General features: G+C 33.6%; 2 protein-coding genes across 2 annotated transcripts; one reads left to right on the plus strand and one right to left on the minus strand.

Annotated features, from left to right (window-relative positions):
- Nucleotides 1-12,748: 12,748 nt before the first annotated feature.
- On the plus strand, nucleotides 12,749-13,483 carry LOC131650451 (uncharacterized). The gene is made up of 2 exons (XM_058920163.1): nucleotides 12,749-13,103; nucleotides 13,152-13,483. Exons 1-2 carry the CDS (start codon nucleotides 12,749-12,751, stop codon nucleotides 13,481-13,483), a joined length of 687 nt encoding a protein of 228 aa, XP_058776146.1.
- A 52,390-nt stretch (nucleotides 13,484-65,873) lies between these two features.
- Nucleotides 65,874-66,347, minus strand: LOC131650474 (uncharacterized). Its single transcript, XM_058920182.1, has one exon. It carries the CDS (start codon nucleotides 66,345-66,347, stop codon nucleotides 65,874-65,876), a length of 474 nt encoding a protein of 157 aa, XP_058776165.1.
- Between the last annotated feature and the right edge of the window lie 5,742 nt (nucleotides 66,348-72,089).

The raw sequence follows: 72,089 nt of genomic DNA on the forward strand, positions 1-72,089 counted from the left end.
CATAGCTATAAAGAATAAAGGTAAATAATAATAATAATAATAATAATAATAATAATAATAATAATAATAATAATAATGTTATGTATGACTAATTAATTTATATTTATTTATTTTTATAAAAATAATAATTTCATTTTTTTTATATTTTGTGTCTTTTAATGTAAACTATTCAATCATTTTTTAATTTTCCATAATAAAAATTGGAAAATTAAGATTAAAAATAATTATATCAAAGACACTTATAAATTCATTTTTTATATATAATTTTCATAATTAAATTTTGAAATTTTTATGTATATCATGTCACAAAAATATTATGTGTAAGTATAATATCTCTTCCATTTTTAAAATAACTATCTCTTTTTAATGTTTTTCCTTAACTATCTATTAAATGGTCCCTTATATAAAACTACTCATTGTATAACGGTGAACTCAATCATATCTAAAAAGATCATCCCAAGGAGCAAAAGATATGAATATTAAATATCATACTTAATATATATTTTTTGCCAGATAACATTATTCATCCAACAAAGTTATATTGGAGACTTAAACATGGTTAAAGGAGCTTTAGATGACATTAGATAAGAAAAACTATTATAATTTTATTAATTTTTAATGTTTCCGGTGTTTCTACTCATTGTGAGTTTAGATATGCGAGTTTATTTTTAGATTTTCATTTTTTTAGTACACTTCAAAATTGTATGATAGTTTTTCTTCTATTTCATACTTTGACTCTGTTTGGTAAGACATGTTTTCGAGCTTATAGCTTATGTCTTATGTCTTATAAGCTCATATGATAATTTAAATCCGTTTGGTAACAATCTTTTTATCACGAGCTTATAGCTTATTTTATTAACTTATAGTTTATTTTTCAGACGTTATTTTAAATAGCGTTTTACCTTATGTCTTATAACTTATTGTTTTTCTTCCTTTTTTATCCTTATTATTTTAATTAATATCCATTTTTAATCCTTATAATTTATTTTAATTTAAATAAAATAATTATACATTAAATATCTTTTATGTCATTTTACATTTATAAGTTAATTGAACCGCTAATTTTACCAAACATTTCAATTAGCTTATAAGCTATCAGTCTCAACCATCCGCTATAAGCTATAAGCCATCAGTCATAAGCTATAAGCTATCAACTAGCTTATCAGTCAACCGCTATTTTTACCAAACAGACCCTTTATACATGTGGCTTGATTTTTTTTAGTAGCAAGGTAGAAGACTATTAATTTGTTATCTATGTCAATATAGAAAGATCAAGTCACTATTACATCAATGAATCAAATATTTAACCTCTATTTTTTTAATGATATTAATATGTATATTACAATTTTTATATTGAGAAATAAGACAGACTATTTTTATTTTATTTGGATTATTTTAATAGAAGAATTTTAAAGGGACAAATATTATGGTGTAAAAAGTGAATATTTTAATTAAAAAAGCAAAAAATATATGTTTTTATACGCAAGTATATTAAAGATACATATAATATTCTTTAGAGTTAAATGGCTTTCACCCCTACAATAGTAGCAAGATTTGATTTATCCCATTTTAAAAAAAAAATTGGATTACCCCCTATAATATTAAAATTGTAAGTCTTTTGCCCCCTAAGAGGGAAAATTACCCCTGTAAAATATATATTTTTTGATTTACCCCCTAGTTTTTACACGCTTAGGGGTGCCCAAATATTACAGGGGTAATCCAATTTTTTTTTAAAAGAGGGTAAATCAAATCTCGCTGCTATTGCAGGGGGTGAACGTCATTTACCCTATTCTTTATGAAATATTTTATAGGTAAAAGGAATTACTGATAAATGTTTTAAAATATGTTTATGGTATCTTTATCTTATTTTATTTTAATTTTATTTTTTCTTAATTTATTTTTGGTATGGTAGGTTTTTGGTAATTAAAAAAACTTAATTTTAAAAATATTAAATTCCAAAATTTTACACAAAAGAGGATAATTTTAATATAAAAGGTAAAATATTATTTTAAAAATTAGAAGATTTAAATGTTTAAGAAATGAGATATTTAATTGACAGAATAATGAAAAATTTCTTTTAAAGTTTTTTTATCTATAATTATATTGTTGGTTTATAATTTTATATGGTTATCATGTTTTGAAGATTCTTATTTTTTATTTGTGTCATTCATTTTATTTAAACTTCTCTAATACAAATTAGCAGATGAACAAAACTCTTGCAATACATGAGTTTTATATGATTTCTAAATATATAAAAAATAAAATAACTTATACATAACTTCTAAAAATTATTAAGAATCATCAATGCCTATGAAATTGAAGAAAAAAACTATTTTAAGTTTTATATTTATTTTAAAATTTATTTTTTTGTTAATTTAATTATTGATGTGAAAATAATTAATTTATTGAGATGATTAACCCATAATAAATAATAATTTTCTATATCCCATAAAATAAACAATCCATTTACTAGGTCATATCATATATCTTCCACTACAATAAACAAACAAAAAAAATCATACAAACGGAATTACTTGATTAACATAGAAACATTAGAAAAAAAATCAATATGAGTAAGATATAATATGATTTAAAAAAATAGAGAATATATGATTTAAACTTTTTTTAGACTTGACATTGAATACAAAAATTCTTAAAATTTGTAAATTATAGACTAAACAAATAATTAAAATTTAGATTGATCTACTCTTATATATATTATAAATTAAATTTAATAATTAATCACAAATAATCTATACAAATAATTTAATATAACATTTTTAATAATATTGTATTATTCACGTAAATATGACATATCTTTCAGATTTAAAAGATATAATTGAAATTTTTTATACATAAATTTTTAAAGATTCTCAAACTATTAAATAATTCTTTTAATATTTAATATAATGTTAAAGCACGTTTAATCATATGATTATAATTTTTATATGTAAATTATTAAATTAAAAATCATAATCAAACCCGTGCAACGCACGGACCATATATCTAGTCGATATAAAATATGGACTAAATATTTAATAGTCCAGCCAACGTACAAAGTGAAACCTAATTATAGAAGCACATAGCTTATATATAAAATTAAGTTTCTCATCATGTTAAAAGTCATTTAACATATATCAATTTATTAGGATTATTGTACTTAAATAAAGACCCTTTTTATTATTGTTCTTAAAAATAGAACAATTATTTATAATTGTGATTAGAAGGTATATTATAAAAATAATTTTTTTAAAAATATGATATATTTTGAAGAGTAATATTTAAAAAGTTGACTAATGAAATAAAAGAATAATATTCTAACTTCTATTAAAATTATCGTCAATCACCATTCATTACTTTTGATCATTACTTAAACCATTATTCTATTCACCACTAAAACCATCGTCACCATTATCTTCGATCATCACTTTATTTATTTATAATCTCGAATTTGACCACCACTTTAACCGTAATCAACTATCGCTTTGATTACTATCCACCACTATAATGACTACTATCAACCATCATATTGATCACCATCTACCAACTTTTGACCATCACTTATCACCATTTCATCCACCTTTAGTCACCAATTTGACCACTAGTTACCATCATTAACCACCACTCCAACCACCATAAATCATCACCGATAACTATCACCAACTACTACTCAGACGTTATCGACTACCACCACTATAAAAATAAGCAATCACCACTCCACTGCGACATAAAATTATCTACAACCATTACTTTTAATGGTTATTATTAAAATTATTACTAAACAAATATATTATATATTTGTAATATTTTAATTATATTACAAATTTAATAATATGAATTGTTTGAATTAAAGTATATTTATCATGATTATATATTTTTTATTTTTATGTTTAATTTGAACTAGATTTTAAAATAGAAAATCATCTTGAACGAAGATTTAATTTTTAAAATAAATTTTTTATTTAAAAGAAATATATATTTTTTATGTTTGACGAATGAGTATGTTTGTTTCGTTTAAGTCAGCCTCCTCAATGATAAATTAAACTGCTTATTTGATTTATATGATCCGTTTTGTCACTTCTAACTATGTTTATGTACAAACTATTTCCAAAATTTATTTTCTTAAAAAATTATTATAAAAAATGTAATAGTCATTTTGATTGTCTTAGGACATATCATTTTTAATAGAAGAGAGATAAAAATATAATTTATTATGTTTACGTTTTTCAACCATATTATTATATAATTATTTTAAATACACAATTTTCAACAAGAATGCTTTATCAAACATGATTTATACGTCAATTTAAATATTTCTTTTGAGTTTTATACAACAGCAACACTAAATTACATCGTGGGTTTTACTTTAGAAAGAAATTCAAAACCAAGATACAGTATAATTTAGTGTTGCTGTACTATGATGGATCCGAGGAAAATAAACAAAAGAAGCGACCATAAGAAAGAACAATAGCCATGTGGTTTTCATGTGAACAGCGTTTCCAACATTAAATAGGCCATAGGCGTATCCTCATCGTTGTTGACAAAATCAACGCTAAAATCATTAGACTATTGAAATATCATATTATTGCAAGTAGCGGTGCACTAATTTGAACCGCTCGATTAAAACCGATTGATATATTGTCTTTTTTGTACAAACAGATCGGGTTGGATTGAATGTCGAGTTGATTCGGTCGTTTAATTCAAGTTGTATAGAGTTGTTTCGGTTGGACACATATGATTATTTTAGACCTGTAAAAAACCGACCGAACCTAATTAATATTTATTTTATTACTATACGACAGATTCATCATTGTGACATTGTGTATTCACAAGAATAGATATGCAATATGAAATTTTGAGTACTATTTAGTTTCTGCTTTAAAGTATGATAATGGTCAAATTTATGCCTTATTTCTTTTGTCCTTTGGTCTTTTGTTTTTTTTTTCCTTCAAAAAACATTAATAAAGGCAAAACCCTAAAGAACTTTAAGGTGCTCTTGAGGACTATTGATTACTATCTCATGCTTATGGAGTTTGAACTTTGAACTTAGACTTAAGATGCTTTCCCTTTTGCTTGGAGAATCATCTGAGACTTTGGTTCATCTGAGATCCTAAGATTCATTTGAGACTTTGATTCATCTGATGGTTGGTTCATGTGATGCTTTAACTTTTATCTGACACTTGAGACTTCATCTGTGAACTTTGGATTCATCTGATACACTTGTGACCTTGGAACTTCATGTGATGCTTAGCTTTCATCTGATTGCTTAATGATTCATCTGATTATATGCTTTGCTTGCTTGATTCCTTATCACGTGGCTTAATCTATAGGTAAATGAATGCTTATTTTGACCAATGTCAAATGCTTGCTCCATCTTGTGGTTAGTTCACTTGCACACACAAAGGCTTTCTCTTGAGCTACCTTACAATGAGACCTTTTATTTCATGCTTTAGGATAGTCTCTTCATCCCCTACCCCATTCTTCAATTTTCAAAACTTCTCCCTTTTTCAAAACCTTCTTGTTTTCAAACTTACAACCTTTCTTAATAAACATTGACTTTGATAAGTGACGTCAAATATTTTCTTAATAAATGTTAAAACACTTAAGTATATTTAAACCCTTTTCCAAAATACCTAAAAAGAATAAAACTCACCAAACTTTCTTTTTGAGCCTTTGTACAGTACCTTTTCAGAAAGGAAAAACATTAGTCCAATTTTTGTAGTGATGCAAACTCTAAGCCCCTTAGAGTTGAGGTTGAAGTTGTTGATATTTTCCACTTGAATGTGAGACATGCTTGTTGATTAAATCAAAGTAAAGTTCTCCATATCAATATGATGCAAGGAAGGAATTTATATGATATGGACACAAATTTTGGAAATTGACGAGGGTTTTATTTAGATAAGAAAATATGATGATGCATATGATTTTGCATTATATTGTTGTACAATCGTTACTGATGGAGATATCTTTGTGGAACATGATGTTGAAAACATTGAGCTTAGAGTAAGGAAACCTAAGTGTGTTAATGGGGTGACTGATATTGAAGGGTTAGAAGATGAGGTGGCTGAAGGGTTAGATGATAGTGAAGATGATAGAGCTAATGCTCTTATAAATGGATTTGAAGGAATTGATGTAACATTACCTATAAATGAAGAGGGCAGAGTTATTGGACTTTTGTGTAGGCCTAGTAAGAAAATGGAACAAGATGATTATTATAGTGATGAATTGGACAACTCATATCCAGATGACTCTTGTGATGATGAAAGTCCCAAGTATGAGATATTTAGGAAAGAACGTCTCAATAAGGACTATAAATTTAAGTGGAGTATGAAATTTAATTCTCTTGTTGACTTTAGGGAGACAATTTGTGAGTGGTCAGTGCTAAATGGTAGGGAAATTAGATTTGTGAAAAATGATAGTTATAGGGTAAGGGTATAGTGCAAGGCTAAATATGGTCATTGCATCATATATATATATATATATATATATATATATATATATATATATATATATATATATATATATATATATATAGGTTCTATGATTATTGATGCACTTTGTACATTTTTATTTCAGGGATTAGTGGTTGTGTTTGAGGAAATGATTTATAGGATTGAGCATATGTTGTATGAGTATCTTAAACACTTGTGTGCTAATTTCAAGAAAAGGTTTGGTGGTGGAACCCTTATAAGGGATATAATGATGGGAGCTGCTAAGGCCACATACTATCAAGGATGGGTCCAAAAGATGAATGAATTGAAGAAGGTAGATATGAATGCTTGGACTTGGTTGATGGAAGTTTTTACCAAATGTTGGTGTAATCATGCCTTTAGTTTTTACCCTAAATGAGGTGTTTTGATGAATAATATTTTCAAGTCTCTTAATGCTACAATTCTAGTTGGTAGGGATAAACATATTCTTGCTATGTGCGAGTGGATTAGAAAATATATTATGAATAGGTTAACAACATCTTATGAATAGGTAATATGTTTTTATTTATTGTTATGCATTTTATGTGAATTTGTGGGAAGTTTTTATTGCCAAATGTGTGAATATGTTTTTGTATGTTGATTGTGTAGGGAAAATCTAAAGCTGAAAAAAAATTAACTGATGTATAGTCAATTACAAAGCCAACTGCTGTAGAGACCACTACTATGCAGACTGATGTAAAGGCCATTGACATGCAGACTCATGTATAGGTTACTGGCATGAACCAATAACAAGTACCGTCAACAATTACCATGCAGCCACCACAAGTGCTAACTAAGCAAAGTTAAATTGGATTTTGTGTTGCAGACACAAATCAACCAAAATAAAAAAAGGGAAGGAAAGAAACCAATCATTAGAAGGAGGCGGAGTGAAGGGATAAAATTGAGTTGGTTTAAAAAGCCAATTACAGGCCAATGATCATCTAGTGACTAGCCAATTACAATTGCAGAAACTAAAGAAAAATCAAATATGCACAAGATTCAAAACTTGGAGTGTAAACTAGGTCTTTGAAGTCTTGGATGAAGAAGAAAAGAAGAGATTAAGTAGTTGTTATTTAGTTATGTTTTATTTTTGTGCTAGTAAGTAGTCCTTGTAACAGACTTATGCATTATATGTGCCTATTGTGTCATTTTGTGTTTGTATCAAAGTTATGTTTCAGACCTATGTAATGATGTAACGATGTAACGATGTATCAGACCTACGCACTAAATGTTCTTCTTGTAATTGAATGAATGATGTTTCCTGTCAATGAAATATATTAGTCACACATTATCATTCAAACCTGTGCATTATGTATTAGTCCAATATGTATCAGTCACACATTTTGGTACCAAACATGTTCATTATGTATCAGTCCAACATGTATCAGTCACACATTTGATACCAAACATATTTGTAGGTCATTGTGTATCATTCCATCATAAAGTAACAACATTTATATAGAACATGTTTATACCACTACAACAACAATATTTTTATTCAAACTTAAAAACTTTTCCATTAATAAATATTTGATACAAAATGATGATACATCAACTGTTATAACAAACTATCATTACATTAACTTAAACACTATTAAAAATAACTATTGAAAACTTAACAACAACTTGATTACAACTTAAAAACATTTACATTACATTAACTTAAATCTTATTGAAAACAACAACCATGACAAAGCAAGTGCAAACATCACCCAATAGTTTATTCTCTTCTCCATTACAAGTCTCTTCTTCAATTTTTCAATCTTCTTTGGACTAACATCTACACCCAAATTCTTGGCAACTTCACATTCAATCTCCTTAACAATGTCCTTCGCAAATTCTCTCCAATAAACCTTTATCATTTTACATTCACAACATTTTGAGGGAATCATTTCATTCCTTTGAACCCCTCAAACATCATTGTCCCATATGAACAATCCATATCCATTCTGCAAATAGAAATGCGATTAGCACATATATATGAGTTACTGAAAATTAAAATTAAAATTACAAACTTGAACAAACACTTACCAATGAACTTCTACATTTCCATAATTTTTGATTTGGGTTGTCAATGATGTTGGATATCCACATCTTCATTGTTTCATTACAGCCACATATTGGCAAGCCCCGTCCAAAAGAATTACCAACAGATGATATTTTGCTTCCACCCATGATTGGGACGATGAATGCGGAAGAGAAGATGAACAATTACTTCGTTGGTATGATAAAGAGAGAAAGTTGGTCTACTGAAGAGAAAAAGGGGGAAGAGAGAAACCCTAGACTCACCAAACAAGAAGAAATGAATTTATGTCACGCTATGCGAAAAAATTAAAAACAAAAGCCACGTTGGAAAACATAGGTGAAATTTTGAAGACTTGTGGCATTTGGGGGGTTAATGACAAAATCTAGATAAGATATGGGGAAATTAGAAAAAACTTTTACAAAGGCTAAAAACAAAACTCGCTAATATTACAAGAGAGTTGTATATTTAACCATAATAATAATAATAATAATAATAATAATAATAATAATAATAATAATAATAATAATAATAATAATAATAATAATAATAATAATAATAAGATTAAAGTGATAAATATAGAAGATGTATCTAGTGTAGTAATAACTTCCGATAGAAACGATCGTGTTGATAATGTGTTGAGAAAAATCAGATATTTGAATCAAATAAAATCTGTTAATATGTTGATATAAGTTACTAATCTAGTTATATTATACTACAAAATGTATGTATGATTATATGATATATCAAACTAAGAGAAAAGAAAGAAGAAGTATAATGATATTACTTGTATCTTTTTAAAAGAAAATCGGTGTATTTTTACATGAATCAAAGGGAGCTATTTATACTACTAAAAATACAACTATTGCACTAATGTAATAATTAACATTATTATTATTATATTTAATAGACAATTTAGACGTAGCAGAATTTGAACATGAGACATTGAGAAGTTAACATTACTATTTTAACTTTGACATATTACAAATTTAGAGTAATTAACATTACTATTTTAAGTGACACTAAAATATATATGCTTTTGAATAATAATAAATAATTTTTTATTTATTGTAACACTAATAATTTTTTTTATAAGAAAAATGACATTAATAAGAATACCTGAGTGCTTCGAACTCGTTACAATAAAAAGAATTTGATTTTTTTAATAGACAATTTATGCCTAATCGAATTTGAATTTGAGACTTTGAGAGAAACACACCCTCAAAATACAAGCTTTTATCACTGGGCCACACATAGGAGTGTTCGCGGTGCGGTTTGGGCGGTTTTGACGAAAAAAATCATCCGAACCACAAGAAAAAATCGTGCGGTTTGGTTTGGTTCGGTTGACTTTTAGAAAAAAACCGAACCAAACTAAACCAAACCAATGCAGTTTGGTTCAGTTCAATTGGTTCGGTTTTTTACAAATATTTTATTGAACCATACATACACATATAGATGACAACATAACTTTGTATTTAGACATTCATACACTATCAAATAACAACAAAACTCGTCATATTTTGATAACAACTTTCCATTTAATATGTAAAAATTAAATTAGACAAAAGTGGAATAATAAACATAAAATAATAGCATAAAACAATATAAAATTATTATAATGAAACACAAAAATAGAAGAAACGAGAGATTAGTGAAGATGAAAAAGAAAGAATAAAAGAGTTGAGAGATTAAAGAAGAAGATGTGCCATAAAAACGAAACTGAAATATGGAACATTTGCATAAAAATGAGAAGGTGAAAAAGAAAGAATATAAGAGAGTAGAGATTAGAGAAGAAGATGGAAGATGTATGTGGAAAAAAAGGCGCAATAATGCTATTAGAGATTTGAGAAGATCGGGACTGAAATCATATGTGTAAGGATGAGAAAATTGTTCGTAATCATAAGGCTAAGATATAGTAATAGGTTTAAGTTTGGGTTGGATGTGAGTTAAGTAAAAGTTAGGTTGTAACATAATGCGGTTTGATTCGGTTTACAAAATACAAACCGCAAACCGAACCGAACCGTACAATTTTGTTAAAAGATGACCCAAACAAATTCTAACCAAATACAGTTTTTTGCGATTTCAGTTTGAGTTGGTTTGATTTACGATTTTCTATTGGGTTGGTTTGATTTTGAACACCCTTAACCACACACACGTTCACACAATTTTCATTCTTTTAATCATATCTATTACCTTATGAGTGTCTCCATTACACCCTTCATTTCAAAATTATTCTCTTTTAAGTTTTTGTACACATATTAAAATTTGTATTCTAAAATATTATATTTTATTAAATTAATCTTATTATTATAGTATTAAGGTAATAATCAAATAACATAATTAAAAATAATAATTATTTATACATTGAAAAGTGACAACAAAATTTATTTTAAAATAATTTTATCTGTTAAATCGGCCATTGTTTTAAAATTGAGAAAATACCTTATAAAAGTATTTATATATCAATTACTCTCTTTATTTTAAAATATATTATATTTTAACTATTTCACACTATTTAGTTAGTATAATTAATTATATGAGTAATGTTATTCTTACACCCATATTATACAGCAATACTTACACCAAACACTTACATTAAATACTGTTCACCGTATTTATACGGTGAACAGTATTTTTAAAAATAAAATAATAATATTTTTAAAAAATATTTTTTATTTTTAAAAATACGGACCACACTGTTCATGCACGGACGTGCATTAAGCAACTTCATTACTGCATTAATCAAGTTTTTACACTGCATTAACCAAGTTTGATGACTGTTAAAAATTATTTTTAATACTTGGATGTTGTATTAACCACATTCATTACTGCATTAACCAAGTTTTTACACTGCATTAATCAAGTGTAGTGACTGCTAAAAATTATTTTTAATACCCGGATGTTGCATTAACCAACTTCATTACTGCATTAACCAAGTTTTTACACTGTATTAACCAAGTTTGGTGACTGTTAAAAATTATTTTTAGTACCTGAATGTTGCATTAACCAACTTCATTACTGCATTAACCAAGTTTTTACACTGTATTAACCAAATTTGGTGACTACCATAAAATAATGTTCATGAATAATAATGTGAACAGTTTCGTCCGTACATGAATAGTAGTCATCCGTATATACGATAATTTTTAAAATAAAAAATATTCTTTATAAATATTATTATTTTATTTTAAAAAACACTATTCATCGTATAAATACAGTGAACAGTGTTTAGTGTAAGTATTGGTGTAAGGATAGCATTATTCTAATTATACTCTAATTATATATATGAAAAGTTTTATGACTATATCTTTTATTAAATATTTTTTTAAAATATCAAAATTAACATAAAAGAAAATAATAAACAATGAAAAGTATGATAAAATAAATAAAATATTAAATATATAGTTTTTTTTACGCAAAAACTAGATCGTACAGTATAGTTAACTTCCAAACTACTAACACAAAATTTTACCTCAACACTTTTATATGCTTTGCAATAATGTACATTTTTTAATTGGTTGAATAATGAAGTTAGAAATTTGAAAACACGCATTGAATGGTTTGAGATAACATTGATTATACAGACAGCATATCTGTCAGATAATCTCATTAATCATTTTGAAATACGTTATCGATTCTCCACTTCCTCTGAAACACGTGTATTCCTGGTGCTGCATCTGTATGCATGCATAATATACGTGCCATTATTGCATATATCTAGGTGATTGTCACATGCCATTGTCAAATGTGGATCCCATAACTTCATCTTTTGTTTTGCTGCAATCCCATACTTTTATTTTTCTTGGCAGTACTATTATCATCCCATCCATCCCTACTGTTTGAGAATATTAGAAAAGATTACTTGTTTGTCCTACAATGTTGGAGTAACTTTTAAATGCTTGTGTTTATGATTTTTGTGTAGTCTCAAATTCGTGTAGTATTGCCTTATTTTCAATAATATGTGTAAACTATAAAGTCCTATATTTTAAAATTGATTAAACGAGCAAATGCTAACGATAGTCTTTTTTTCAACACTCTTTTTAACTATCACTTATGTTGGAAATTATGAGCTTTAATTTCATCAAGTTGTGTTCCAAAATGACAAAAGTGAAATAGAGTTAATTGGCAATAAATGTTTCATAAATAGTCCCACATAGAAAGTGGAGTAAACTTTAAAAGCATTTATAAATGTTGGAGATAAGTGGATCCATTCGATTTTACCGAAATATCTAACAATCTTAAAAGTATTTGTACAATGGCTTCCGACGCTACAGTTTCAAGCATCAAAGTTATGAACCAGGATCTTGTCAAATTGGATCGCTTCGATGGAACCAACTATACCAGATGGCAAGACAAGATGACATTCCTTCTGACTTCCCTGAAGGTTCACTATGTCTTAGATCCTGACTTGACGCCAATTCCAGAACCAACAGATGATGATTCTGAAGAAGTCAAAAAGGAACACAAGAAACGTAAGGAGGACGAACTATTGTGTCGTGGACATATTCTAAATACACTATCTGATCGTCTCTACGACCTCTATACGGATAATCCCTCCACAGTTGAGATATGGAAAGCCCTCGAGTTTAAGTTCAAGGCCGAAGAAGAAGGTACGAAAAAGTTTTTAATTTCTAAATACTTTTATTTTAAATTTATAGACTCCAAACTCATTCTTCCCCAAGTGCACGAATTGCAAGTCCTAGTGAACAAAATCAAAGCGGTGAAAATAGACATCCTTGAGACTTTTCAAGTTGGTGCAATCATTGCAAAGTTGCCACTTTCGTGGAAAGGCTATAGAAAGAAATTGTTGCACAGTTCTGAGGACTTTTCCTTGGAGAAAATCCAGAAACATCTTCGAATTGAGGAGGAATCGAAGGCAAGGGAAAAATCAGAATATGCGGGTCTTTCCAAAGTCAATGCTGTGACCAACAAGGAAAGAAAGAAGCATGATGGCAACAAACGTCATCTAGGACCTGTAACACCCTTCTAAACCCCCTCGGAATTATAATATAATCAGAGTAATTAAACAGCAAGGATGCTACAATTATTAAATAAATAAAACATCATTGTCGATTGTCATGCTTTTATTAAAAGTTAACCAATAACAAACAGGTGTTTAGCACAGCGGAACTTAAAACCAACAGTATTAGGAACATCTCCACATAAATACTCCATACATAAATCCACAGCCAAAAGGCAACAAAGTATAACAAGTAACGCTAAGACTAGTCGATCCCAGTGTTACAATCAGAGCATGACTCGACACGAACTACGGGCTAGCCTATAAGCTATCTTCACCCAATCAAAACGCCGCTACATCCTTAATCTGAAATCATCAAAGTAAGGGTGAGTTTCATTCGAATTAACAACCATTATACAATCATAAGCAATAAAATCTCATAGCAACTATCATCCATTCAACATACATATAATTGGGATTATTATAACAAGCAAGCATCAGTGTATAAACATCATCTATCACACCACACAATCAACCAATTATATCATGTTATAATGCAATGTATGGACTGACACTCATGCATGTGGTACCAAAATTCGTGAATCATATCACAGGACTTCTCTCTTTGATACTGCCCTCTAGTCGCTCACACCCCACATGGGCACACGACTACTGCCTCATCGCTCACACCCCACATGGGCACACGATGACTTCCCGCTAATCTCCGCACAATGGGAATTAGCCTTCCAATGCAAATGATTTATGAATAATGCACACATGACACATACTTACATCATCATACATCGTCATCATTCCGATGCTTAACATCGCTTATTACCTCTTTCCAATAACATCACAACAAGTATGGACATGTATAAGCATCATTCAATCATTCACATACATACACCACATCATCACAATAACATACACATCACGTTAATGTTAATTGCCATCATAAACCAATTCAACAATAATTCAATTGAATAAATAAATAAGTCGGCTACTGCCCGTATTATTACTTCATCAGATAAAGCATCTCATTAGCTTCGCAACGCCCAAAACGGCACATAAATCGGATACTCGGATCAAAAGTTATGAGTTTTCAAAGATAAAACATTTTTAGAAAAATGCTGCAGGAACCGGGTTGTCCCTACATGGGAACCGGTTCCTGGCAGTCTCCAGAATCACGCCTCGGATTTTTACTATGGGGAACCGGGTTGCCCCTACATGGGAACCGGTTCCCAGCTGCCCAGAATCCATACTTCTCTGTTTTTACAAGGGGGAACCGGTTCGTCCCACATGGGAACCGGTTCCTACGTACCTGCACAGCAAAAATCACCATTTTGACAGCTTTTACCCTATCCCATAACCCCAATTCCAGGTACATACGAACATAGCACACAATTATCATGGTTTTTCACACAATTACACATTCCAAACAAGTTATTGACATGTATTAACATCATATATCACAAGTATCAATAGAATCATGTCAATTCATACAAGAATTATCAAAACCTAACAAAATTCCCAACCCGACACGTACGATTGAACTAAACGATAATCCTAATCAATCCTACTACCTACAATCGCATAAGGATCACTAACCCGAAGAATCCCCCCTTACCTCAGAGTCGAATCTTCGAAGTCCTCCTTCCCTTCAGGCTCTTCTCACTTTCACGTGTTCTTCAGTTCCAAAATCTGCTTCTACTGCTTCTTTCCCCAATTTCTTTATTTTATGAAAAATAAAATAAAATATTCTTAATGGGCTTGCTTAGTTAACACCCCCCCTTCTACTAACTATCACACTCAGCCCAACACCATATTTTTATTATTTTCCAAATAATTCCCACAGATTATTAATTCTAATAATTTAATTAATAAAATAATTAAATTAATACTCTAGAATTAACGGGGTGTTACAACTCTCCCCCACTAAAAGAGTTTTCGTCCTCGAAAACATACCTCAAACGAAGAGTTCGGGATAAGAGTCTTTCATCTGACTTTCCAGCTCCCACGTAACATTTCCACCTGCAGCTCCTCCCCAAGCTACTCGGACTAAAGCTATTTCTTTACCACGTAGTTGCTTTATCTTCCGATCTTCAATCCTCATAGGCAACGCCTCAACTGTCATATTATCTCTCACTTGCACATCATCTGCCTGGATTACATGAGACGGATCCGCAATATATTTCCTCAATTGTGATATATGGAATACGTCATGTAGGTTTGCAAGTGTCGTTGGTAAAGCAATACGATAAGCAACCTCTCCTACTCTTTCTGTAATCTGAAACGGACCAATGAAACGCGGCGTCAACTTCCTTGACTTCAGTGCCCGACCAACACCCGTCGTAGGAGTTACTCTCAGAAACACATGATCTCCTTCTTGAAATTCAATTGTTCTCCGCCTCTTGTCATGATAACTCTTCTGACGACTCTGAGAAGCTTTCATCTTCTCCTGAATCATCTTAATCTTTTCCGTCGTCTCTTGAACAATTTCTGGTCCAATCACTGCACTTTCACCAGATTCATACCAACACAGTGGTGTCCTACACCTTCTACCATACAAAGCTTCAAATGGAGCCATACCAATACTCGAATGGTAGCTATTGTTGTAAGTAAATTCAATCAACGGCAAGTAACTATCCCATGTACCACCTTTTTCCAATACACAAGCACGCAATAGATCTTCCAATGATTGAATCGTCCTTTCAGTCTGTCCATCAGTCTGTGGATGATAAGCAGAACTCAACCTCAATTTAGTACCCAAGGCCTTCTGTAACCCTTCCCAAAATCTGGATGTAAATCTTGGATCTCTGTCTAATACTATGCTCGAAGGAATACCATGCAAACTTACTATCTTCTCAATGTACAACTGTGCCAACCTTTCCATCGAATAATCCATCCTCATCGGTATGAAATGAGCAGACTTCGTCAGTCGATCCACAATAACCCAAATGGCTTCATAGTTCTTAGCTGTTCTTGGCAATCCAGATACAAAGTCCATGGATATGCTATCCCACTTCCACTCAGGAATAAATAAAGGTTGCATAGTTCCATACGGCTTCTGATGTTCGATCTTTGACTTCTGACAAGTCAGACAAGAATAAACAAATTCAGCTATCTCCTTTTTCATTCCAGGCCACCAGAATAACTTCTTCAAATCATGGTACATCTTAGTAGCACCAGGGTGAATACTCAATCCACTACGATGTCCTTCTTCCAAGATACTCTTCTTCAGTTCAGTAACATCAGGAACACAAACACGGTCGCCAAATCTCAAGATGCCATTCTCATCAATTCTGAACTCATCTTCTTTCCCTTGGTTAATTAAAGTCAATTTGTCAACTAGTCCCACATCATCTTTCTGCTTTTCTCTGATCTCATCAAGAATTCCACTTGTCAGCTTTAACATACCTAACTTGATACTATTCGAAGTGCCTTCACATACCAAACTTAAATCTCGGAATTGCTCAATCAAATCTAGTTCTCGTACTATCAACATCGACATATGCAAGGACTTCCTACTCAAAGCGTCAGCAACGACATTCGCCTTACCCGGATGGTAATTCAGCTCAAAGTCATAATCTTTAAGGAACTCTAACCACCTCCTCTGTCTCATATTGAGCTCTTTCTGATCAAATAGGTACTTCAGACTCTTATGATCACTAAACACCTCGAACCTTGAACCATAAAGGTAATGTCTCCACAATTTCAACACAAACACCACCGCGGCCAACTCTAAGTCATGAGTCGGGTAGTTCTTCTCATGCACTTTAAGTTGTCTCGACGCATAAGCAACTACCTGCTGATTCTGCATTAGCACACCTCCAAGTCCCATCAATGAAGCATCACAATACACCACAAAAGATTCTGCCGGATTCGGCAAAATTAAAATAGGAGCACTAATCAGCCTCTTCTTTAATTCTTGGAATCCTTCTTCACATTTCGAGTCCCAAACGAACGCTTGACCCTTCCTAGTCAACTTCGTCAATGGTAGAGCTAACTTTGAAAATCCTTCTATAAACTTTCGATAGTAACCTGCAAGACCCAGAAAGCTACGAATTTCAGTAACGGATTTCGGAGCTTCCCATTGAGACACGGCTTCTACCTTTGTCGGATCTACGGCAATACCATTCTCGGAAATTACATGACCCAGGAAACTCACTTCCTTTAACCAGAAATCACATTTCGACAGTTTGGCATAAAGCTTCTTCTCTTTCAACACTCCCAGTACAATTCTGAGATGCTCTGCATGTTCTTCTTCACTTTTGGAATATATCAGAATGTCGTCAATGAACACCACGACGAACTTATCAAGATAAGGATGAAAAATTCTATTCATATATTCCATGAAAACACCAGGTGCGTTAGTAACCCCAAAAGGCATCACAGTGTATTCATAATGACCATACCTCGTTCTGAACGCAGTTTTCTGAATATCGTCCGCCTTCACACGAATTTGATGATACCCGGACCTCAAATCAATTTTACTGAATATACTAGCTCCGACCAACTGATCCATCAAATCATCAATCCTCGGCAGTGGATACCGATTCTTGATTGTAACTTTATTCAGTTGTCTGTAGTCTACACACAACCTCATAGATCCCTCCTTCTTCTTTACTAATAACACCGGTGCACCCCACGGTGATACACTTGGACGAATGAACTCCTTCTCCAACAATTCTTCTAATTGACTCTTCAATTCGGTCAATTCAGATGCCGACATTCTATAAGGTGCCATTGATATAGGACTGGTTCCAGGAACTAACTCAATAGCAAACTCTACTTCCCTTTCAGGTGGTAGCTCTCTAACATCTTCTGGAAAAACTTCTGGAAATTCTCGTACCACCGGTAATTCATTACTCACCACTCTTCCTTTCACTTCCATCGATGCAAGGAGCATAAACACGGCTGCCCCATCTTGAATTGCTTCGCCCACTTGTCTTGCAGTCATTGCCAACTCATCAACATTAACTTCTTCAGGAAAGATGACCGTCTTTGTAAAACAGTTGATGTGAACTCGGTTAAATTGCAACCAGTTCATCCCCAAAATAATGTCAAGTTGTTTGAGCGGAAGGCACACTAAGTCCATTCCAAACTTCCTATCAAATATATCAACAGGACAGTTCAAACATGCAGATGAAGTGGTCACTGAACCCGACGCAGGAGTGTCAATAACCATACTTCCACTAATCTTTGATATCTCTAAATTTAGCCTCTTAGCACAATCCAATGAAATAAACGAGTGAGTCGCACCAGTATCAATAATCGCAATTAAAGGTGTGTTATGTATGAAACACGTACCTTTAATCAGTCTATCCTCCGGAGTAGTTTCTGATCCAGACAAAGCAAAGACTTTCCCTCTAGCTTGGTCCTTCTTTGGTTTGGTGCACTGCGGACTGATATGACCCTCTTCTCCACAGTTATAGCAAGTTACTGTTCTCATTTTGCAGTCAGCAGCAATATGACCCATTCTGTTACACTTGAAGCACTTCTTCTCTTCTTTCTTGCACTCATTCCTCTTATGTCCTGTTTCACCACAGTTGAAGCACCTAACGGGAGCACCAGAATCTCCCCCACTAGGCCTTTTCCAATTACCAGCTCTTGGGTTTCCCCTACCATATGGTGTACCTCTGCCCATAGGTTTCTTCCCCTTCTTATCAACTAACTCGCGAGAGTGAGATGATTTCAGCTTAAGACTGTCTTCCTCAAAGATCCTGCTACAGTCCACCAAATCAGCAAATCGGCGAATTCTTTGATACCTGATACCCTGCTTGATCTCATCACGAAGACCATTCTCAAACTTGATACACTTAGAGAATTCTCCAGCTGCATCGTTGGTGTAGTGCACGTAGTGCTTAGCCAATTCCACAAATTTGGAGGCATATTCCGGCACTGTCATACTACCCTGTTTCAGTTCCAAGAAGTCAATTTCCTTCTTTCCCCGCACATCTTCAGGAAAGTACTTCCTCAGAAATTCTCTCTTGAATATGGCCCAAGTTATAGCAATCTCATCTGAATCCAACTCAGTCCTAGTAGTAACCCACCAGTCATCAGCTTCTTCTGATAGCATGTGAGTACCGTACCTCACCTTCAGATTCTCTGCACAATCGATCACTCGGAAGATCCTCTCGATCTCTTTCAACCATTTCTGAGCACCATCAGGGTCATGAGTGCCTTCGAACAGTGGAGGATTGTTCCTCTGAAAGCTGTTCAACTGCCTGTCAGCACCAATCGCAGCTCCATTAGCATTCCCTCCCAATACACCAGCAATCATGCCTAGAGCCTCTGCGATAGCATCATCGTTCCTTCCACCTCTTCCAGCCATTGTTCTGCTAAATCACAAAACAACCTCATCAGAATTAAAGTATCGACAGTGTTTACCTTACACTAGTCGCATACAAGGGAACACTGACACTAAGACTCTAACTCAAACGACCGACTATGCTCTGATACCACTATTGTAACACCCTTCTAAACCCCCTCGGAATTATAATATAATCAGAGTAATTAAACAGCAAGGATGCTACAATTATTAAATAAATAAAACATCATTGTCGATTGTCATGCTTTTATTAAAAGTTAACCAATAACAAACAGGTGTTTAGCACAGCGGAACTTAAAACCAACAGTATTAGGAACATCTCCACATAAATACTCCATACATAAATCCACAGCCAAAAGGCAACAAAGTATAACAAGTAACGCTAAGACTAGTCGATCCCAGTGTTACAATCAGAGCATGACTCGACACGAACTACGGGCTAGCCTATAAGCTATCTTCACCCAATCAAAACGCCGCTACATCCTTAATCTGAAATCATCAAAGTAAGGGTGAGTTTCATTCGAATTAACAACCATTATACAATCATAAGCAATAAAATCTCATAGCAACTATCATCCATTCAACATACATATAATTGGAATTATTATAACAAGCAAGCATCAGTGTATAAACATCATCTATCACACCACACAATCAACCAATTATATCATGTTATAATGCAATGTATGGACTGACACTCATGCATGTGGTACCAAAATTCGTGAATCATATCACAGGACTTCTCTCTTTGATACTGCCCTCTAGTCGCTCACACCCCACATGGGCACACGACTACTGCCTCATCGCTCACACCCCACATGGGCACACGATGACTTCCCGCTAATCTCCGCACAATGGGAATTAGCCTTCCAATGCAAATGATTTATGAATAATGCACACATGACACATACTTACATCATCATACATCGTCATCATTCCGATGCTTAACATCGCTTATTACCTCTTTCCAATAACATCACAACAAGTATGGACATGTATAAGCATCATTCAATCATTCACATACATACACCACATCATCACAATAACATACACATCACGTTAATGTTAATTGCCATCATAAACCAATTCAACAATAATTCAATTGAATAAATAAATAAGTCGGCTACTGCCCATATTATTACTTCATCAGATAAAGCATCTCATTAGCCTCGCAACGCCCAAAACGGCACATAAATCGGATACTCGGATCAAAAGTTATGAGTTTTCAAAGATAAAACATTTTTAGAAAAATGCTGCAGGAACCGGGTTGTCCCTACATGGGAACCGGTTCCTGGCAGTCTCCAGAATCACGCCTCGGATTTTTACTATGGGGAACCGGGTTGCCCCTACATGGGAACCGGTTCCCAGCTGCCCAGAATCCATACTTCTCTGTTTTTACAAGGGGGAACCGGTTCGTCCCACATGGGAACCGGTTCCTACGTACCTGCACAGCAAAAATCACCATTTTGACAGCTTTTACCCTATCCCATAACCCCAATTCCAGGTACATACGAACATAGCACACAATTATCATGGTTTTTCACACAATTACACATTCCAAACAAGTTATTGACATGTATTAACATCATATATCACAAGTATCAATAGAATCATGTCAATTCATACAAGAATTATCAAAACCTAACAAAATTCCCAACCCGACACGTACGATTGAACTAAACGATAATCCTAATCAATCCTACTACCTACAATCGCATAAGGATCACTAACCCGAAGAATCCCCCCTTACCTCAGAGTCGAATCTTCGAAGTTCTCCTTCCCTTCAGGCTCTTCTCACTTTCACGTGTTCTTCAGTTCCAAAATCTGCTTCTACTGCTTCTTTCCCCAATTTCTTTATTTTATGAAAAATAAAATAAAATATTCTTAATGGGCTTGCTTAGTTAACACCCCCCCTTCTACTAACTATCACACTCAGCCCAACACCATATTTTTATTATTTTCCAAATAATTCCCACAGATTATTAATTCTAATAATTTAATTAATAAAATAATTAAATTAATACTCTAGAATTAACGGGGTGTTACAGGACCAAAAAAGGAACACAACAAGTTCAAGAATCCTGGGGGTCAAAAGGGTCCAAAGAACGGATGCTTTGTTTGTGGAAAACCTGGACACTTTGCTCGAGATTGCAGGCACAATAAATCAAAAAATAAGATCAATGTTGTTCATGCAAATGATGACATAATTGCTACTGTGAGCAAAATTATGGCAATCAAGGGCAAAGTACAAGGTTGGTGGTATGATACATGTGCTACGGTGCATGTCTCCTATGACAGGGTTGCATTCAAAACCTATTCTGAGACAAATGATGGACAAGAAGTACAAATGGGAAATGAAGTACGATATAAAGTTGTTGGAACTGGATCGGTCGAACTCAACTTTACTTTCGGAAAGAAAATTACTCTTGTCAATGTGCTTCATGTCCCCGACATGAATATAAATCTTGTTAGTGGGGATTTATTGGGAAAACCTGGTATTAAATCTGTTTATGAATCAGGCAAACTTATATTGACCCGTAATGGTGTATTTGTTGGAAAAGGATATTCCGCTGAGGGAATGATCAAACTATGTATTTCCGACAATATGATTAATGAAATTTCTAATTCTGCTTACATGCTTGATTCCGTTTCTTTATGGCATAATAGATTAGCACATACTGGTATTAGTTCAATGAAGAGACTAATTAAATCTGGTATGATATCATGTAACATTAATGATTTCAACAAATGTGAATTATGCGTTAAATCAAAGATGATTAAAAAACCTTTCAAAAGTGTTGAAAGAAAGACAAATCTACTTGATCTTATACATTCAGATTTGTGCGAATTTAATGGCATGTTGACCTGTGGGGGAAATAGATATTTCATCACATTCATTGATGGTGCTTCTAGATACACATATGTATATTTCTTAAAGCATAAAGATGAAGCCTTTAATGCCTTTAAGATTTATAAAGCAGAAGTAGAAAATCAATTAAGTAGAAGTATAAAAGTCCTTAGGAGTGATAGGGGCGGTGAAAACTTTTCTACTGAATTTGATGCATTTTGTGAAGAACATGGCATAATACATGAATGTTCGGCGCCTAGAACACCGCAACAAAATGGAATAGCCGAAAGAAAGAATCGAACATATCAAGAGATGATGAATGCCATGTTGATGCACTCAGAATTACCTTTCAATTTGTGGGGCAAAGCCTTACTATCCGATTGTCACATAATTAATAGAATTCCTTTGAAGAAAACTGGTATTTCTCCATATGAGGTATGGAAAAGCATGGCACCAAATATCGGTTATTTCAAAGTGTGGGGGTGTGTGGCTTACTACAAAATTATGGATCCTAAGAGAACCAAGTTGGGTCCTCGAGGGATAAGATGTGCTTTTGTTGGATATGCACAAAATAGTAAAGCATATAGACTCTTAAATTTAGAGTCTAATGTCATTGTTGAATCCCGGGATGTAGAATTCTTTGAAAATATTATCACTAAGGATAAAGAATCAGAGTCGGCCACAAATAAAGAATCTTGTGAAGAAGATTCTTCTCGGATTGTAGAAATACAACCTGAAGGCACTTCTCGAATCATTGAATCACATCCCGAACCTAGGATAAGCAAAAGAGTCCAGAAAACAAAGAATCTAGGACCAGACGAAATTGATTCTCAATCCATTTCATTTTATCTGGTCGAAGGAAATAGTACGAAATTCGTTCAAAGTATTCTGGTCATTCTTCAAGTAGGGGATGATCCTAAAACTTATAAGGAAGCAATAACTTCCAGGGACTCCTCTTTTTGAAAGGATGCTATCAAAGATGAAATGGATTCAATTATGTCCAACCACATGGGAACTTGTCGACTTACCTAAGGGATCAAGGCCCATTGGATGCAAGTGGGTGTTTAAAAGGAAATATCATAGTGATGGTACCTTAAATACTTATAAAGCAAGATTAGTGGCAAAGGGATTCAGACAAAAGGAAGGTATAGATTATTTTGACACTTATGCACCAGTAGCAAGGACAACCACAATTCGATTGTTGTTTTCTTTAGCCTCCTTGAATGATCTTATAGTTCATCAAATGGATGTTAAAACAGCGTTCCTAAATGGAGATCTTGATGAGGAAATCTATATGGAACAACCAGAAGGCTACGTGCTTCCTGGAAATGAACTAAAGGTGTGCAAACTTGTCAAATCTTTATATGGCTTAAAACAAGCACCAAAATAATGACATCAAAAATTTGATTCTACAATATTGTCAAATGGATTTATTCCTAATTCTTGTGACAAGTGCTTATATACAAAAGTGCACAACAACACCGTAATATTCATGTGTCTCTATGTTGATGACATGCTAATAATTAGCAACAAAATGAATGGAATTTTAGAAACAAAGAAATTTCTAACTTCCACTTTCAAGATGAAAGATCTTGGACTTGTTGACACAATTTTAGGAATAAAAGTCAAGCGAAATAGTGGGGGTTATGAACTTAATCAAACACATTATATTGAGAAAATGCTTGATAAGTTTAAACACCTGAAATTCAAGGAAGTGACCACTCCATTTGATCATGTAGTCAAACTCGAAAAGAATGATGGAAGAGCAGTGGCTCAACTAGAATATGCAAGTGCAATCGGATGTCTTATGTACTTAATGCAATGTACCAGACCTGACATATCATTTGCAGTCAGTAAAATGAGTAGATTTACTAGCAACCCGAGTAATGAACATTGGAAGGCAGTCACGAGGATTTTTGGCTATTTACTGAAAACCAAAGATCTTGGCCTTCACTATGGTAGGTTTCCTGCCATATTAGAAGGATATACCGATGCGAGTTGGATATCAAATGTTGGAGATCATAAATCTACAAGTGGTTGGATATTTACACTAGCTGGAGGAGCAATTTCTTGGAGGAGCAAGAAACAAACATGCATTACTCTTTCGACCATGGAATCAGAGTTTGTGGCTCTCGCTTCCGCTGATCAAGAAGCAGAATGGTTGAGGGATCTCCTTTTGGAAGTTCCATTGGCTAAAGATATTGTTTCAAAGGTTATGATACACTGCGATAGCCAGGCCACTCTAGCAAGAGCATTCAGCGAAGTGTATAATGGAAAGTCTAAGCATATAGGGCTTAGACATTCGTTCGTGAGAAAATTGATTAAGGATGGAATCATTTCACTCACGTATATACAAACAAGCTAAAATTTGGCTGATCCGTTTACTAAGCCACTGGCCAGAGACTTAGTAAAAACAACCTCGAGAGGCATGGGGTTGAAACTCCTTGAGTAAGAGTTCCGACAGCGGCGGCAACCCAATCTTACGTTAATGTCATACCCCAAAATTTGCCCTCCATATTCCATTTACAATGATTCAAAGTTCAAGGTTCAGTTCCAAAGATTACTCACTCAAAAGTCCAGATGATCCACAGTCAACTGATTCAAACCTGAAGGTCAACTACAATCAAAGCATGATTCAAACCTATGATCATTGGTCAAACATCAAGCATAGAAGAATAACCATCATTTGATCAAGGATTGATCATGATTCCATTAATAGAAACTCAGAGATGAACAAATACAAAAAGGTTCAAATTAGGGTTTCTTAGGAGAAAGTCAACCCAACTTTGACTGGGCATAACTTTCACATGGAACATCAAAAATGCCCCACTCAAAGCCTATCTTAAAGGAAATTGGATTCCCTACAACTTTGTCTCTCACAAGCCAGGGCTAGAAATGATACATTTGAGAGATACAATGCAAAAGATTACAGGTCATTTTCAGGCATCCTCCAAAAGCAGTTTTTTCCCAAAGAGGATATGATCAAGATAAAAGCTCCAAATGAAAAATATATTCCAAAGTGGCTTATAGAGGACCTCTTGAGGTTTCCAAAAAGTATTAGAACTCCCTCATAGCTTAAAAATTGAGTGATATATGCCTGATCAAAGTTGGTGGATTTTGGAGGACCAAATGTGGAAAAGAAGGTTCCAATTGAGAAACTTTGCAAATGGGCCTATGGTTTTTGATACAATCTTGGTCCACAAGTCATTAGCATGCCCAAAATCATTTGCCACGAAATCTAGCATTATATTTGATTTAATATGATTTTTATTTCATTTTAATGATTTAATTAAATTATAAATCAAATATTTTGGTAGAAAATATATTTTGATGATTTCCAATCACCATTTATGACAAAATATAGTATATTTTCGTGACTAATTAATTGGGAAAGAATAATCAAAATTGGCCAAATATGGTAGTTTATTATTCAAGAATAAGATCAATTTTCATAAACATGGCAATATTGGATGCAAATGCTTTGGGCTTTGTTTTTTAACCTAATTCTATTGTCCTATAAGTATACAATACCTAGCAACAGAATAAGGCACGAAATTCTGGACAGAGGAGGATATACAAGAACACAAAAAAATCATCAAGAACTTGAATACGATTTTGGAGATTCAGGAAGATTCAAAGGAGTCCAAGGCTTGCTACGTGTTCCTGGGAAGATTCTAAAGCTATCTGGATCATCAAGCTGCATCAACAACCCCAGAACTTCCTCCAATTCGCCAAGGTATGTGTCTCGGAACTCTGGATCGATTGGTGTAATTCGTGCGTCTTTATGTGAATTTGTTCATGTATTACGTCTTGTTTCAATGTTGCAATCGTTTCTGGGTTATTAGACTGGAGTTTGCATGTTTAAATCCCACGTTGCCATTAACGTCCGAGCAAGCTTTCTAGGGTTTGAATTAGGGGTTTTCAATAGGAGTAAAATTAGATCAAATTAATCATAGGGTTGGATTCGTACGGTCTAGACGAAGCATTTAGAGGTGTCGCGAAAAGTTTATACATGCATATATTCGATTCGCTGTTTTCTAGGTTGGGTGTTGCTACGAGGAGAACCGTAGCAAATTTGTAGCTAAAAGTTGCAGGATTTTGTGTCTTCTTGGGGAAGACAATGAGGTGTCACCACCTAATTAGCCCATTCAAATTTGGGCGCGCGTTCTTAGTGAGGGGTCTTTACGTTTTGAATGTAAAGTATAGCGCGTATTCCTTAAACAGATGTGTGTGTTGGTTGAGGTGGTTAGCGCGCATATCCTTATCCCAAGGGTCCAGGGTTCGACCCCTGGCTCTATCATTTATTTTTCTGAAATTTCCAACCTTGAATCCTGTGTGTCTACACTTCTATAGCCCACCATGATCCCTCAGATCTAGCCCTCCATTCACCACTAACTTAGATCCAACGTCCAGGATCTGGTGGCCTATGCCATGTAACTTCTGTCCAGCCATACTGAATTATAGTCCCTAATAAACTAAATAATTTTTATTATTTATTTGTTTTAATTAAAATACCTTTTAATATATATTAATTGTATAATAATTATTTTTTATAAATAAATTATTATGTGATATTTATATTAAAATGTCAATTTGTTGTTCGTGCCGATTAAATCGATTAATCGCTATGGTCAACAATGATTTTAATTAAAATATTATTTAAATAAAATACAAATCAAATTATATTCGATTAAATGGTTACAATTATCTTATTGATTGTGATGATTAATCCTTCCTTGTTCTAAATCTAATTTGTTATTATTTGTAATCGTATTAATCGGTTATGAGGGGTAACAATACAAAATAAAATTCACAAAAATAATAAAATACATTAATTCATTATTAGTGATAATCGAATCAATCGATTTGAATTGGTAATGGTGCAAAACCCCTAATCTCTTAACTATGGTGATCAAACCTATTGATCATTGCGGTTAATTGTGCCAAATCAGGGTTGTACGCCCGGATCTTAAAATATTTCTTAAATCCATTCAAAACTACAAAATCATCGAACTACGAAAGGCCATTCAAAAAGCCTCTAAAAAAAATTTCTAATCAAATTCAATTCTAATGGCGTACAACCCGTCCCGAACTACGTAGACTCTGATCCTCCCTAAGGAGGTACGTAGGCACTTGGCAACAAGGCGAGTCCCCCTCTTTAAATTTCTAATCATATCAATACAATTCTGTTTGCCACCCTTCTTTATGAACCCTGCCATGAAACCCTGATCTTTGAAATATTAGCCTTTAGGAAAGGGTTGAGGGTGCCTAACACCTTCCCTCAACCTGATTATAATAACTTACCCTGAATCTCGTATCTGCGTAGGGTTTCCTATTCGCCCTTAAGAATAGGTGGCGACTCTCTAAGTTATAATTTTTAGGCAGGTTGCTACAGCTGGCGACTCTGCTGGGGACAACACTATTAGGTTAATTATTATGCTCCTAAGGCTTGAGTGGGTTTAGGTTTGTGGTTTGTGGTTTGTGGTTTAGGGTTTGTGGCGCATTTTAGGGTTGGCAAATTTGCCACATTTAGGGTTTGGGGGAGGTTTATCTTTTAATAACATTAAATCATTTAACTATTTATCTGTTTTATGTTGTTTATCTGCCTGAAAATATTTGCTTTTATTATTATATATATGCTTTGTTTTTATGTTGGTTAAACCTTAAGTGTGAGAGTTAATTTTGAGACCAAAAGGGGACATGAATCGCCTACGAGTCTCACTGATAACTCCACTCGGAGTGGGTTGGGTATTCGGAAAGGTCCAAAACGAAGCTTGACTTTGTGGAGGGCTGGACTGGATACTTAGCTGATCTCTCCGAGAACCTACCCCAAAAATTCGAACCTCATGGATAAAATGAGTTGTTCTAAAATCCGAAGAGACAAAAAGTCTCGGAGGCTACGAACGACCCCATGAGACCTTCTAGAACCCCCCTATAAAAAGGTTGGCTCCCAAGAGCCGCTACGTCGAACCTATGAACCTGGATTTCTTGAAATATTATGATATGATTTGCATTTTTGCCTTATATGATTTGTTTTTGTTATGTTTGTCTGTTGCTACATCTTTGTGTTTTCATGCATCATTCCTCATCTGCATTCTTGCATCACTTGTCCAAAAAAGAAAAAAAATTATCCATAGACATGGGCAAAGACATCAATACAAACAAAGCATATCATGCATGGCATACACATCATTATCATTAAGAGAAGATTTCTCTTCTATCTCCAGAGCAAGGGATCATTGGGAAGGATAACCTAACATCCCGATCGTCTTATCAGACCAGATTTCAGCAAAAGAAATCGATGGAGCAGCTAGAACATTATCAAACCGCCCTTCGCGAAGATGTGGATCAACTAAAGGTTAGTATGGAAGAGGTTAAAGGAGGTATGGCTCAGATGCTAGAATTCATGAAGGCCCTCATGGACAACAAAGAAAAGGCAAAAGAGGTTCAGTCTAGCGATACCTTGGTTCAGGATGAGATCCCCAATGACGAAAACCCGCTGCTAGGATTTGTTCCAGGCTTTGGCCCTGCTAAGGACAGACCTCAAGTCCGGTCTGTTAGGAGAGCTATCCAATTCCAAGAGAAAGGAGAAGCCTCCCAAGAAGGATTTGTCCCCACTCTACAAACGAAAGGGACAACCCGCACAGTTCGCATTCCTGCTGACAATGTCCCTAAGGACGAAGATTACCTGGATATACAATACGGAGTGCAAGAGGTGGACAATACAGACCAAGCACCTCAGACGCAACAGTCTAATCCCGACTCTAGGGAAGACTCCAAGGATAGTGAACAAATCAAGGCGCTGGAAGAGAGACTAAAAGTGGTAGAAGGATACGATGCCTTCAATGTGGATGCCTTCGAAATGAGTCTGGTCTCAGACTTGGCTATCCCTCGCAAATTCAAGATTCCCGATTTCGAGAAATACAAAGGACTCACATGTCCGAGGAATCACTTGCGCATGTATGTGCGGAAAATGGCTGCCTACGCCCACGATCAAAAGCTAATGATACATTTCTTTCAAGAAAGCCTAAGCGGAGCGTCTATTGACTGGTACATGCAATTAGAGAAGTCTTCTGTCCGAAGCTGGAATGATCTGGCTAACATATTCTTGAAGCAGTACAAATACAACTTGGACATGGCACCCAATCGGATGCAATTACAAAACATGTCACAGAAGAAGGATGAATCATTCAAGGAGTATGCCCAAAGGTGGAGGGAAATGGCTTCTCGAGTCCAACCTCCCCTAATGGAAAAAGAACTGGTGGACATATTTATGAGCACCTTGCAAGGACCATACTACGACAAGATGGTCGGAAGCATATCTTCAGGGTTCTCGGACTTGGTAGTCATTGGTAAGAGAATTGAAAATGGGATCAAAAATGGGAAGATACAAGGGGCACCCTCAGGTTCCTTTCACACAAAGAAGTCATATGACGGAAAAAAGGAATCCAACACTGTGGGGGCAATCATGGGTAATCAGACACCAACACTACAACAGAAGGATCAGCAAAAACAACAGGGTGGCCAACGCCCCTGGAGGTCCAAGCCAAAACGATCGTTTACCCCATTACGCATGCCGCTGTCTCAAGCTCTGCAACATCTGCTCAGTCAGAACTTGATAACTCTGCTACCTCCATACTCAGCTCCAGCTAACCCCGCTCCCGGGTACAAGCATCATGCTAGGTGCGCTTATCATTCAGACAGTCCTGGCCATGATACAGAGGACTGTGGGCCGTTAAAGCACAAGATCCAAGATTTGATTGAAGAAGGGCTCATTGAGTTTGAAGATCCTAGCAAGTCTAAAGCCATAGGTGGCTAGAAGGAGGATTTCTCAGATCATTAGTTTTGTTTTCATTCGCAATTTCTTTCTGTTTGTTTAAACATTAGTCTTATGACATATGCTATGTACTTTACAACAATCATTAATGCATTGCTTACGTTTGTCTTGATTCATCCCTAGTGTTCTCACTATATCTAAAACTGTGTTTTTACTTGGTTTTATTTCTTTGTGATATTCAACTCTCGTTAAAGTCGTACACCTTTTGAGGGAGAATGACGAAAACGATACCACAATTTCATACGTTATGCTTTTGAACAGACCGTGTTGACGATGTACAGGCATTGTTTCGATTCCCAAATAATGGAGATATAAGGATGTTAATCCCTTGTCAACCCCTTTGAGCCCAAAGAAGTAGGAGTTTTCCTTCATACAAAATAAAACCCTTAATATATAACCTGGGGTAGGGTAGCTGCTCAGTTAACTTAATTATCCCAAACTGTTCCTTTGAACATAACCACCGATGGCTCTCCGTCATGATTAAGCCTGGCAGTCAATATCCGCAAAGAAAAAGAAAGCAATGCAAAAGCCTGTTAAGTCAAAACCTATTAAGGAGACTTAGGACACATTGGGGCATCCCGTTGACTGTGGTTTTAAAACAAACAGTTCAGAAAAAGTTAGGGATAACAAAGTCGAAAAAAGGTTACTATGTACCTTCGACAAATGGAAAATATCACAAAAAAGGAGAATGACTGTCTTTGCAGATAAACCTTTGGTTTTTGAACCATCATATTACAATTCCCAAAGTCTTTTGGAACTTAAACACATAGTTAACTGAGTATAGGACTAGAGAACATCACGAAGATGGGGATGGGTACAAATAAGCTTTGAGCCTCTATCTTTTGTTTCTTTAAACCGTAAACCAGGCCACGTTACAACCCTTAAAAGTCCTAACTGAAGCATGGTTAGTTCGAAAGCGCACTGATACCAAAGGTATCCCGACTCCTTAAGGTCTACTATAACTCTTGGGTTGATATCACTCTCTTAAAAAAAAAAAAACTTTGTGTTTTCAAACTTTCAAGACAGACGTATGCATTTGCATTTCATTATAAAGTACACTTGTCTATATAGATTTAAATGTTAACATCAGGGAGAAGTTGCATGGGGCATGGCTAATGGCTAAAAATCCTACTGACTGACGAAGTAGCTTTAAAGACTCGTCAAAAGAAGAAACATCCCTTACACATGACTGGAATGGCTAATGTGTACACATGGCATAACTCGTCATCATACCATTTACATGGGGCAAATCTAATCAAGATCCATAGAATCTCTCGAAGACGCTGAATAGCCCATGGGGCAAGCCCGTTACCTGGGGGCACGTTGCAAAGATCACTCAGTATCAGATGGTGTCAATGCCAGTCTCAAATCCTTTCCAGGAACCTTTATAGGATATTTCTCATTCTATCCATGCAGTATTCTTTAAGACATGTTCAAACACTCCTTACCCTTGCTAGGAACCTTGTTCAGACAGTCTTTTAAAGACCCACCTTCTTATCCTTTCTATTTTCAAACCCTTTCAGACAGTCTTCTCTAAGACATATTCATTTCCAAGAACCTTTGCTAGGTAGTCTTCTGTAAGACATCTCTCAACTTTTTTAGTTAGTCTTTTAAGACATATTCAAACTTCTCTTACGCTTTCAAGAACCTTGTCAAACTTTGTTTAAAGTACTGAGTCTTCTCTAAGACAGTTCACCATCCTTTCTAGGGTGATCTTCTTCAAGATATCTTTTCCTAAGTTTTGTTTAAAACGCCACAAAAAAAAAACAGTCTCTATCCTCTATAGGAATATTTTGACCCTCTGCACAAACACATCCCTTTGAGCTTTGTTTAAAGCGCGATTTTATTTAAGACAATCTCCCATTTCTTTCCAAGGACCTCTTCAGGTAGTCTTATAGAAGGTATCATCTCATCCTAAGTACTCAGCAAATCATTGTCCGTCAGGATGCAACCTAAACGCATGACTCATTCTGAAAAGCATTTGCGTCACATTCAAATCAACACTTAGCATCAAGGAGACCTCAAAATTGGTCTAAGCAAAGACGATCATTCCTGATGAAGACTCTTGAATGGGGAAACCACATCCAGAGGGTTTTCCTAAAACAGGGGCATATCTTTCAAGGATTCAAACACTGGGGCAATGCATATCAGGCAAGACATGGTGAGATTCGAGTTCTCTCTAAAGGTCCTTCCTTCAGGATAAAGGGCGCGTCTCCAAATTTCTGATATTCGGGAAGTCACACTAGGAGCATTGTTGCATAATTAATCTTCCCACACTTGTACTATTTATATCCCGCAGTGTGGGATAGGCATACATGCATAATTCTCATTTATTTTGAGAATCTCATTACATGACGCATGCATCATGACATTGCATAAAACTAACACTGCCTTTTCAGGTCACTTCATATTCAAAAGGATGTTATCATCCAATTACAGTGCAAATACGATCGTATCAACGATTCAATCTTAACAGATGCAATTCTAACACCTCATTCCAAGTCTTTCTTCAAAGACAATCTAGAAGCAATCAAAGAATTTATTACCTCTCCAGGTAGTCTTGTCCAAGACAATTATCCTAACCTCTCCAAGCAGTCTGGTGTAAGACATATCCTGACCTTTTTCTAGGTAGTTTTGTTTAAAACATTCCACGACCTTTATAGGAACCTCTCTAGGTAGTTTTGTTTAAAGTACTTCGTATCCTTTATAGGAACCTTTTTAGATAGTTTTGTTTAAAACGTTCCATATCCTTTATAGGAATCTTTTTAGATAGTTTTGTTTAAAACGTTTCATGTCCTTTGTAGGAACCTTTCTAGGAAGTTTTGTTTAAAACATATCGTTCTCTTTATAGGAACCTCTCTAGGTAATCTTGTTTAAGATATCTCGTATCCTATCTAAGAGCCTTTTCAGGTGAGTCCTGTTTAAGACGTTTCATATCTTTTTAGGAGTCTTTCTAGGTGAGTCTTATTTAAGACATATCATGCCTTTATAAGTAGCCTTCTTAAAATGCTTATCCAATCTTTTCTAAGACACACTTAGTTCTTTTAAAGAACTCCTCAGTTAGTCTTCTCCAAGACATTCTTCCTAAGCATTATTCGAAACCTAAGCCTCTTCGCATCAATCTACGATACATCCTATTCAGGAACCTCTTCAAGTAGTCTTATGTAAGACATTACTCCGTATCTTCAGATACAATTAATATGATCCTGGTATGGAGAGCATATGCTCTGGACAAGCATCTTGTCAAACAAATGGGTGGCATCTATAAGCCCATCTCCTGCGGAACTCCTTCCCTATGCAAGCAAATTTCAGGGCATTTCAGTGTCCAATCGTCTTCTACCTCTTCAGGTTCAAGAAGATTGAACAGGGGCAGCTGTCATACCCCAAAATTTGCCCTCCATATTCCATTTACAATGATTCAAAGTTCAAGGTTCAGTTCCAAAGATTACTCACTCAAAAGTCCAGATGATCCACAGTCAACTGATTCAAACCTGAAGGTCAACTACAATCAAAGCATGATTCAAACCTATGATCATTGGTCAAACATCAAGCATAGAAGAATAACCATCATTTGATCAAGGATTGATCATGATTCCATTAATAGAAACTCAGAGATGAACAAATACAAAAAGGTTCAAATTAGGGTTTCTTAGGAGAAAGTCAACCCAACTTTGACTGGGCATAACTTTCACATGGAACATCAAAAATGCCCCACTCAAAGCCTATCTTAAAGGAAATTGGATTCCCTACAACTTTGTCTCTCACAAGCCAGGGCTAGAAATGATACATTTGAGAGATACAATGCAAAAGATTACAGGTCATTTTCAGGCATCCTCCAAAAGCAGTTTTTTCCCAAAGAGGATATGATCAAGATAAAAGCTCCAAATGAAAAATATATTCCAAAGTGGCTTATAGAGGACCTCTTGAGGTTTCCAAAAAGTATTAGAACTCCCTCATAGCTTAAAAATTGAGTGAGATATGCTTGATCAAAGTTGGTGGATTTTGGAGGACCAAATGTGGAAAAGAAGGTTCAAATTGAGAAACTTTGCAAATGGGCCTATGGTTTTTGATACAATCTTGGTCCACAAGTCATTAGCATGCCCAAAATCATTTGCCACGAAATCTAGCATTATATTTGATTTAATATGATTTTTATTTCATTTTAATGATTTAATTAAATTATAAATCAAATATTTTGGTAGAAAATATATTTTGATGATTTCCAATCACCATTTATGACAAAATATAGTATATTTTCGTGACTAATTAATTGGGAAAGAATAATCAAAATTGGCCAAATATGGTAGTTTATTATTCAAGAATAAGATCAATTTTCATAAACATGGCAATATTGGATGCAAATGCTTTGGGCTTTGTTTTTTAACCTAATTCTATTGTCCTATAAGTATACAATACCTAGCAACAGAATAGGGCACGAAATTCTGGACAGAGGAGGATATACAAGAACACAAAAAAATCATCAAGAACTTGAATACGATTTTGGAGATTCAGGAAGATTCAAAGGAGTCCAAGGCTTGCTACGTGTTCCTAGGAAGATTCTAAAGCTATCTGGATCATCAAGCTGCATCAACAACCCCATAACTTCCTCCAATTCGCCAAGGTATGTGTCTCGGAACTCTGGATCGATTGGTGTAATTCGTGCGTCTTTATGTGAATTTGTTCATGTATTACGTCTTGTTTCAATGTTGCGATCATTTCTGGGTTATTAGACTAGAGTTTGCATGTTTAAATCCCACGTTGCCATTAACGTCCGAGCAAGCTTTCTAGGGTTTGAATTAGGGGTTTTCAATAGGAGTAAAATTAGATCAAATTAATCATAGGGTTGGATTCGTACGGTCTAGACGAAGCATTTAGAGGTGTCGCGAAAAGTTTATACATGCATATATTCGATTCGCTGTTTTCCAGGTTGGGTGTTGCTACGAGGAGAACCGTAGCAAATCTGTAGCTAAAAGTTGCAGGATTTTGTGTCTTCTTGGGGAAGACAATGAGGTGTCACCACCTGATTAGCCCATTCAAATTTGGGCGCGCGTTCTTAGTGAGGGGTCTTTACGTTTTGAATGTAAAGTATAGCGCGTATTCCTTAAACAGATGTGTGTGTTGGTTGAGGTGGTTAGCGCGCATATCCTTATCCCAAGGGTCCAGGCTTCGACCCCTGGCCCTATCATTTATTTTTCTGAAATTTCCAACCTTGAATCCTGTGTGTCTACACTTCTATAGCCCACCATGATCCCTCAGATCTAGCCCTCCATTCACCACTAACTTAGATCCAACGTCCAGGATCTGGTGGCCTATGCCATGTAACTTCTGTCCAGCCATACTGAATTATAGTCCCTAATAAACTAAATAATTTTTATTATTTATTTGTTTTAATTAAAATACCTTTTAATATATATTAATTGTATAATAATTATTTTTTATAAATAAATTATTATGTGATATTTATATTAAAATGTCAATTTGTTGTTCGTGCCGATTAAATCGATTAATCGCTATGGTCAACAATGATTTTAATTAAAATATTATTTAAATAAAATACAAATCAAATTATATTCGATTAAATGGTTACAATTATCTTATTGATTGTGATGATTAATCCTCCCTTGTTCTAAATCTAATTTGTTATTATTTGTAATCGTATTAATCGGTTATAAGGGGTAACAATACAAAATAAAATTCACAAAAATAATAAAATACATTAATTCATTATTAGTGATAATCGAATCAATCGATTTGAATTGGTAATGGTGCAAAACCCCTAATCTCTTAACTATGGTGATCAAACCTATTGATCATTGCGGTTAATTGTGCCAAATCAGGGTTGTACGCCCGGATCTTAAAATATTTCTTAAATCCATTCAAAACTACAAAATCATCGAACTACGAAAGGCCATTCAAAAAGCCTCTAAAAAACATTTCTAATCAAATTCAATTCTAATGGCGTACAACCCGTCCCGAACTACGTAGACTCTGATCCTCCCTAAGGAGGTACGTAGGCACTTGGCAACAAGGCGAGTCCCCCTCTTTAAATTTCTAATCATATCAATACAATTCTGTTTGCCACCCTTCTTTATGAACCCTGCCATGAAACCCCGATCTTTGAAATATTAGCCTTTAGGAAAGGGTTGAGGGTGCCTAACACCTTCCCTCAACCTGATTATAATAACTTACCCTGAATCTCGTATCTGCGTAGGGTTTCCTATTCGCCCTTCAGAATAGGTGGCGACTCTCTAAGTTATAATTTTTAGGCAGGTTGCTACAGTTAACAGAACATTAACTTCAAGATTTTCAATGGGTAACAACAAGTCGTTGATTTGGATAATTGTCGAACATTTCGTGATAATGTTGACCTTAAACGAGGGTTGAGTTTTATTTTAAAAAACTCTTAATGAAGTTCAATACCGAGGGTACGTGTCTTGTGGAAAAGGATACAATATGAACTTCACCTATGTGAATTTCGAGATGGTGCCGTCTCAATGTGAGAGTTGGAGTTTCTCTCATGAAAAATTCATGAAACAGGATAGCACATGGCCATAAATAAGTGCTAAGCGAGTTATGCAGAGGAAGAACCTTTAAAGAGTGTGTGTAAGGCAACACCGGTCTAATCATATGGATTCACGGTTTAAAAGTTTTGCTACCTAATATTCCGCTTAAACTTTGTGTTGTCCTCACTAAGGATAAGTTTTAAATCGAAAGATACCTAACTGTATTAACACTCTTTATATCTCATTTCTGGAATTATTAACTTTGTCATTATTAGAACAAGTGGGGTATTGTTGGAAATTATGAGCTTTAATTTCATCAAGTTGTGTTCCAAAATGACAAAAGTGAAATAGAGTTAATTGGCAATAAATGCTTCATAAATAGTCCCACATAGAAAGTGGAGTAAACTATAAAAGCATTTATAAAGTCCTTGGATCAATGTAGTTTCCAAAGGAGCCAAAGAGGATAAAGTGCCACATAGACATATGTGGTGGTCCCAAGCCTTATGCCACTTGTCTCTACCAAAAACACCCTCGCCGGTGTCGCCACCGGCGACACCGGCTCCGACTCCGGGACCGGGTCCGAGGGCGTGGGCGTAGAGGCGCTAGTGGCGGCTTGTAGACGGAACTTGAGCACTTAGGCACGTCGCATCTGAGCGATCGGGCTATTCGCGGCATTAATGAGGCGGCGCCGGCGGCGCTCCGGCGGGCGGCCTGGCCTTCGGCCGGAATACTGCGAATTTGTTTTTATTATCGCTCCAGATTTGATCATTGCCTAAAGTTTGAATTTTGAATTTGAATTCGAAATACATAACACTTCATGAAGTGGTGCATTGTATTTTTATGAACCATTGCAAATATACATTGAAGTGGTGTTGTTTCATCAAGAGTTGCAAACTTATGAAACAACACTTGCATGGCTTATAAATACATGCTTCTTATTTCGGAATCAACACACAAAAATAATTATCCTCTAATATATTTTCCAGACAGCTTCCTTGCATTCGAGTTTCTTCATCGGTCTTGTGCAGACTCGAGTAAGGCTGAATTATCCTGGGTATTCAGGCCGTTCCAACTCTAAGACAATCGAGAGTGTGCTTGAAATACTTTTAAGGAAAGTGACTCCATTCGCGATTCAGCATGGATCCATTCGATTTTACCGAAATATCTAACAACTTATTTATTGGTTGAAAGACATATATTTTTATTATTTTTATGTATGTTAGAACAATTAAAATTTTCAAGAAAGATAAGGAACAAGAGAGGAAAAGGAGAGACAAAGTATATTTTGTTGAATGCAACTGTGAGTAATTAAAGTCCCACATTGTTTATGAATTGGTGAAATGTTTAATTTATAAGAGAGTTGACTCATTTACCTAACACCTTAAAGTTTTAGATGAAAACGTGGCGTCTTCCTCTCTTGTGGTCTTGGAGCATTGATCTCATTGGTACTTCTGACTTCCTTGGACTTCCCAACAAGGGTCCAAGCCTAAAACATACAAAGTTCTACTTTGATACAACAACTAAATGTTGTATTTGACTCAGTCGAATATAGCTGACCTCACAGCTACTTCGACTAGGTTGCTCAATTTTGTCAAACACAAACTACTTCATAAAATGCTGATATTTTCATTAAAGATTTTGATGCTAATCAGTTTAAAAAGCTTAGAGGTGAGCTGGGAATCTTCATTATTGAAGAGTTATAGCAATTATAGACATGGAGGAATGCAATTGCTACTGCATTTTTTTCTCTATTTTCTCAGGCTGGTGAAGCCTACTCAAATTGCTATGGACAATGGATGGAACATAAGGTTTATGCAGGATAGCCACAAGGAATGCATAAGGCTTTTTGACAGGGGCAGGAGATGGAACACACCTAAAGGTGTTTTGCTATGTGTGTTTCCATCGAATTTGTGTGCTTCCAAGTGTGTTTGTGTGTGTGTTGCTTGTTTGCAATATTTGTGTGCTTCCATATGTTTATATTTACTCTATTTTCGTTTGTCAATTTTTTGCTAAAACGGGGGAGTAAAGTGTTAGTGTGTTTGATTGTCCTGATGTTACAACACATGTTACAACATGCTAGTTGGCATACATCTTGACTGTTGTGCAGCTCCTAAGGGAAGAGTAGCTTTTGTGGTTGCTTGCTGCAACTACTTAGGGAAAGCATGATATCTTGTCACGTTGCTTGATTGTGCTGCTACTGGTTCTAAAGATTGAAGACTGGATATTGAAGAAGGTGTGAAAGATGTTCTAACATCCTGCTGAATGTGAGGCTTTTTAATTATTTTCTACTGCATATGCCTCTGAGGTGTGAACTAGAATTGTTCATGTTCTGGTATCCCTTTGAGGGGGGAGTACTAGTTTTGTATAATGGGGGGAGTAATGGACATGTCTGTTTGTATAAACTCCAAAGAGCTTTGAAGAAGATCTTGTACGTGTAACTGATGTGCATCTTTGATATGTCTTTGCAGTTTCTTTTTAAATTTACATGTTATCATTTAATGTGATTTATCTCCAGGACTTAACTGTGCTTTGGTTGTTTTAGCCAAAATTTGCCAAAGGGGGAGATTGTTAGTTCCATAGTTTTTGTAATTGGCATAATTTTGCTAAAACATGGTTCTTATCTGATGTTGAGCAAGATATTGTAACATCTTGTCCTACTGTCATAACAAGTTCAACTATTATGTATTTTGCCAGATGTTGTGACATCCTACACCAGAACATCCTGACAGACAAATTTTTTTATCCTTGAAATATATGATTAAAAATATGAGAATCTGGAATATTCAGATAATCATTACAGGCGCAAGCATCCAAGGAATATTTAGGACAAATACAAATTGGTCTCAATTTTTAGAAAGAGAATGAGAATTCTTTTAGAAAACTAATATTTTATTTTATTTGTTCCTAATATGTGTAAAGATCTTGTAGTTGTTTTTCAGAAAGCAGAAGAATGGATTTATTTTTAAGTCCCAGTCCATACTGCAAGAGTCTATAAAAAGGAATTTGGGAAACCTAGTTTTGTAAGCATTCACACAAGGGAAACCATGGGTGCAATAAGGATTGTTGTTTAAGGAGTTCCTCAAGTTCTTCGCGTGTTGTTTTCTTATGTGTCAATCATGTATCTTCTGATACATTAAGGTGGACGCGTGTTCTCACTCTTGAAGTTTTCAAGTAAGAGAGTTGAGTATTGTTCTTGATCAAAGCTTTTAAGCAAGATCAAGTATTGTTCTTAGTTATGGTGCTTAACTAAGTATTGTGTATTGGAAAGTGTAATCTTTCTATTTTAGTTCCCTTGGTCACAGGGTGTGTGACTGTTTAATCATTGTGGTGATTGGAGGTGAGATGTCGACTTTCCAGGTCTAGATGTCGACTTCTAGCGCTGGATAGTGATTAGGCGAGAAGTTGTAAACTAGGGGTTTTTAGGCTTTGAACTAATACTGTTGATAGTGGACTTTCTTCCTGGCTTGGTAGCCCCCAGATTAGGTGTTGTTGCACTGAACTAGGTTGATAATTCATCGTGTTATTTATCATTCTGGAATTTACTTTCAGTTCTGATAAGTGTGATGTAAGTCAGTAGATGTTATAACATATATCTTGACATTGTATGTTGTTGGGACATCTGTTTTGACATCTGTTGTAAGTGCCAAAATTTCAATTGGCATTAGAGCTCCAGGGAAACTAATTTCTGGTATTATGGATTCTGAGATAAGATTATCATACACCATTGTACTTCTTGGAAGTTAATTTAAAAGCATGTTACAAATACTGGAAAGAAGGGAAAGAGAAAATGTCAGAGACATCTCATCTGACACCAGCAATCTCCAAGATGAAGGGATTCAGTGCAATAAATTTAAAGGACATGGGCACTTTGGCACTGAATGTTCTACATATCTCAAACCCAAGGGACTGACTACTTCGTGATTAGATGGTGAATTTGTTGAAGAAGAAGCTGCTCAAACTGTGACAGCCTTAACAAGAAGATGTGATTCTAGGGATGACTCCAATAGTGAAGAAATTTCCCAGGATGATCTTGCTATTCTGTACAAAGAGGTGTACAAAAAAGTGAGGAAGTTTACCATATAAGAGTAAAGCAAAGAAGGGTCGTAGCTAAGCTCAAGGTAGAGAACGAAGACTATATGGATGACAATTATGAACTCCAAAGTAAAGTAACCTTATTAACATCTCAACTTGACAATGTTATCAAGAGTGTTAGGATGTTGAATAATGGATCTAATGTGTCCTACACACATCGTTGTTCCAGAACACTAGCTCTCAACAAATCTTCCAATGACTGATTCATCCTTTCTATCTGACCGTCTGTATGCAGATTGTAACATCTTGATTTTTATTAATATTTTTATTAATTATATTAGTAATTATATTATTTGGTGTTTTTAATAATTACTTATTTATTTAGTTATTATGTGATATAATAATTATTTAAGTATTTAATTATGTGAGTGTTTGTGTTGTTTGACTTAATTGAGTTATTAGAGAGATATAACTAAATGGGCCTAAGTGATAGAAACATAGTGAATGGATTGGTGGGTTAAGCCCAATTGACATAAGAGAGATAGTAAGAGTAGAAAGTTAGGGTTTTAGAGTTTGAGTCTCATAACTCATTTTGGGGAGAAAGAAGAGAGAAGAGAAAGAAGGGGGGGCACTTGAGAGAAGAAGAAAAATTATGGAGGAAGCCTCAATTTTCGCAGCAAGTTTCAGCATAGAGTCACCTTGGCAAAATGAGCGTATCTCTCAATCCAACCGTTGGATCGTTGCGGTACTTGGACACAATGTTCCTGACTCATAGAGGTAAGTTCTGACTGGAGCGATTTTGATTTTGAGGATTTTAAGTTCGTCTGATAAGCCGATTTCCGAACTGGTTTTTAGGTGTGTCTCCAAATGATGTTAGGAAGGATTTCTTTTGGAGAAGAGCTTAGAGCTATGGTGAAAGAGTTCAAATTTACCAAGGTAAGGGGGAGAATCCTTATTATTATGGGTTAGTATGATTGGGTCAATGGGTAGATTAACATGATTTAGGGATTTTGTTCTTCAATTTCTAGGTTTTGATATGTTTAGGTGAAACCGCTAAATTTCTATGAGTTTGTGATTGTTAGGTTTTGATGATAATCTTTGGTATATGATAATTAATTGTGGTTGATTATGATTGGTATGAGGGATAGAGTAGAGAGGTCACTAACTATAATAATGAAAAGAAATATAATTGGAAATAGTAGAGTGTTAGAATATTATTATGTGGCTTTATTTTCTTTTCTATGTCATATTTGAGTTCTATTATTATGCTAGAATGGAAACAGTAGTATGTTAATGGAAACAATAGGATACTAGAATTTAGAAATGGAATAGAAATTAATATAGTGTGATATTAATTAGTTGATTAAATTAATAGTTGAATTAATTTCAATAAGTCTATTTGATTGGAAAATACTGGACTTGGACTAATTATTCGGTTTATTGGTAAATTACGGTATTTTGAGAATTTGACCGTAATTGTGTTTTGGTTGAATATTTAAGTTGAGAATAATATATTGCTATGCCAATGATGTTGTTTTGATAATGATTCCATGTGGGTAGCCGTATGGCATTAATCCTAGTGATTAGTTGATTGATTGTGAAAATATGTATTCATATATATTGGCAAATATGAATTAACATGAGATGGTATGGTTACTAGTGTTAATTGGATTTAGTGAATCGTAATTGATTATTGCTTTATATGTGAATGATATATATGTGTTGTGAATGTTCTGTACAATTGGAGGATAATTCATAGAGTTGGATTATCGTGGTATGCGGTAAGTTAAGATTGATGAGATAATCTTAATTTCATATATTATTGGTATTTGTACATACATTCATAGCATGGTCGGCTTTATGGTGGAAGCGGTGAAACTGTGGGTTCACATGGTATTAGACGGTGATCCTTGATTGGAAATAGACGTAAATTACGTTGATCCGGAAACATGCGTAGTGGCTTTGATCTTGTCCGGATCGGAAGCGGCTTGGATTCTACAGTGAATTCGGAAAGCGGTAAACTATATGTTTACATTTGGTGGCTTCGATCTTGTCCGGATCTGAAGCGTGGCTAGATTCTATATGAATCGGAAGCGGTGGAACTTTGGGTCCACATTGGGTACCACATGTATTGAATCACATGTTTTGCATTGAGTCACATTGAGGTTATGTGATGTTTGAATATATGCATTTATGTGATTGTTATGTGTACATGAGATGTGATAATTGGATTTGGTGATGTTTGGACACATGACTTGGTAAAATATATGATTATGTGATAATTATAGTTATGTATATTATTTGGGAATATATATTATACTCCTTGAGTTTTGATGTATGCTTGTAACATGTGAAATAAATGTTGGTCAGTATTATTTACATGGTTGTATAAGTGTGATGAATTCTTATAACTGTTGATTGAATCATTGTATCTTATTATACTTTATTCATAATGATTCGTATTCTTACCCTTCTGTTTTAATGTTGCCCTCATTTGGCGACATGCAGGTTCTGGCGTTTAGTAGCTCTTACGAGACTTAGCTGGAGTTTATTCTGTGTTTGTTGGAGATTAGGTAGTGAGTCGATGCTCTGGTCATGTAACACTAGGTAGACTAGGCGTGTTGAACTCATGTTTTATTTGTTTATGTATTATGTTATGACTCGTGAATATGTTTATTGTTTACTTGTTGTTCGGGAGGCTTTTAAGCCAAATATTATGATTATGGTTTATTTTATGTTGAGATACTTATTGAGATATGATCATGGTATGGGGCATGAATCATTTTATGAAATACATGAGTATTTTTAGTACTTTCCGCTGTAAATGCATATTCTGTGTGAATTGAAATTAAATGTTTAGGTGTTATTTGGAATGACCAGGTGTATTGTATATTGTAGATAAATGTTGTCGATTTTTAAAAGCTTTTAGTTTTTTTAAAACGTCGATGTGACGCCCTTTTGAACTATATGCATGTTTATTCTCTAATTATATGCTTATTTATTTTGGGGTATAAAAGGGGTGTTACACGAATGGTAGGTAGACTTCAACCTTAACTTGGTTCTCAAGGCTTCCTTCAATATCTCCCAAAACCTTAATGTGAACATCATATCTCTATCTGATATAATACTCGAAGGAATATCATGCAAACTAATAATCTTCTCAATATAAACTTCAGTTAGCTTCTGCAAAGGATAATTGATCTTTATCAGAATAAAATGAGCCAACTTAGTCTATATACCCATAACAACCCAAACCGGATTACATCCTCTAACGGTCTTCAGAAAACTTGTCACAAAATCCATAGAGATATTACGCCACTCCCTCTCAAGAATACTCAATGGTTGCATCATCCCAGGTGACTTCTGATGCTCAATCTTTAACTTCTGACAAGTCAAACAAGCATAAACAAATTTTGCAACATCATTCTTCATAATTGGCCACCAAAACATCCTCTTAAGATCTTGGTACATTTTCATAGCTCCCGGGTGAATATTCAAGCTACTCCTGTGACATTCCTCAAGGATTCTCTTAAGCTCTAGAAAATCTGGTACACAAACTCTGTCTCAAAATCTTATAATCTCATTCTCATCAACTCTAAATTCCACTTATTTACCTTGATTAATCAATACCAAGCGATCAATTAATCCTAACTCCAATTTCCGACCTTCTTTGATTTCTTCAAGAATACTACTAGTCAGCTTCAACATACCTAACTTAACACTTTGCGGCATCATCTCTCACACCAAGCTAAAATCTCTGAATTACTCAATCTGATCCAATTCTCTAACCATCAATGTCGACATATGTAAAGACTTCATGCTCAATGCATCTGCTACTACATTAGCTTTACCTGGATGGTAACTCAACTTGAAGTCGTAATCTTTCAGAAATTCAAGCCACCTTCTCTGCCTCATATTCAACTCTTTCTGATCAAATAGATATCTTAGACTCTTATGATCGCTGAACACCTTAAACATTGAATCATACAGATAATGCCTCCACACCTTAAGCACAAATACCACAACTGCCAACTCTAAATCATGGGTAGGATAATTCCCTCGTGAACTTTTAACTGTCTCAAAGCATAAGCCACAACCTAACCATTCTGCATAAACATACCACCTAAGCCCATCTTAGAAGCATCACAATAGAAATTAAGATAATTTTCACATGGTTTCATTCAAAATACATAGAACTAAACAGTGGAGGAACAATAGAACAAAACCTAGAGGAGGGTGATGATCTTTCTACCCTTCATGCAATTCATGAGTAGTTCTCCCCCTTACCCTAATTTTTCAGCAACAATCCAAGTTGTAACAATGGTGGTTTTCTCTTTCTAGCCCTTGTTCTCACAGTGCCTCTTTTCTCTTTTTTTTTTTCTTTCCAATTTCACGTATCTAATAACTCAAATCCTCCACTAATCCGTTTTTTTATTTTTAAAATCCTAATTTAATATTTTAAAAATCACACCTTGCCCCTCAACTTACTTCTAATTATAAGCACTTCCCTTATTTCCCCATAGTTTCTATTTTCCACCAAATTCCACTTAAACCTCCATTTTTTATTTATTTTAATTAATTAAAATTAAAAAAATCTAATTAAATTCTAACAACTTCTACACACCTCAACTAATCCCAATAAAATACCCAAACACACAAATAATTCCTAAAAAACGTTAAACTCAACTCAAATTAAAATATGAGAAACTGGGTGTTACATAAACTTTATCACTTTTTGGACTAGTTCATCTAACTTGGTGAACCATATTTTATTTTCAGTCATGTGGTTGTTGCATCCTGAATCTAGGTACCACATGTTGGTTTGCTCACTGTTCGACTGAGTATTCGCCAATAGTAGCACGTCATCAGAATCATTATCTCCACCGCCCGCATATTGCGCTTCATCATTATCTTTTGCTCTTAATTTTTTCTTTCTTCGACAGTCTCGAACATAATGAAAAAATCCTTTACAGTTGTAACACTTCACCTCCTTCATGTCAACTTTCTTTCCCAAATACTTATTGCCCGTGTCTTTCTTGGTTAAATTAGAGTGATTTTTTGAATTCTTGTTTGACTTCTTATCATTAGCAATATTCTTTCTCTACTTTGCCTTCTTTTTTCCAAACTTCTTGATGAATCTTGCTTGAAGTGCATGTTCAGTCATGTTCTCCCTTTCTAAGTTCTTCTGCCTAAGCCTCATCTCATGTGCTTCGAGTAAAGCTTGAAGTTCTTCCAACTTCATCTCAGCTATGTTCTTGGACTCTTCAATTGACACTAAAATATAATCAAAGTTTGTAGCTAGAGATCTCAACACTTTCTCAATCTTCTTCAAATCATTGATTGATTAAAAACACGCCTTCATCTGGTTCCTGTGTAACACTAATCTTGATCAGAAATTTGCAACTGATCCATCTTGTTTCATATGTGCTATCTCAAACTGCTTTCTCAGTGTCTGCAATTTCACCCTTTTCATTTTTCATCTCCGCCGTACAAGTTCTTCAACTTGTCCCACACTCCTTTAGATGAATTCTCTTCAATGTCTTCTCGAACACATTAGGATCCACACATTGATGAATAAAGAACAGAGCTTTTCCATATTTTTTCCTTTGATCCATGTGTGCAGCTCTCTGAACATCATCTACATTTGCTTTTAATGTTGGTACTGCATCATTGACGATTTCAACCACATCTTGAAATCTGAAGATGACCTTCATCTACGCAACCCACCGTTCGTAGTTCTCGCCTTTGAAAACTGGTAGATTCGCTGGAAATTGCGTTGATGTTGTGTTTCCGTTTGCCATTATAGATTCTCTCTGAATCGCAATTCGAGCTCGTTGATACCAATTTGTTGGAACAATTAAGGTTTTCAAGAAATATGAGGAAGTAGAGGAAAAGGAGATGGAAAGTGGAGATAGGAGTATATTTATAGAAAAAGAATTTTATTAAGATGAAGTTGTTATGAAACTGTACAACTGAAAACTTTATATAGAAATTACAATGGCATGCCTATTTATAGGCAGTTAAGGCCAAACCCAGAACATACAAAGTTATACTTTGACACAACAATTATATGTTGTATTTAACTCTGTCGAATACAACTGACTCTACAGTTACTTCGACTAGGTTGCATAATCTTGTCGACCACAAACTACTTCATGAAACCATGAATTACATCTTCTAACAATGTAAAATTTATTTGTAAAGTAAGAGATCCATATATGTTATATAATAAAAAAAAGAAAATACTAAAGAAGAATTTAATGGAGATTCATTGACAGTTTAAAATAGTTTTACATTGTCATCCAATAGAATTTCATCACTCTACCATATCATACCAATAACTTAAAAATTTCAATTTATTTTATTGAAATATATGATGATTAACAATATAAAATTAATTTACATTATCTGCATATATCTATTTTCTATCAAATAAAATGTTAAAAAGAGAATATCCAATAGCATTCGTCTTGTTTAGGTCTGATATGCCTTGATATTGAGAAAATATCAAACAATTAATTATTATTTTTATTTTAAGAGTTAAAAGGTAGTGCATTGACAGTGTAAAATAATTTTACACTGTCATCCCATTAAAAATCATAAATGTGTCATGTCATTAAGTTTTTTTAAATAAAAAAAATAGTTTAATTAGATACATGAGTGTTGATTAGTTGAGAGTGTAATAATATTTTACACTGTCAGTGTACTACTTTTTTTTCTTTAAAAAATACTTTTTTTTTTCTTAAAAAAATTGATTGATACATTTGGATACGGCAAAAAGAATATAGAGTGGAATACGTGTAAATAAAAAGTACTACTAATACACATTTTTTATAGAAAATGATTGATTAAATACAGATAGCATATCTGTCAGTAAATCTCATTAATCATTTTTAAGTTTTTAATGAAATACGTTGTCGATTCTCAACCTCCTCTAAAAGACGTGTATTCCAAGTGCTGCTGCACCTGTACGTATGTATCCATCCATTAATTACGTGAGGACCATTGTTGCGTTGCGTATATCTAGTTACTTTTTCACATGCCATTGTCAAATGTGGATCCCATAATTTCTAATGTTTTGTTCTGCTTTAGTCCCATATAAAATTGTTAAAATTTCGATTTAAAATTTAAACTCTATAGTTTTATGTTTTTACGTCAGTATTTTGTGTTAAATTACAGGTAAAAACTTTTTATTATGTAAAATTGTATTTTGGAACGATTTTAAGTGATTTAAATTGCTTTGAAATCGATGAAATCGTGTTAAATCGTATAAAATCGTTGGATTTTACTCTTTGACCTTATTTTATTTTATTTTTTGTCAAAATTTATAAATCACATTTTATATTTTGGCCCATAAAATTTTCTATATGATTTTTTAATTTTATTCACATTCATATCTTGGTTATAATATTAAAGAATCTTTATTTTTTTTTATTTTTTTTATTTTTTTATTAATCAAGTCGAATATGAATACCCTAATGAAGATGGTGTTGTAGAAGGTTGAACTTTTGATTAAGTTGAAGATGAAGATATTGTTTTTTTATAATCTTTTTGACGTTACTTTTTATAATTTTTATAATCTGGGGGGTTATAAATATAGTTTGATACAAGTTTGTGAATATTACACTTTATTATGGTGATATAGTATATTTTTGCTTTATAATTAAATTAAAAATTAAAATTATTAGCGCATTTAGAATATTATATAAGTATATATATGTCGTGTATATAAGTTTAATATAATTTTAATATGAGGTAAACTCTATGATTTTACGTTTTTATTTTACATTTCGATTTTACTTAGATAAAACGAGTCAAGGTAAAAATTCGATTCTGACAATTTTGGTCTCATACTTTCTTTTATTGATCTGGCATTACTATCATCCCATAGTACTCTATTGTTTTAAGATTATTAGAAAAGTTTAGGTGTTAGTATGATTTTTGTGGAGTCTCAAAGTCGTGAAGTGACTACTTTGTTTTGAAAGTTTATAACTTAAAATTGATTAAGTTTAGTGTCTAACACGTATGTGTTTGATTCATTATGATGTGTACAAAGAATTATCAAACAATTAAGATTTATCATTCTTTTTTTAAAAAGAATGACCAATATGCCTTTAATAACAATTTACATTTTTTCTATAAAATTATTTATTTATTTTTTATAAAATAAGTTATTAAATAAAAAAATAAAAATAAAAAGGATGAGGATATATAACCAATCATCCAAAAGCTAACAAAAGCTATAGTTGGACATATTCAACAAATCTTTCAAAAACACAAATAAGAAATAGGAAGGGAATCCTACTAAATGTTATAATTAACAAAAAAAAACTGCACTATCTGCACATGCATTTTTTATTATAAAAATGTGAGATATATTGAATATAAAAGATCATATAGTGTCTAAAGTATTCTTCCATTTAATAAAAATATGTCAAATGACAATATTCACATTAAAAAAATGCAGGAATGACACTACAAAAAGAGCGCTAGGTTTGCGGGAGTTTTTAAGCTATTTTGAGGGGGTTCTTAAAACCTCTGCAAATTGATTTGCGGGAGTTATCAAAACTCCCGCTTATACGATTGCCATAAATTGTCTGCGGGAGTTTTAGATGACCGCTGGTATCGTCCTAAATAAACCGAGGTGGTTTCGTTCTGAAGGTTATAAACCCCCGTAAAATATGTAAAATATCCATCATTTATATTGTGACAAATAAAGAAGCTAACCAAGTGCAGTATTGATTTTGACATCATCCAAACTTGATTGTCTTATGCCTCACCTGAGCCTAACACAATTGACAAGAAAAATAAAATTAATAAAAGAATACCATCAGATTCGTTAATTTTTCACCAAAACAAATTTAAAATTAATAGAAATTGATGTAAATGATACCTTAAACTATAGAGTAGATCGAGTTGGTTTGTAAAGTGATGAATTTGCGAAACCCTAAGAAAATTGAGAGAGATTCATTTTGCAAAAGAAACTTCTAGAGTGTAGTAATGAATTTCAGGGATTGAGATTTGGTGATTTGAGGACTCATAAACAGAAACGACATGCGTGATTCATTGCAGCATTTTTTGCTTAAGGATTTGAAAGGTCTGAATGAACAGGGAAAGAGGAGGCAAACAAAGATTGTTTACTTTCAACTTTTTAGGTTTAGGAAATAAGATAAAGTTGTAGAAGAGTTCGGGCCATTAAAAAATAAATAAAAAATAAAATGATAAAAGATTTCATCTAAAAGGAGGAGGTTTAAAAAATTCCCCTTTAATAAAAGAAAAAATTCAGGTGGAGGCCATTTGAACCGTAACTTTTATTCAATTTATGGGGGTTAGAAAACATTCCCTTTAAATAACCCCCAGTATTTAGCGAATTTTTTGTAGTGTGATTAACATTGAATTAGTTTTAAGTCAAAGATTTCTCCAATTCTTTTTGTTAGCATGTTCGGTAGAAAGTATGATTTCATACAATTCAATTTGAAAGGAGGTGTAAACTCCAATCTTAGCAAAGAAAACTCCCAAGAATGTTACTAAATTATTTTTAAATATGCCACCACAAGTTGATATTATAGGATTTTCTCTTGAAGTTTCATCTATGTTGACTAGAAAATCACCAATTATTTTTATATGATCTAGGTGCGAGAAAAGGTCGACATTTGATGTTCTAACATTTAATAATTGTTAACTCGTTAATTGAAGTGTATATGTGTCTCTTGAAAGAAGTAAATGTCATATAACCAATTGTTTAACATGAAGAATGTCTCTATGAAAATCATCTCTACCGTTTTGAAACCTAATATCATTTCTTGTGTGCCAAGTTTTCCAAAGAATTATTATGATGAGTGTCGTGATTAGATTATGAATTTGAGAGCTCTAACTTCTACCAACAAGTTTAAATAATCTTTTTTAACTAGTTATATCAATGTTCATGTGAAACAATCGTTACATCCAATACCGAAAAAGTAAGGTATACCTGCATCTAATAAATAAATAATCTGCAGTTTCCACATCATGATGCTGAGAGAGAGCACATCGAAACCATGTGTCTTCCCCCTTCAAATCAGGTTGTCTACTATTGCAATAACATTATGAAAAACACTGCAACGATATTTATTATAAAAAAAACTAATTTTTATGATAAACCAAGATAAAAAAAGGCGGTAGTTTTTGTAAATAATAAAAATGCAGAAACTGGGGTTCGAACCCATGCCATAATAAATCTTTACCTAGGTGTTTTAAAAACCGAGGTTTTAAGTCATTACTTTTCATGACACCCTTTGCTACCTCGATTCTTTTGCCGAGGTAAAATGCATTTCGCGTCCGACGTTAAAAGCGTTTTTTGTAGTAGTGAATTAATCATCAATCACCATAAAAATTCACCTTGAATCAATCACAATTCACAACATTTCACCTAAAATAAACATTTCACTCATGATATTAATTCACATTCCGATCCCTAAAACATCATTGAGGAAAAGTACTACGTGTTAGCTTTCCAAAGCTTCAAACCTCAACTCAAACGGAATCATTGACAGGGACCATCAATCGATTGTTCTCACTCTTAGGTCTATTTTCACTTTTTTTTAACAACATCAATCGATAGTCATCACCCCTCAATCGATTGTTCTCACGTTTCTATACATTATGTATTTCTCATTTTTCACATTTGGGCTAGAGCAATCGATTAATTCTCCTAATCAATCGATTAATTTTTTTTTTAATTTTTCAAAGATTTAGAAGGATCAATCGATTGACACCACGGTGAAATGGATTGACATAAGTGATTTTTCCAAAAATACCAGTTTCAACATGTTTCACCCATTCTAATTATCATTAAACCTTACCCAAACCCTAACATGCCTTAACAACTTATTTCAATAATCTAACATCATATGTCAATTACCCACTGTTATTACATCCTAAACCTATCAATTAACACATAATTTCACCAATTACACAGTATCAACAATGCACCATTATAACTATACTTTTATTCATCATCTCCAATTCATTGTTAACACAACACATAAACAAGAACAATATCAACACAATTTCATATACCAAATTATGCAATTATCATCTCAAGAATACATAATCAAACATCAAGAATAATCATTATCATCAATTTTCAGGAATCACATATCAAGCTTTCAAAATGCAATAATGAATAAAACCTAGAGGAGGGTGAGGATCCCTCTCCATCCTTCATAAATCACACCTATATCCAAGTAGTTTCCCCCTTTACCTGTATTTTTCAACAAGAGAACTTCAACAATGGTGTTTTTCTTTCTTCTTCCTCAAATCCCTAGCCTCCCAACGTCTTTGCCTCTTTTTGTCCCAAGTTCAATTTCACGTAACAGTAAAATCCCAACTTCCCACACTTCTCTCTTTTTAATAAAAAATATATTTCCCTCATTTAGATTATTCTTATCTTATCTCCCCAATTCTCACCTTCCCTTACTACCTTTAATTTCTATTTATTTTAATATTAAATCTAATTTCTACCAAAATACCATTAATTAATTATTATTTCTAATTTTTCTAATACTTATACTATTTTAATTATTCTCCTTAATAAAAAATTAATTAAAATTCTAATTAGTTACAGAACTCTCACTAACCCAACATGCCACATACTACACACATATTCACCAAAAGTCAACTAAAATCATATAATTCACTTAATAATTAAATAAAATGCAACTAAATTCAATTAAATAAATTAATTGATTCTAGGGTGTTACACATCTTATGAAACTTAACCTTGAAACTTGAGATCATTTTAAAGAGTATCAAAACCGTCTTCAAATAGTTAATATTTTCCTATCTTTTCTCACATAGAGTCAAAGTGTTGTCGATAATTTGCAAGCAAGATATTATGATATCAGTAACCAAAAAAAAAAAAAAAAAAAATTATGATATCAACGCATAAGATGATCTCATAGCATGTATATATACTTGATTTAACCATAGTGTTTACTAGGGGTGGCAAAACGGGCCGCCCGCTCCACCCGCCGCCCGCCCCGCCTTATGCCCGCCAAAAAACGAGCGGGGCGGGCATACCCGCCAAGTAAAATGGGCATCGAAATCATGCTCGCCCCGCCAAGATGGCGGGTTGGCGGGCGGCGGGCTTACCCGCCTATTTTTATTTATATTTTTTTAATAGATTAATATGCTTTTTTTACCTTTTAATTAAATTTTTCACTTATTTTTTAAAACAATTTTTTATAAGAGTAATTTTTTAACAAATTTACTCTAAAAAATATTACATATATTTATAAATAAATCTATAAAATAAACCATCAAGAATTGCAATTACTAGAATTAACTAAAAAAAGAGTGAGTTTTGGAGGAGGAGCGGGTTTTGGCGAGCGGCGGGCTTTGGCGGGGCGGGTATGGCGGGCGGCGGGTTTTGGCGGGGCGGGTTTTGGCGAGCGGCGAGCCTAAAATCCCAACCCAACCCGCCAATTTTTGGCGGGTGCGCGGGCGGCCCGGCGGGCCCCGGCCCGTTTTGCCACCCCTAGTGTTTACCATAACATTGAGTTCTTCTGTCTTAATCAGAAAAAAATAGTGATGGAAGGTTACCTGCCTCAAAACCCTCACATTTGCAAATTTCTAATTGCACTTTCGTTAATGAGGACTGATGTTGAAGCTAACAGCGTCCACTCCATAAAACAATGTTATTAGCAAAGAAATCTGACACAAATATTATAAAATCCAATTTAAGATCAGGGAAAAAGTCTTTTATTAAAGCAAAACCTTCTTCACCCCTCTTATGAAAATATACTAACTAGCTGAACCACTTTGTTGCTTATGAGAGTCTTGAATAAAAAATTATTCACCCGTAAATGGTTCTTAAAATGGTTAAACATTGTCTCCCTAACACTTGTGACACCTTCTACTCTAACATCGTTGGCAATGATACTATAGACACTATTATTTATTTGCCTATTGGACATGACTCCACAAAAGAATTTGAAATTTGTATAACCTTGCTTGAGCCAATTTTTTTTTCTTCGGCCATTGCATATAACAAACATTATTATTCTTTACTTTGCATTTATGACATTTGAAATACATCAATAGTTAACATGAATAACAGTGTAAAATCTACAACATTTTCATTCATTTGTATCTTTTTTAATATTCAAATGGAATGATTATTATCATTCTGATGGATGGTATTTTGTGTATTGGCTTATAATTGTTATGATGTTAACACTATTAGAAATACTATATTTTCATGATGATTTTAGCAAAACTTCCCAAAAAAACATGTTTCATGTGGATTATTATTACGGCAGGTAGATACTATGCAAAAAAATTTGCAAGATTTGGATGCGGCTATGTGATCAGTGTCATCGCAAGTTTTTGGAGTCCTTGTGTCGGTTAGCCATAGTTTAACCATGACAAAATAAATATTGACTCTATTTAATCACAATCTAAGTTGACAAATATTTTATGAGGCCTTATTTAACTATAGTTCAATTCACGAAAATCTAAGGTCTTGTGCAATAACACGCCTTGCACACCCTCAAAGGCGACCATGTAATAAGTGATTGTAGGGGTTCCATCACTAGGGTGGAAAACGATGATGAAAGGAGGAACACGAACGTGATTCTTATTTTTTTAATAAAATATTTCTTTCCATTTCTAAATTATTTTAACTTATTTTAAATTAATTTTTTTTAATTAAAAGTAACATAAAATAATTTATATCTCTGTAAAAGATAATTTATTATGAAAATTATTCAAAACTATATTACTGATTATAGTTTAGTTTGTAACTATAAAATATAAATTAAATTTCTCTAGAGCTAAACTAACATTCAAACATTACAAGAACTAAGCTAACATTCAAACATCGCATGTTTGACTTTGAAATTTTTAAGGTGTTTTAGGTCAAGTTAAACCCTTCGAGAGTCCCATCCATAAAAGAGATATTTTGAACCTCCCCCTCAAAGTTAGATTAAGTATAATGTAGATGGTTATTTTGCATCAATTTCTAGTTTTGGTGGTTGTGGTGGTTGATTCAAAAAAAAATCTGGTGAGTTTGTTTTAGCTTTTGTTGAACCTCTGACCTGGGATAACTCGTTGTTGTCAGAGTTTTGTGGAGTTCTTCATTTTGTTATATAGAAATAGCTAAAAATAGAGGTTGGAGGAATCTTCGGGTATGATTTATGTAAGTTAAATATATAAGTTGTTTAATTAATAAATTTAAAAAAATAAATTTTTGTATAGATCAAATAGTTGCATCATTGATCTATCATAATGATTTAAAATATATAGACAAACAACATGCGATCATGTGGATCAGTATTTAGACCACAAGTGATTCAATGAACTTGGACACCTTCATTTTGCAAGAAACTATCACGACTTAAAAAAGTGTAGAAAAACATTTACCCCAAGAAATTGGAGCCACCTAAATAACCCTTCCAACAAGGCTAAAATTTGTCTCTCCGAATATCATAAGCTCTAGTGACTTATAAAGTACAATATTTCCTCTTATTTGAAAACTTAGTCCCACAATTTGGTTATATAAAGATAACATCGATTAAATACACATTTAGTTCCATAATATTTGTTATAGAAATATTACTCTCTCCATCCCACAATAAATTATTCATTTGTAAAAATAAATTCAAGATAAATGATCCATTTAATTTATAATTTGAATTAGTTTATTTTTCAATTACATTCTTTAATTATTACTTTTTTCATCATTTTCAATATATTATGATAAAAGTATCATTCTATCTCTTTCATTGATACATTTTTTAATATATGTGAAATTATTAATTAAATCACTTATTGTAGGACGGATACTGTTCTGGACTGGTCAAGATTCGACCCAGTCTACTTTCGGCTCAATTGGACTTGGAGGTCCAAATCACCCCTAAGCCTATAAGGAGTAAACAGTGCTCGGCTCCTTAAGGACCCAACGACATTAAACCACTACATCAAGTGCTCGGCGTAAGGTGCTCCCCGCGAGCATCCCATCTGACGAGGATCTAACTCCTCGTAGGGTTCCTTCACATCCAACCCCCGAAATAATACGGAGTCCACGTAGTCCCTAAAAGACCGCGTCTCCCTTAAACTTCAGAGTGATTGACCAGGACGAAGACCACATACTCACCTCCGATATTTCCGCCCAGGAATCCTGACAGTCTCCAAATTGGGTCTGGGTATCCAGTCTAGTAGCGAGATCTTGGCCCAACGCTGGGGACTATAAATACCGGAAATTTCTTTACCCACCTCCTACCCTTCTTAAACACCTCTCGCGAATTTACCAAAATACCCCTTGTTTCGGAAATGAATTTCCGAAAACGTACTTTTTATTGGAAAAAAAAGGTGTTTTCGGAAATGCACTTCCGAAAACACGAAAAAAAAGGTGTTTTCGGAGATGCATTTCCGAAAACACCCCCCTTTTTGAGTTTTCGGAGATACATTTTCGAAAACACCCCCTTTTTTGAGTTTTCTGAGTTTTCGGAGATGCATTTCCGAAATATTCCAAGACCAAATTGGTCTTGGAATGTTTCGGATATACACATCCGAAAGAATTCAATAATTATTAAAAAATTAAAATCAAGGTGAATCAATACAATTAATAGGTATAAAATCAAGGTGAATCAATAAAATTAAGGTGAATCAATAAAATCAAGGTGAATCAAAATTTCCTAAATAATTTTAAAGTTAAAAATTATTTTACTAACTTATATAAATCAAAAACATTTTAATTTCATAAGTAAATTTTGAATTATATAGAGTTAAATATAAAATTTATTCATTAAATAAAATTAAGACAAAATCTTTTTTTAATTTTTTTAAACTAAATAAAAAATTATAACTCATTTTTAATTATGAATCAGAATAGAAATATAGAAATATATAATAATAATTATTAATTTTGTAAGTGAAATATATAAATATATAATAATTATTATAAATTAAAACACTATTTTTTTAATTTTATAATTATTATATAAATATATAAATATATTTATAATTAATATATAATAACTATTATATAAATTTATAAATATATAAATATATAATAATTTTTATAAATATATAATAATTATTATATAAATATATAAATTAAAACACTCATTTTTTTTAATTTTTTTTGTAAATATATAATAATTATTATAAATATATAAATAAAAAATTATAACTCATTTTATAAGTGAAATTATTTTAATTTTTTTAATTAAAATTATTTTAAATTTTAAAATATGAATCAGAATATAAATATATAATAATTATTATTCATAACTCATAAATTATATCAAAATATATAATTATTATTATTCATTACTCATAAATTATATCAAATTTATGATATATGAATTAATTAATATCCTAAAATAATTTTTGGGATTTTTAGATTTTTTTTTGTTTTTCGGAGATGCATCTCCGAATTAATCAAAATCCCAATTTTTGGGATTTTTTCGGAAATGCACTTCCGAAGTCTGGAAAAATTTAAAAAAAAAAAATTTCGGAAATGCATTTCCGAAGCAGGGTAAAATGGGGTTTTCGCTGGGGGTGACCCCCATTGGGAGGTGGGTAAAGAAAAAATCTAAATACCCTCTTTCACTAGAGGGTCAGGTATTCATTCTCTTCTAACCTTTACCTTGTACTTGCGTTCTATTGCTCGTATTCTTACTTTGGCATCGGAGTACCTTGCAGGTACACCACCAGTTCACCGAAGATTCAGTTCCTTGCAGGCCTTGAAGATCCATCTGATCAAGTAAGATCAAATACAATATTATTTTTTTTATAACTTTTAAGTCAAATGCATGCCATTGTCTTTTATAATTAAATTTAATAATATTTTTCATTTTCTTAATTTAGTATTTTAAATCATCAAACTTGCAATGTTTGGCCAAAAATAAATTCTCCATTATAAAAAAGCTAATGAGTAATTTTTCAATGTTATGTAGATGTTTGTTGAGCGTCAACACATTTTATTTATAAATAGATATATGAGTCATCATCTTCTTCCTTCTAACAATAATTCTCTTATATAATTTTAAATCTAAAAAGTTAGTAATTCACAAGTAAATAGTTCAAGTGTTAGTCTTGTAATCCATGGATTTCAAATGTAGTATTTGTCACAATGAATCCTTCTTCATATTCTTGAAGTTCCAACCTCCTTAATAAAAGATGTTTTCTTCTGTTGTTTTTTTAGGCTTTAAAAAAATCCGTTATTTAACATACAAGAGTTTGTTGTGAAAAAAGATGTTAATGATTGGTTATAACTATTATTATTTATTTTTTTTAAAATTTTTTTTTCTTTTAAAACAAAATTACAAGTGTTATAAGAATAACAAATAATTTTTTTCATTATAAATTAAGATTTGCAGTATACAATGATGAAAAACTAGTATCCTATTTATAATAATAAATCTAAGCCAACTTAATGTACAAGCTAATTTAAACAATTGGACATTAGAAACAAGCCCAATTCAAAATACTAACAACCCTAAGATTTCGACACCCACATACTAAAACACACTTCGACTACAATATGTAGATTTTCGACACATTCTCTGTCGAAACAGAAAACTATTCTTCAACGCATTAGAGTTCAATCTAATTCTCACAATTTCAATAAACATTCTCTCCCTCTCATAAAAAGTGTCAAATTTACACTTTTTATGTTTCAAAACAAATTTTTCTTTAAAATAAATTTATTACCATCCCCATTCTCATAAATATTCATTGCATTTGACAAATAGTATACTCTTTCCCGACTCATAAAAAATTGTCTAGTTTAAACTTTTTCTCTATTTTAAAATAAATGTTCTTTTACGACATTAATACAATATTATTTTATTACTATCACTTTATTCAAGTTAAGACAACTCACTTATTAATAGTGTAGAGACATTAAATGCAAGAGTACATTTTCAGCTCTCCACTTCCTCTTAAATAATTGTACTCTTGTATGCACGGGGCCTTTGCATATCTTGATATTATCACATGCCAATGTTAAATGTGGATCTCATAGCCTCTTCTTTTTTTCTTTTTTCTGCATTAATATTGCCATACTTTTGTTTTTTTTCAGGTCAAACACACTTATTCCATACTCTATTGTTTGATTTTCTTTTCTTAGCGACGATAATCATTCGAGCCATCTCCACACTATTGCTGAGTCAATATGTATGTCTTGCATGGGTAATAGTAATAGAGTATTATGTTTGTCATGCATTATTAAATTTTTAATAATAATTATAATGATATTTTGTTTGATTTAGGATAATAATTTTTATGCTGCTGTTGGAATCAAGCTACTCCATAAACTTATAGTATTATGGATCAATCATAATGATTTGAAATATATCGACAATTCGGTAGCTGCTCAATGAATTTGGACACCTTCCTTTTCACAAGAAATTAGTCTGAAATTTGTGCCGCCGCATCCGTAAATTTATTTGATACGATATGAATTATATTTAAATATATATATTTAAATTTAAAATTAAGTATTAATTTTAAAAGAAATAATAATTATATAAACTCAATTGTATTAAAATACAAAGAGAAAAAAGGGATCCGAGAGATGAAAGAAAAAAATAGTTAATATTTAAAAAATAAGAAATTTATCTTTTAAATTAAGATAATTGTTAATTAAAATAAAATATGTATTATGATGATGGTGAGATATGAAATAGAAAGTTTATCTGATACAATATAGAATATATTTATATAGAGATGTAAATTTGAAATGAATTACTTAATTGTAAAATAAAAAACAATTATTGAAACTCAATTGTTTAAATAATCATGCAAAAAGAAAAAAGAATGACTCGTGAGAAGAAGAAAAAATAAAATATTTTGATATTTTGATTTTGTCAGGGCAAATTATTAATTAAAATAAAATTGACATTATGCTGATAATGATCTGTGAGATAAAAAAATTATTTACGATATAAAATATATTAAGATACACATGAAAAATTTGAAATTATTTACTTAATTATAAAATAAACAATAATTATATAAATTTAATTGTATTACATAATCATACAAAAAAATAACCGTATTAAATAATCATACAAAAATAAAAAATAAATTGTAAGATGGAGAAAGATAAAAAAATTAATATTTAAAAATAAATATTTTGTCTTTCAAATTAAGGCAATGGTTAATTAAAATAAAATAGATATTGTGGTGATAGTGACACGCGAGATAAAATAAATTGTTAATTTTATTAAAGATAAAATATAGATTATTAGTATTTTTTGTGATAATAAATAAATAAAGAAAAAAAATTAAAATGAAAGTGAGAAAATGTGGGTAAAAAATGTGAGAGATATTTTAAATTTTAATCAAGAGAGAGAATGAGTGGATGTAATTTTCAATTGTGATTTAATTGGTTTAGGTTGGAAAATGAATGCCACGTGTCAATTTTAGAAAGATTTAGATATATAGTAGATTGTTGAAATTGGACACATGACATGTTGTGGGGTGGACAAAAAATCATCATCCAACCCAACTCGAAGAAAAAAACTTGAAAAAAAGTGACATGGACGTTTTAAGATGGGCCTTTGATTTTAGCAGGTCCAACAAACGGTTTAAAGTGGGTTAAAACAGGCGGATCCGGGTGATATTATTAAAACCGCAGGTACCCTAACTCGCCTGAGTAGAGAGACTAAACGATGTAGTTTTGTATAATGTTTATATTGAGTGGGATACATTGCTAAACATATCTCTGTTTACTTGCACACAAATCCTAGTTCAATGTGGCCATCGTCTCTCCTCCTTCACTATCCATTCACCTCCCTCAATATACACTGCCTTTCCTATGATTGAAGCTATATTCTTCCTCTTTCTTCTTCTTTGCAAGGTTAACTTTTTAATTTTATTTTCAAAATTTGATATTAAGTTCGAGTTTTAACAATTTCTTTTTACTCATTCTCCATCTTTCTTCTACATGTAACATATCTCTGATTTTCATTTTTAATTTTCACATAAGCCATCTAAGGTCAAGGTACACCATGAGACGTCATATAATTCTCCCAGACATAATTTTATGGGTATTTATCACTGTGAGGTCAGCATGTCGAAACATGTCCTTTAGATTCCATAATGATTGAATATTGGGCCTTAAGGGCAAATGAATTACATTCCGATTATCCCTGCCTTCCTTGTCTCATATTAGGGTAATGGAACCAATATAAAAGGGACACACTTCAAATCAAGAGGACAGACCAAAATCTTTAACAGAAAAGTTACTCACTGTGACTCTCTTGTGGCTCTGTCTGACTAGCTTCAAAAGAGTTATCTAATTAGTGATCCCTGGATGAGCAGTTGGTGAAATCTCTATTTGGTTTGTGAGCTCAGCCCTTGGAAAAGCTCTTGTTTGATCGAGGGGATAATGTCGTGTAAAATCCCCCGATTCAATTGTAACAAAGGTTCGTGGACATAACCTATAAAAGCTCAAGTCATTATTAAAACTCTCAAGAAAATCTTTTGGTGGAGAGGACTAGACCAACATTCGGCCTATAAATCTCAGTGTCATCTCTCTCACTCTATCTCTTTATATTATGTCATTCATTTTCTGGGCTTTATATTTTGGTGGAGAGGACTAGACCAACATTCGGCCAAACCTCTATAAATCTCAGTGTCATCTCTCTCACTCTATCTCTTTATATTATGTCATTCATTTTCTGAGCTTTATATTTATTTTCGCTGTTTTTCTCTATGTTATTTCAATACTAACACAAACGTTTGTTTTAAGTAAAAAAAATAATTAATAACGAATTTTAAATACCACAATTCACCTCCTCTTGTAATTAGAGTCACTTGTTTAACAAAATCAAATTGATGAATATGGAAATGAGAATAAGTGGAATGTCACGGGTTGAAACTCACGCCACTACGATTGAATGTTCCTGCACACCTATTAATTGAGTTGGATTAACGAAACAATTAATACATCATTTTAATAAGGAGCCCCGGGGCACTGGTTAAGAGTTTAAAATGGTATATTTTGTTTATTAAATACTTGTATTAAATGTAAAAAAATTAAAATAATTGATTTTTCTAAAAAATAAAAGGTATGTTTTTCTTGAAAATACTTGTATTCAATGCATTGAAAGTTTAAATTATAAATTCAATTAAATAATATTTTTTTATATTTGGAATCCTTAACCAGTGTTTTAGAAGCAATCGTTAACATGACCCTTTTAATAAATACAAAATTGTTAACCTGCAATAAATATTTATCTAATTAATCATTTTCAAGTTATGACGGCATACGTTTTCAGCTCTCCACTTCCTCTTAAATACTTGTACTCTTGTGTGCCATGTTATCACATGGCAATGTTAAATGTGGATCCCATAGTTTTTTTTTCTTTTTCTGCATTAATATTCCCATACTTTTATTTCTCCGGTCAAATACACTCATTCCTTACTCCATTGTCTGAGTTTCTTTTCTTAATGACGATAATCATTCGAGCCATCTCCACACTAATAATAGAGTATTATGTTGTCATGCATTATTAAATTTTTAATGATAATTGTTATGATTTTTTGTTTGATAGGATAATAATTGTTATGCTGTTGTTGGATTCAAGCTACTCCATAAACTTATAGTACTATGGATCGATCATAATGATTTGAAATATATCGACAATTTGGTTCAGTACCACAAGTGATTCAATGAACTTAGACACCTTCATTTTGGCAAGAAACTCCCACAACTTGAAAATATATGTAGTAAAAATATTTACTCCAAAAGAATTGGTGCCTTCATAAATAACTTCCAGGCAAAAATTATTATTTTTAACAGAAAATGGATGATGCAATATTGTTAACCATATGATCCTGCCAAATCATACTAAATTTTTAAATTATTTATATGAAATGTAAAAAGGATATATTTTTATTAGATATAATTAGTAACAAACCCGTGCATACGCACAGGTTCTGTTCGGTTATGCAAATTAGGATACATCATTTATTTTAAATAAAAATATTTTAAAAAATTAGATAAATAATTGATTATTTCATATAAAAAATTATTTAGATCAATAATAGATTTTTTTCCGTATACCATTTTTGGATTAAAAATATTTAATCATAAATACAATTTCTTATATATAAAAATATTTAGATCAATAATAGATTTTTTTCCGTATACAGACTTCATTTTTGTTTAGGTATCATTTACAAAAATATTTGGATCAATAGTAAATTTCATATATAAAAATATTTAGATCAATAATAAATTTTTCCCGTATACCATTTTTGAATAAAAAATATTTGGGTCATAAATACCATTTTCCGTAAATAATAAATTTTTTTCCGTATACAAATATTATTTTTGTTTAGGTATCATTTACAAAATATTTGAATCAATATTAAATTTTCGTATATTAAAATATTTAGATCAATAATATATTTGTTTCCCGTATATCATTTTTGGATCAAAAATATTTGATTATAAATACCATTTCTCGTATATAAAAATATTTAGGTCAATAATAGCTATTTATCTCTTATACACACTTCATTTTTGTTTAGATATCATTTACAAAAATATTTGGATCAATAGTAAATTTCGTATATAAAAATATTTACATCAATAGTAGATTTTTTCCTGTATACCATTTTTGAATAAAAAATATATGGATCATAAATAACATTATTCGTAAATAATAATACAAATATTATTTTTATTTAGGTATCATTTACAAAAATATTTGGATCAATATTAAATTTTCGTATAAAAAAATATTTAGATCAATAATAGATTTTTTCCGTATACTATTTTTGGATAAAAAAATATTTGATCATAAATACCATTTCTCGTATATAAAAAAATTTAGATCAATAGTAGATTTTTTTCCCGTATGCAAACCTCATTTTTTTTTGGAGCAAATAAACATTTTTATTCCAAAAATAGAGTTAAGTACAAGCTGACCCTAAGGTCCAAGCCTCACACATACAAAGACAACTAATTAGCAAGAACTACATTACAATAATCTCTTAGCTTCCTATCACGTTGAATTCTCTCAAGAACAACCTCTTTGATTTCATGGAAAACAAGATCTTTGGCATTGGCAAGCTGGAAAACCTTCTTGTTTCTGTTGATCCAAACACAATAAACCGTTTCAGCCAGACAAATTTTAATCAGCTTAGCCCGGTGGCTCTTGCCACGACCAACAGTGATACACCATTTCAATTCCAAATCCTAGTCTTGAGGCATATGAGATAGTTTCAGCCATGCTAGCACCTGCTGCCACAGAATCTTAGTAGCTCTGCACGCAAAAAAGAGGTGGTCACATGTTTCGATCTCACCACAAAAAAGGCACTTCCCATCTGTAAATGTTACAAATCTAGCCAATCTATCCTTTGTCTGCAATCTCTTTTGGCAAGCCAACCATAGCAAGAAGATGGACCTCGGCCTTGCCCAATTTCCTCTTATCAAATTCTTCCAAGGCACAGTCGGGTTAGCTCCTTTAAGCTCTCTATAAACACTATTGGTTTTGTAAATACCAGTCACCTCAAACTCTTTCCAAGCAGTTGTCTCCATGATAACTATCTTATATTTGAATAAAGCTCGTATGATCCAAGAGGCAGTAGGTTTAGGCATGTAATCATTGAGGTTTTTGCCTTTCATATAGAAGTGGTGCACCCATTTAATCCACAGTCTATCCTTTTTTTGATATAAGTTCCAAAGCATTTTACCAAGAGTCGCCCGGTTCCACACCTATACCAATAACATTCAAACCACCTTCAGCTATAGGGTTACAAACATTCTCCCAGGAAACAGGGGCAGTTTTCCTAGCATATTCTTTTCCAGACCACATAAATCTTCTACACATGCCTTCAATGTGTGATATAACTTTTTTAGGGAGAGGGAAGATCTGAAGCCAGTAGTTGGCTATAGCAAACAGGACACTCTTCACTAATTGCAATCTGCCTGCATAGGAAAGAAGTCTTGTGCACCAATGATTGAGTCTACACATCATTTTCTCAATAAGAGGTTGGCAATTTGCAATTGTGAGCTTCTTGCTATCCAAAGGCACCCCTAAATATTTGAATGGCATGGTACCAATTTGGAAACCTGTTTCCTGCCTCAGCATCTGCTGCACATCTTTATTCACACCACCAAAGTATATCTTACTTTTCGGTATGCTCATGTGGAGACCTGTAGCTTTAGAGAAACCTCTCACTTTGTTCATGATTAGTCTGATGGAGGTGATGTCAGCCCTGGAAAACAGCAAAATGTCATCAGCAAAACACAAGTTTACAATTTTCATCTTAGCATATTTAGGGTGGAAATGGAACTCAAGCTCATCTTGCAAGGTTTGTAAAACTCTATGAAAATATTCCATTATAAGGACAAAGAGAAAGGGGGAGATGGGATCCCACTGCCCCAGTCCTCTCTTGGCTTGAAGGATATGACTGAATTCACCATTTAATGAAAACCTGTAGGAGACAGAAGTTACACAGGCCATAGTCCAGTCTACAAATTTATGGGGGAAAGCCATAGAGCACATAATTTGGTTTAGGGCAGGCCATTCAACTGTTTCATAAGCCTTTTGTATGTCCATTTGGACCATACATCTAAGAGACAAATACTTCCTACCATACCCTCTGATCAATTCCTGAGCAAGCATAATGTTGTCATGGATAATTCTTCCAGGAATAAAGGCAGACTGATTCTCATTGACTATAGAATTCAGGACTTTTCCCAACCTCTTTGTCATAATTTTTGAAAGGATCTTGTAAAAGGTGTTGCAACAGGATATGGGCCTCCAATCTTTAATAGTAGTAGCTTCCCCAGATTTTGGAATGAGAGTAATAATGGAACAGTTCAAGGCTCTATGCATCTTTCCATTTCTGAAGAACTCCTAGATTGCCTCAATAACATCCTGTTTAATGATCTCCCAGGAATCCTTAAAAAAGTAGGAGTTAAACCCATCAATCCCAGGGGCCTTGGTATTTCCAATCCCCTCCAAAGCTTCCCAGATTTCATGCTCAGAAATAGGAGTAATCAGATCCAGAGCTTCCTCCTTGGATATAATACTACCTCTTAGAATGCAAGGTTGATCAATCCCTTCAATACTATTAGCAGCAGTCCCTACCAGCCCTGTGTAAAAACTCAGAATTTCATTACTGATGTCAGTCCTGTTGCTAAGCAGTTCTCCATTGAGAGAAGTAAGAGTGCTCATGTTATTGTGCTTATTTCTCTCCCTGATAGAGTTGTGGAAAAATGAATTGTTCCCATCATCCAATTTCAACCAGTCTATCTTTGCCTTTTGTTTGAGGATGTTTTCCTCCATCTGGTTAAGCTCCACTACCTTGGCTGCTCTAGCTTTCACCATTTCTATAGTGTCAAAGTCAAACATTATTTTGCAGCAGATTATGAGCTTCATCAAGATCCTCTCTTGCCTTTTGAATTTGAATCCTAATAGTAGTGAATTCCCTTTGGAGAGGTCTGAGGAGATGCTGGAGCCTTTTGAGTTTAACCCAAAGTTTATGCATAGGGGAGCCCTGTGCTCTTTGCTGCCAGCTGCTTCTCACAATGTCATGATAACCATCTCTTCTAGTTAAGCAATTTAGAAATTTAAAGGTATGCTTTCTCCTATGTTGATCTGATGTCCATCTCACTCTAAGTGGGGAGTGATCTGAAATACTAGGGGCAGGACTTCTACAATAGCATTCTGAAAGTTATGGAACCACAAAGCATTGCCAACAAGTCTATCTATTCTTGAGTAGATAGCTCCAGTAGAATGCTTGTTAGATCAGGTGTAGTGGTATCCCCTGGTAGGAGCTTCATAAAGACCATTCTTCTGCATCATATCTACTAGATCCTTGTATTCATTGACTGCAATTGGGTTTCCACCTATCCTGTCTTGACTGGTCAGCACATTGTTATAGTCCCCCATAACAATCCAAGGCTTGTTCATATTATCTCCTAATCTGTCAATTAGAGACCATAAGATTTTCCTCTTCTCAAGTTTGAGAGCTTTTGAATTTGACAGTGTTTCTGTATTTTTACGCAAGAGTTGTGTATTCAGCTTCCCATTAGAACTTCTATGTATAGGCGTTATGAGAAGATGACCGTTGGGAGCATTTAATGCGTTGCTTGATTCGTACAGCTTTGCATTTAATGTTTCACTCTTTTGTCAACTACCTCGAGCCTTGATTTTCCTGCTTTAACTGACTTTGCCTTTAATAGCTTCTAACGTTCCTTTTGTCAGTCAGCGTAGCTTGTCATGTTGTACTTGCTTCTGATCTGATGTTTGTAGATACAACGTTTGAATATCATAGTCATTCAGCTTGGTGCAGAGCATCTTCTTGTCTTCTGACTTTGAAGTGCTTCTAGCGTGATACCATAAGAACTTCAGTGCTTCTGCTTCTGAACTCAAGTTCTTCTGATGCTTCATAGACCATATTCTGATTCTGCTTGACCATCTTCTGATGTCTTGCGAGAGCATGTTCTGATGTTGCATACTTGAACCTTCTGAGTCAGTGCTTCTTGTGCTGAATTGTGCATACTCTTTATATATTTCCTGAAATGGAAAATGCATAGGAATAGAGTACCACATTGTCTTATACAAAATTCATATATAATGTTATCATCAAAACTAAGAATATTGATCAGAACAATTCTTGTTCTAACAATCTCCCCCTTTTTGATGATGACAAAAACATATATAATTGATATGAATTTGCAATCAGAATATCAGATGACTAAAGACAATTACACAGTTATAGCATAAGCATATAAATATAGTGTGTGAATATGTCTCCCCCTGAGATTAACAATCTCCCCCTGAAATAAATACTAGAAGAATTTATAAACAAAAGACTTCCCTGAGTATTTTCCATTTCAGTCGAGACGTTCACATTTGCCTAGAACTTCAGAACATTCATAGCTTATGCTTCTTGCTTCCATAGGACAACTTCAGAGCTTTGAATTTCTTCTTGAATCATAACATGCTTGATTGTATCAGAACATTCTTGAATGTATTAGAGCATCATCAGAGCATCTTTACATCCTGAAATGCTTCAGAACAAAATAGACAAAAATAGTCAGAGCATGAATGAATCATAACATTCTTTTAAGAAAGAACATGTATCAGAGAAAACTTTGATAGGTTCTTAAAAAAGAATATGTATCAGAACATATGAGAGATAAGAATGTATTAGAGCATACTCTGCCACGAGAATATCAGAACATTCTTTCTTCTTGCTTCTGATCTTGAAGCTTCACAGCACTAAGCTTGCTTCAATTCCAAGAACATGCTTCTTTATAGAATTGCATTTCCCCATGTATTTTCTTCTCATGTTGAGCTTTTTCAGAATGTCTTCAATCCTGCAAAAAATCTAAAAGACATAGAACTTGCAAATAATGTTAGGAATGCTGAGACTTAATCCCAGTAACTGATATAGTAAACCAAATCAATTATCATGTTTCTCCCCCTTTTTGTCATAACATCAAAAAGCATATAAAAAGATTCAGCTGAAAAACAATATGAGTGAAGAAGATAATATTTCATTGATTCCATAAAATATCAGAAGATACAAAAAGATAGAAGCAGATGCAAGAAAACAACTAAGACAAAGACACAATACGACTAGCCTAGCTTAGAAACTATTTTGGCCAGAAGGTTTTGAATCTCAGAAGTGCTTTCAGTCTGCGTCTTCATGAATGAGCGAAACTCATTGTGAGTAACCTCATGCTTGTCCAAACGAGAAGCTAGATCATCTTGATTCTTTTGAAGAGCCTTCATGGCGTTCACCAGAACAGAAGGTTCAGCAGAAGAAGCATCACAACAATCATTCAAAGGAGTAGCATGCTCAACGGCAACATCAATCATGAGAACATCATCTTGATTTTCCTGAACAGGAAGTTTCCCAGCAGGATGATTCTCAGCACTTTGCTTCTCAGCATTAACTTCTGACATAGAAGCATCTTCAGCATAATCCGGAGCAGGGATATCAGAATCAAAATTTGCAAGAGCCTGAAGGATCTCAGCCAGATTCCTTGGAGGTGTAGGAGCAGCAATTTCTGATGGATATTCAACAGCTGGATATACCATATCTGGTGCTTTCTCTAAGGGATTCTCCCTTAGCCAGTTGAACAGTAACTGAAAGTCTCCAGTCAGAACATGAAACTGAGGCTTCCATACAACCATAGCAAGAGGCTGCACTTCCTCAAGTTCATCGACAAATTCTTTCTCTTTAAGAGATTTCCAATTTCTGATTGGATGATAGTACCTACCATCATCAACTTCTAATAAACAACCAGGAGAACCAGATGCCTCACCCATGCATCTCTTCTGGATGTTTAGAGCATCAATTTGAAAGTCCTTCTTGAAGATTTTCCATAAGCTTCGAATAGCAACATGATCCAACTTGGAGTCATGAGCAGCTCTCAAAGTTTCCATCCTTGTTCTGAATTTAAGCTTGAGCAGGTCAAAGCAGATATCAATATAGGGTTCAGGAAGGTTAAAGGTGAAACGATAATCAGGGTACAGAAGACAGTAGGGTTTGGATTTTCTTGAGAACAAAGCAGGGTTTAAAGAAGGTGGAGAATCTGTGGTGAAGGAAGGTGAAGATGAATTTTCAGAAGGTGTTGGGGGAATGGCATTTAGTGGTTGAGGGTTCAGAATTTGTGTAGAAGGAGGTGGTTGGTTACTGTTTGGAATGATGAAAGAATTGTGGGGTTCAGAAGGAGGAGGCTTTTTCTGAGAGGAACAGGCAGAAGAATATGCAAGAAAAGCTTTATGAATACGCTTCTCAAGGTATTCATCATATTGTACTTTGAGAGGATCGAATGGTTGCTTCTGCTTCTTTGCTGGATTTGCATTAGGTCCTGCTTCTGAGGCCTTTCTCTTCAATTTATTTTCCTTCTTCTTCTTTTCTTTCTTTCTCAACTCATCCAGAGATGGAAGAGTTCTTCCTCAAATCCACGCAGGATCAACAGAAGTTTGAGCTTTGACACATGACTTCAAATAGCGCTTAACAGACTTGTCTAGCTCTTCTTTGAACATGCGAGAGAAACTCACAACAGGAGTTCTTCTAGTCAGAATATTAGGAAATATTCTTGGAATAGAAGTTACCTTTTCAATCAGCTTCATCCTTTGTAAATCAAGAGCATTCAGAATACGTCCTTGGATGACAGTTAAGAACTTGGGTGAACCAACAGCTCTCAGAACATCCATCAAGTCACTTTCCATCAGAATATCTGAAATCATTCTGGCAAGAGGGATAGTATTCTTCTTGAAATTTGGATTCTTCTTACGTTCTTCATCTCTTGATTCTTCAATATTTGTCTTCAAATGTTGAAAGAGAATATGTGAGAGATTAACTTTCATACCTTTTCCAATGCAGAAAAGTACATACTTCTGATCCTGATTGACATACGTAGCAGCAAGAGATAACTTTCTATGATAGAGAGATCCCAGAATAATTGTTGGAGCGGTAAAGCGGCAAGCAACAAAAGTTTTGGAAATATTTATCCGGGAATTTATCGTGTCCACAGAGATTGGTGATACCGAATTGCCGTTCGACGGATTCTTAGTTATGAGTTTGGTTTTGAATGAATTTAAATAATGAAATGGAAAAGTAAATATCAACACAAAAAGAATACATTCTTCAAATAGAAGAAACTATCAAGTATTGCATATAATCTACTCTTCACAAACTTAAACTTATCGACCAGTTGCACTCAGTTTACTATACTCCTTAAACCATTCACGTGTTGCCCGTTGTCGGCATTCGTGTCCAAACACCGCCACGAGTTCTATCGTATGCTTAGTTGACGATTTCTCCACCAACGAAACATACGGTAGCTTACCGTATTGCTCGATCGACGATCTCTCCACCAATCAAACAACCCGGTAGCATTACGAACCAACACAAAGTGAACATTAACTCTTCATCTATCTCTACAATCAAGAAGCTAATGATTATCTCTCCTAATCAAGATTTGTGAGGTCTATTTCTACAACAACACAAACCCCTAACATCAAGATGCAAAACAACCCACCAAACATAACCCAAACATCAAGATGTAAAAAATCAGGAAAAACAACAAGTTTATATTGTAAAGCAACTTTATACAACACCATGGGCGACAAATATACATGAGATCAAAGTATATATATACAAAACCCACAAATGAAACCACAAAGAGAAGAAAAGAAGAAAAACCCAAAAATCTCACGGTTTGTCGGCTCCGATTGATGAAGGATTCAACCTCGGATCATCCATTTGACAGCTCCAATGTGTTTTCTAGCATCTTTCCACTCAAAAAATGCTATTGGATGGTTTGGAGCTCTAAAATATCCAACCATGCCCTAAAATATCTGATTTCCGCCTATTTATACAATTCTGGATCTGGTACAGCGCGCGTCGCGCGCAGGAGCGCGCATCGCGCCCAACTCGCTGAGTTGAAAAATCAGCTTTTAGTAAAAATGGCGTAACTTGAGAACCGTAACTCCGATTTGTGCCCGGTTCGAAGCGTTGGAAAGCTTATTTAATTTTCTATCTAACAATTACAACATATCAACCAAATTGGTGATTTATTATTCTTTGATTTTGAGCTTTATTCGCCGAATGAATTGATTCCGCCGCTCAAAATCGCGCGTTTGAAGCCGTGTCTTCGACACTTTATTGCTCATGCTCCAAATACGCAAGAATACCTACAAAAAGAGTAGAAAACTATCAAAAAGTATAAAAGTGTATGAAAATATATCTATTCACAAAGTATACGTATTTATGCACAAAACGGGGTATTATTCAAACGTTATTAACAAAAAGTATCGATAAGTGCCACTATTTACAATCACAAAATAACTACATTTTGACACTTAACAACTCTCCCCAACTTGAATTTTTTTGTCCTCAAACAAGGCCAAACACTCAAAGAATCAAAAGTAAAAATCCAAAGAATCAAGAATCAACAACATTTATAAAAACGAAACAATTGTACGGTTCAAACAAAAACGTACGAACAAAGCAAATACTTACCACAACCCTACAACGAACATGAAAATGAAACGAATCCTAAGTACAAAAATCATATAAAACACTCTAAAACAAAACAAGCTCAA

Source organism: Vicia villosa, linkage group LG1, assembly GCF_029867415.1.
Source record: "Vicia villosa cultivar HV-30 ecotype Madison, WI linkage group LG1, Vvil1.0, whole genome shotgun sequence".
In the NCBI taxonomy this organism is placed as follows: domain Eukaryota; kingdom Viridiplantae; phylum Streptophyta; class Magnoliopsida; order Fabales; family Fabaceae; genus Vicia; species Vicia villosa.

Coding starts and splice junctions, on each gene's coding strand:
- LOC131650451 (XM_058920163.1), top strand. CDS start 12,749: ATGGCTTCCGACGCTACAGTTTCAAGCATCAAAGTTATGAACCAGGAT. Junction 13,104..13,151: donor GTTCAAGGCCGAAGAAGAAG/GTACGAAAAAGT, acceptor TTAAATTTATAG/ACTCCAAACTCATTCTTCCC.
- LOC131650474 (XM_058920182.1), bottom strand. CDS start 66,347: ATGGTGAAAGCTAGAGCAGCCAAGGTAGTGGAGCTTAACCAGATGGAG.